Source organism: Desmodus rotundus, chromosome X, assembly GCF_022682495.2.
Source record: "Desmodus rotundus isolate HL8 chromosome X, HLdesRot8A.1, whole genome shotgun sequence".
In the NCBI taxonomy this organism is placed as follows: Eukaryota; Metazoa; Chordata; class Mammalia; order Chiroptera; family Phyllostomidae; genus Desmodus; species Desmodus rotundus.
Genome location: NC_071400.1, coordinates 85413626 through 85485714, shown reverse-complemented (window position 1 = coordinate 85485714; position 72089 = coordinate 85413626).

Genomic DNA, 72089 nt, shown 5'->3' with positions numbered 1-72089 from the left:
ATTCTTCAGCCTTGTGTATCCAATCCAGATAAGCCCTCTGAAAACTTTTCTGCGACACACTAGTCCTTTTCAGCAGATGGCACTGTTATTTAGGCTAAAGAATTTGTCAACAGGGCTAGGTAATTATTCTCATAAGATTTTTTTCTAGAACAATAGGGTGCCTGTGTGTGTAAAATTACATTGACTCATGCTAAAAACAGAAAAATGAACTGAAGAAACTCCCCATGAAGCATGGCTTTACCAAAATCATGAACATATTCAAAATGTCACAAAATACCCAACTAAACTCAAACGTCCAATTGTCATTTTTGCATTTTTATTTTTGCTAAAATCAATTCTAATTTGGTACAAGAGCTAAAAACCGCATGCTGTCTTTTGCTCCTAGTAAGCTTAGATGATTGACAAATTGTCCTTATACAATTTAGATAGTTAAATATGTTTCAGATGTCTAATTTTCTATAAATGGATGACAGAGGCCAGGATTCTATTGGCCTTGGTTTGCAGAGGGGTTCGGGGTGAAGAGTTCTAACACCAAGCCAATCATGCATTAGCCAGGTGAACTTAGGCCTTTGTTGGGGGGGTATCTCAATTTTGTTCACAAAAACAAATGATAATACTGAAAATAAAGGGTTCTGGGGATAGGAGATAATGTGTATAATACACACTAGCTCAAATAAACAAGCATAAAAGGAAAAAACACTTGAAGGAACAAGATCAAAAGGAATATTCTTTCCTCTAATAACAAGTGATTTCTGCATATTTTCAACGTAGGCATTGCCATGTAACATCTAAGAACACCAACAGTGGCCTTAGGGGTTTTACTTTTGTGTCTGGAAGCAGATTTCAGCTAAATCCAGAAGGTCACACCACTTTTTTGTACTTTCCAGGGGGAGGCTACTCATAACCGTGTAGTTCCATTTTGTATGCATATGGTGGTCATCACAAAATAGTCTCAAGGGCTGTGACCCACATTATTAAAGCTTTGTTTTTTGTAAACATAAGTATCTCAGCTTTCTTCTACCACCTTATTGTCCACATTCTGACTATCCAAGCAGTTTATGTGTTTGCTTCAGCTACCAATAGATACAGAACCTAGCACTAATTTTGACCTCCCAAATTAAAAAAAAACTGTTAAAGAAAATTCTCAGTGAACAATATAGAATTTACTGATATTTATCATTTTTCCATGAAGAATACTGAGGGACCTAATGATGCCACTCACAGAACTGCCTTCCAAGTCGCCCTTCCACCAACTCCTCACTCCTCCAGTTACAGGTCTTGGCAAATTGGAGCATCCTGATTATAGGAGGGGTTCCCCTAGTGGGGATTTTCACTTTAACCATATGGAAAACATTTCCCTTTTTCTAATGCCTAGAAAAGAGTTTTCATATTCCTTAAAGATGATCAACACAATACTACAGAACAGCAAACAGCAAATATACCCTGGCATTGTAAGCATTCCTATAGCAAAATGTAGAGCTGGTTGGAAAGAAATGATGTTTCCAGGAAAAAGATAGCCCATCTGCTGAGAAGCATCTTTCAAAATGCTTTTCCCTAGAGATGGTGGTAAGTATTTGATATAGCTATTTCCCCTTATCCACAATGGGATACGTTCCAAGAGCCCTGGTGAAGACCTGACACCAAAGAGTACTGAACCCTATTGTACTATGTTTTTCTTGGACGTATACACCTATGATAAAGTTTAATTTATAAATTAGGCAATTTCACAACTAGAAGATTCATTCTTAGCAGAGATCTTAGCAAGCTTATCATATACTTGCCTTTCTTTCCTTATTGAGAATTTTCACCTTTTCATTTAAAGGAAGCACTTTACAGCTTCTCTTTGGCATGTCCAAACTGCCAGCATCACTACTCTTGTGCTTTGGGTGTAAACTAAGGGTGACTTGAGCACAAGCACTGTGATAACTAGAAAACTGATCTGATGACTGAGAAGGTGGGTAAGTGACTAAGGGGCAAGGAGTGCATACATCTGCACACGCTGGACAAAGGGGCGATGCACATCCCAGATAGAGTGGGGCTCATATGATTTTGCCATGCTACGCAGAATGGTGCACAATTTAAAACGTATAAATTATTCAATTCTGGAATTGTTCACTTAATACTTTCAGGTGGAGGTTGACCACAGGGAACTGAAACCAAGGAAAGAATAACCATGGATAAGGGAGGATTAATGTCCATCCTGAGCAGTGGATTTCACAGACACCAAAGCATGTCAGCACACCAATGAGGAGGTCTGTAATTCCTTACATGTCTTATGGACTGCAGAAAGGATGGGTGTGAACTAGCTAAGTAATGTCTCTAACAGAAACATCAGGGAAACTGGTCTGACACAGAGTTTTGAGATTTTGAAATATAAAAACTGTGAACCTATAGTTTAGGAACAGGACCTAAGCAGGTGTATTTTATTTTTAAAAATACTTTTAAATTTTATTGTTGTTCAAGTACAGTTTTTTGCCTTTTTCCCCCCACCCCAGCCATACCCACCTCCCTCCCCTGATTCCACCCCCTCTTGGTTTTGTCCATGTTTCCTTTACAGTTGTTCTTGAAAACCTTTCACCCTTTCCCTCTATTATCCCCTCCCATCTCCCTCTGGTTACTGTCCATTTGTTCTTAATTTCAATGTCTCTGATTATATTTTGCTTGCCAAGTAGATGTATTTTAAAAATAGTCTTTAGCCCTGGCCCATATGTCTCAGTGGTTGGAGCATCATCCAGTAACGGAAGAGTTACGGGTTTGATTCCCAGTCAGGGCACATGCCTAGGTTGAGGGTTCATCCACAGTCAGGTGCGGACACATGAGACCCTCAGTCCAGACACATAGGATCCCCAGTCCCTGCACGGATAACCAGTCTGGGTGCATCTGAAGTCAACCAATGGATGCTTCTCTAGCATCGATGTTTCTTTCTCTCCATTCCTCTCTCCTTCCCTTTTCCTCGAAGAAAGCAAATAAAAACGTCCTTGGGTGAGAATTAAAAAAATAATAATCCTCAGGTGATTCTGCCATAAAGTTTAGCTGGGAAATTGTAAGAACCATAAATGCAGCTGCCATATTCTAGGTCAGCTAAGTACAAGACCAGGGATTTTGTTATTTAGGAGTAAAAATATATGTAAACTGTGTGAGTGTATCACTAAAATTACTTTTATACTAATTTAATTTATGGAAATCTGTAGTAAGGGTAACTGTCATCATTTTAGGTATTTCCAGGAATGCTGAGGTAAGAGAGTATAAGAAGCAATATTCCATTTAAAAAATTCCCAATGGTATGAGTACTATCTGTATAACCCTAAACAAATGAATGGACTCATTCCATCAATAGAGTAATGGTACTTTATGATTTTTAGCTTTATTTCACCTGGCCTTTAGGGTCATCTTTGGGCTAAGAACCACTCTTTTTCACAGATGAGTAGAAGAAAACATATTTCTAACATACACAACATAAATAGTGGTACTTTTATTTTTCCATCTTTGATAGAATTGGATTTGCTTTGTGGTTCAGCAGCCTTCTATGTCTTATTAAGAAAAAAGCCCTCTACCACCCTGCAATACTCTTGTCCATGGTCAGCATTGGCCCGAATGTATGAAAAGGCTTTCTACAGAAGGTGAAATATAGTTATTGAATAAAAACGTTAATACAATTTGGTCTCAAAAACCTGCCTTTCTGATGCTATCTTCAAACAAAAGGAACATTTTATTAGTTACAAATAGAAAAATAAAACACATTCACCTTCTATAGAATATAAACTTGAATCTAAACACAGATTCTAAAAGTGTGGCCCAAGGACCCCTGAGGAGCCTTGAAAGTCTCCTAGAGGTCTGCAAGCAAAACAATTTTCATAATAATAATTACCTGTCATTTGCCTTTTTCACTCTCATTCTTTCACAAGTATTACAGTTGACTTGCCTAGTGGTTCTATGGCACGTGATATTGCAACAGATGTAAAAATGCATCTGAAAAGTCAACTGCCTTGTATTAAGCCAGATGATTCAAGACAGCAACTTAGGAAGATCCTAAACTCATCTCCTCCCAAGGACACATGGAATCTACAGCTACGTACAGCACAATTTCCTCTGCAAAAGACTGAAAACTAGCTAAGCAACTCCTTCACTGTGGGCCAAATGACAAAAAGACCACCTTGAAGCAGGTAGGAGAGGCTGCGACCCAATGTCTCCATTAACCCCCGCATGGTGACCCACAATAGAAAGGAAATTCACAAACCTGGAGCTTCTTCCTGAGAAGCAAAGGGTTCATACCCCACATCAGGCACCCCAACTTCTAACACCTGCACCTGACAGACAAGCTCCTAAAACATCTGGCTTTAAAAATCATTAGGGCTTGCATCCAGAGACCCACAGGGCTCTAGGGATCTGACAAACGGCTCTTAGAGGGCCCACGTGGGAATTCAGCCACCCCAGGGCCCAGTACAGAAGCAGCTGTTTGAAAAGTGCTCAGACTTCACATGAAAGAGACTCACTTCCTAATCTTAAAGCAACACTAGAGAACCAGGATCCTGCTGGGATACTCTCTAGACAGATGATGGCAGGTGCTCTTTTCCCACTCTCCCTCTGCCAAAGACAGCAAGCACCATTTCTTAAAATGATTTTTCTATGATTTCACATATGGAATAATGAACAAAATAAACTGAGGAACAAAATAAAACCAAAGGCATGGAAATATAGAACAGACTGATAGATCTCAGAGGGAAGGTAGTTGGGGGGACTGGAAGAAGAGTTCAGCTAAAGAACGTATATGCAAACATGCACCACAGACACAGACTGGTGAAGGTGGGGGGTGCTGAGTGGAGGGGGACAAAGAGGGCAAAATGGAGGACATCTGTAATAGTGTCAACAATAAAAAATTATTGTAAAAAATGAAATAAATAAATAAATAAAATGCTTTTTCTAAATGAAATAATTCCAGATATTAAGAAGACTTGTATATGTATAAAACAATGCCATATTTCTCACGAATTTTTTATTATGGAAAACATATTTTCAAATACAATTATGTTAGTTATAGCTACATGTAATAGGTTTATTATTGGTATTTTAACAATAATTAAAATATATTTTATATTCTTTTCCATTTTCGGTCTAATATGGTAAATATCAATTGGTTTAATTAACCTAAACAGAAGCTTTTGGGGATACTCCAAATTTTTAAGAGTGTAAATGGGTGCTCTGAAGCCAAAGAGTTTGAGGATTGCTTATCTAAGGCCTATTTGTCTGTTCTTTATTTATCTCAAAACTTTGACCTCACAAAATGATGTCCCAATTCAAGGATTTTGACCTTCTCTTAAAGAAAACAAGTATGTAATGCTATTATTTTAAGAATGTGCTTTAGAAGATCTAATCCAAAGTGAAGGTACATATTACAATAACTTCAAGTTGCAGGAACACTTTTGGCCATTTGCAATGTTGGATGAAACCCTGAGAAATAACACTGAGACAAAAAGCTAAAGCATTTTAGTCGGAGAAAAAGTGTTACATATCTTTATTTACTACCCTGAACCATTTCTTATGGCATATCACAATAATTTAATATAAATTAAATATTTGTATCCTTAATTGGTTAACTAATAATTTTAATGTTAGTAATTTAAAATACATATAATCAAAAATAATCTCAACTCAAAAATGTTTTCCCTGCATGTGTTTGTCACTTTGGGATAATGAAGGAGCCACCATATGACAACTACAAAGCAATTTATTAAAATCACTTCATGAACCAGTTACCTCCCTTATGCCCCAACTGGGGATTGAACCCATAAATAAACATCATATCCATACCTAGTGTTAAAAAATTATGATATATATTTTTTGTCTTTTAAAAAGAATTCTTTGGGAGAGCTCAGCATAAAGCTAATTTTTACCACCAAGCTCTGATAAGACATCTAAATCTTGGGCTGAAATTGATGGTTCAGGCTTGGACTACTTCTGAGAAAAATCTGCCAATCAAGCTAAATTGTGTGGTGGCTTGTCAATCCTTGTCCACAAGCAATTAGAAGAAAATGACCTACAGAATTTCCATCTGTACAGAGAGAATTTAAAAGCCTGTCTCAAAAGGTGAAAGGCTATTTCATTAAGCCATTGCTGACAGAGAAAGAAGACCCTCTTGATGGGAGTTCAGCTCCTAAATAACATTGTCCCGACAATAAACAGTAGTAATTGTGCCTTGGAACTAAAAAGGAATTAGGGTAGACAGACTAAATATAAAGTAACAGGCCAACATTACCATAATTTTCTGTATATTGCTTGCGTGTTTTTTTCCTTTTGAAATAATATTTTGGTAGGCTTCCCAGATTGTATAAACTTTTGCATATGTATGAATTTGGATATTTTAAGGTTATGGTAAAATAAAGTCAATATAATTGTTTGGTAAGTGAAAACAAACCTTTCTTGTACATTCATAATGCCAAATATGGTGCTTGGGCTTTTTTCTCCACTCTTTCTTTTTTATTGTGGTAAAATACACATAACGTAAAACCTACTATCTTAACCATTTTAAGTGTACAATTTAGGGATATTAAGTATATTTATATTAGTGTGAGACCATCACCACTATCTATCTCCAGTACCCTTTTTATCTCACAAAACTAAAATTCTGCACCCATTAACAGTAACTCCCTACTGCCCCCTACTCTCAACCCCAGCAACCACCATTGCACTTGTCTTTAAGCTTCACTTTTCCACCACCCCCACCCCCAGCCTCTAGCAACCAGCATTCCACTTTTGTTACTATGAGTATGGCTTTTAATTATTTTTTCAGATTTCATATATAAGAGAGATCATGCAGTGTTTGTCTGTGTCTGACTTATTTCACTTAGCATAATGTCCTCAAGGTCCATCCATACTGTTGCTCATGTCAGGATTTCCCACTTCTCTATGGCTGAATAATAATATTCTATTGCATGTGGAATTTTCTTTACCCATTCATCTGTCCATGGAAACTTAAGCTGTTGCCATATCTTGGTCATTATGAAAAATGCTGCAATGAACTTGGGAGTGGGAGATATCTCTTTAAGATAGTGATTTCCTTTCCTCAAATATATACCCAGAAGTCAGATGGTTGGATCATATGGTACTTCCATTTCTAATTTTGAGGAACCTCTAAACTGGTTTACATACTGGCTACAACAACTCTTACTCCTACCAACAGTGTACAAGGATTTCTCCACATCCTTGCCAACATTCGTCATGTGTAGTCTTTTTGATAACAGATAAGAGATGTGAGGTGACAGCTCATGATGGTTTTGATTTGTACTTCCCTGAAAATTAGTGATGCTGAGCATCTTTACATATTCCTGTTGGCCATTTGTATGTCTTCTTTTGAAAAATGTCTAATAAGGTCCTTTGTCCGTTTTTTATTTGGGTCATTTGTTGTTTTTTTTTTTTTTTTTTTTTTTTTGCTATTGAGTTGATCTTAGTTTTTCTTTTTTCCTACCTACCTAGTGTGATATAGTTGGGAGAATAGAGTTCCAAGATACTGAAGACCTGGTTTGTTTGTATATCTCTGTCATAATCTTAAATATAATTGGACCTTTTTTCTTCTCTTTCGTGAAAGGGAATAGTAACAATTGACCTTACTACCTTAAAAGATGGTAAACATTCAATGAACTAATATGTATAAAAAATGAAAACCCAGGCACATCATGGAACCTCTCTGGGAATTGGATGGGAGTGTAAAGAGGAAAGAATGGTTCAATGACCTATTGTGGTGGTTTTCTTGCTCTAATATGCCTTTTTTGTGTGTACAGAGAAATGGTTGAAAACAACTGAACTATGTAAATATAAGACAATATTTATTGTTGGTAGTGGTAATATGGAATAAGGAAAATTTCAGGGGCTTTTAAGCAATTATGAGCTAGGTTCAAATCCCATGTCCTATATTTCCCAGCTTTATGACCAAACCCAAGTTTTGTGTACTTCAGTGTCTCCAGCTGATAAATAGGGATGATGCTTATTACCTTAAACCAGTGGCTCTCAATGGGAGGTACTTCTCCCATCCAAGGGACACTTAGGAATGTCTAGAGACATTGTGGGGGGTTTTCATAACTGAAGGATTGCTACTGGTGTCTAGTGGGCAGAGAACAGGGTTGCTGCTACACATCTCACAATACTTAGGACACCTCCCCCACTGCACAAATAAAAAAAAAAAATTATCTTGACCAAAAATGTCAATAGTTCTGAGGTTAAGAAACCATGCCTTAGAGGGCTGTTATAAGGCTCAAAACAGATTCCCCATATATGAACACAACTAGCAAAGTGTCTAGGACGTAATTAGCACTCAAAATGTTATCAGTTCCTTTGTTAGGTCCACCCTTCTGGGAGTACAAATGAATTATGTATACCAGTGCCCTAAATGTGCAAGTACTGGACCCCCATCTATTTCATTAGCTGGATGTCCACTCTTATCCCTGAGTTCCTCTCCTAAATTTGTCTGATGAAACCCCAAGGAGCCTTGCATGTATTATATCAATGTCTCCAGGATCTCTTGTATGAGATCCAGGTAAGATGGTTTTCCTTCTAGAGTCTACTGAGGCAGGGTAGGGTGGGGACAGGAATAGTACAAGGAGCTTCTTCTGCATACCAAGAGCCACTGCCTGACACTCTGCCCATTCTTGGCCCTGTTAGCCTCAGGGTGTCCTCCATAACTGAGCAATTCATTTTTTAGACCCCTGTAATTACCAGGCAGCATTGAGAAACAGAAATTGTAAAAAATGTTGCATTTACTAATGAACCAATAACTTATAAACATTTTCTAGACTCGAATATTCCCCATAGGTCTATTCGAGTTCAGTCCACCAAAATTCTGGGAGCTATGCAAGTGTTCATTAGTATTATAGGATAATCAGATGTGGGAAAGTCTTCAAAGTGAATTTTATAAAATCTAGACTAAAATTGTATAATACATGATTTCAAAATATTTAAATTATATTATCCTTAAAAGAAACTCAAAATTAAGTTCAGCTTATACTTAAAATTAATAAATTACATCAAATCTTAGAATAAATCTGTTGTGGGAGAAAAGGAAAGAAATGTAAAATTTCTGAGGTTAAATCAAAACTTTCCTATAGCTACAAATTTGAATTGAAAGACATGGCATACAATTCATGATAAAAGGTGCATTTCATAACTCTGTTCACTGAAAAGGCTTATGAACCACGACTAACTCAGTGGCAATTTATCCTAGTAGCACCCAGACTGTAGTCTTCAAACACAATTTCCTATTAATAAGAATGGGAGACAATAAAGAACTGGGTGATTCCAGGCCTGATACAGGAAATGCAGGGTGGGGCCAATGTAGGTTTATAGTTGTTTGTATGGAAAATAATACAATAGTTAAAAAATAAGAATACAGGAATGAAATGTGTTTCGTGTACTCACAACTATAAACCTACTTTGGCCCCAGCCTCTACATGAGTTGCCTGGATCATCTATACTGAAAAGCAAAGGGGATTTCAAAAATTATTGAGAACATAGGAGAATGTTTCAGGAACCAACTTGAGTTATCTCCCACTAGCCTAAGGTGGCACAATTTAAGCAACAATAAAATAAAGACTGCAGTGGATTGGAAGATTTCAAGTATGCTTACATTCAAAAATCTATAATGGCATTTAGGAAAACTAAAGTCCGTAAGTCACCTTTGGAGGACACTAAGTAACCAAGTCATTATTTTGAACTGATAAAGGGAAAGAGTCAAACATTTCTTATGCTTTCTTTACAAATTGTTATTTAGTGTAACAAAATGATGAAAAGAATATTATCTGTACAGATCTTGCACTAGTGATGACAATTAAACAAAGTTAAATTGCTTAAAGATAACTTATAGAACCCAAAGTAGCACTGCTTATAAATCCCCAATTTATTATAGGAATTGGATACAATATAGCAAGATCATTAAAGTGAGTATATGCATCCCAACTAAAAGCTGCCTCCAAGCAAGTTCAAAGAAGCCAGGTGCTTCATGACTTACAAAGTGGTCTTGCAAAACAGTTAAACCTGAAGTTGATCTCTCCTGTCTCAATCTAACTACCAGCTGTCCTGAAATGCAGAATACAAATGAACATAATAAACCACACTATGGGAATGCAAGTAGCCAAGTACATCTTGTAAAAAAACTGCAAAAAAAATTTTTTTCAATATAAAACCTGAAAGCCAAAAGAATTGGAGTTATAGAGTACACAGATTTAAGAGCATAGCAACCAGTTGCAACTTGTGGATATTATTTTGATTCTGAGTCAAATCAACTCTTAAAATTGTATACAGACACTGGGGAAATTCAAAAGCTAAATGGATAATTACTTTAAGGAATTAGGGTTTTTAAATAATTTTGGATGTGATAATAATATAGCAGTTATATTTTTGAATTACCTTTTAGAGATACTACCTTTGAGTGTTAAGATTAAGTGAGATAATGCGCATTTCCTAGCATACATCAGCACTCAGTAGATGAACATTATAATACTATTTTAAAGTAAAGTCAAATAATATATTCCCCCTCAGAATTTCTTTCTATTGTACCAGGCTTCCTTAAATTGTGCTATTTAAATAAAAATAAAATGATGTTAAGTTTTAAAAATATGCTATAGAAGTTCATCTGGATTGAAGCAATAACAGTCACGCTTCTTTCTAACTTCCATATAATTCACTCAACCAGACTTAAATTGACAAGGAAAACAAATATTTACTTGTTCAACAATAATTCAACAAACTTTTTTACTTTCTGTACTCAGAAAGAACAATTATGTAGAATCTTAAACTTGTGATGACACTGACATGATATTTTAAGTGATAATGATCATTTCATATAATTTGAAAAATTGCACTTAATAATTTTTTTGTTCACTTTTTAAAGTGGAGAGAAAATACCTTTGCCTGAAGCAGGACATTTAGCATGGACTGAGTTACCATTACTCTTACAAAAAACTATAGGACCAGTTCTGCCCTGGTGCAACATTAATCATTTTTATATGAAGGAAATATTTCTTATGAAGAAAAGATATTCATATATCTCTTTTATTTGAGGAAACATGGCAGACACACTATTGTGATTTTCATATATACTGTATAGACAAAAGACCTGGATTTAGTACAATGAAAAAAAATTCAAAATACGATTCCTTACTTCTGGGTTAGATTTAAACATTTGGCTTTCCTTGAAGCAAATGTTTAATGAACTTCTGGTATTCATAATTTGCTTTTTAAAAGAACACTGTCAAGGGTTTAAAGAGATCACAAAATTTCATTTGGATACTAAGTAGAAAGGATCTTCATCTGATATCCAGGTGGAATTTTAACTGTTGAAAGAATTTTACCTGTTGAAGGTTCTGATAATAATCCAGCTACTAGGCACCAGGCTTTAAGATATCCCTCAGGAGCTCGCTCTCTGGTGTACACCATGTGTATAATCCCTGAGACTGGGAAAATGGTGGATTTTGGTCCTGTAATAAGGTTGTACGATGAGGGCATAGTTAGTTGGCTTTAAGAAAGGGAGATTATCCAGATGGGCCTGATGTAATCACATGAGCCCTTTAAACCTGGGCCTAGATGTCAGAGTCAGAGAAATTCAGAGATTTGAACAAGGGAAGATTCTCCCCTGCTGGCTTTGAACATGCAAGTAGCTGCACTGGAAGAATAAGCAACCTCTGGGAATGCAGAGGGGACAGCAGGAGCCGAGAGGCGCCCTTGGCCTATAGCCATCAAAGCACTGATTTTTTTCCAGGTTTATTAAAGTATAATTGACAAATAAAATTGTAACACATGTAAAGTATGCAGTGTGACAATTTGCTATATATACATTGTGAAATGATCACAACAATCAAGTTAATTCCTTTACAATGAAGATGAAGGTGCACTAAATTAAGTAGAAAAGGTACTGCATCTTAAAAAAAATGACCTATAATGTAGCATATTCTGAAATATATTTGTTTCTCAAAATTATAAATGTATTTTTCTATTGTAAAATGGAAGATGAGTATTTGGCAAAGCAACAATAACATCCATTAAGATGTTATTATCTTTGAAGGGTAGTGGTGATTTCAGAGTTTGTCAGTGCATAGCTCCCAATTGCATTGTATAACAATTTTGCCAGATTACCTCCCAGGAATCCCAAAGTTGGGCCAGTCTTCTGGTAGGTTTAATTTCCTTGGAGGCATGGTGTGCTGTGCGCAGGAGGAGGCTTAGAGCTGGTTGAGTGCCTTTCCTGAGGGTCCAGAGTTATTTCTAGGAGTAGACTATTACTTGTTACTAGCTGCATTTTCCAAATGTCAAGTGGATAGGACAGGCCTCTAGGGAATAAAGTCCCTGGGACTCTATTTCTTAAGAAGTTTCAGTGCAAAGGTAAAGTTTTGTTTAAGGAGTGCATCTTCAAGAAATACTTTAGATGGTGAGATACTCTTTGAAAAGCTTTCAACACTATTCAGGCAACTAAGGGTTCTTTCTGAAAAGTGTATGGAATACATACAAGTGTTGTGTGAGGACATGAGTTAATTTTGCTAAGCATTTCATTGCTAAGTATTTATCGTACAGGTACATGATATTTTCCTCAGAAAATAATAAAACTTACTTCAGTTAGTAAAGATCTCCTTGTGTGTGAGAGTACAGAGAGACCTGGGTTATACACTCAATTTTACATGCCCATTTTACCTTCCTCCAGTTCTCCCTTGAATCTGAGTTCTTGTGTCCACACGCTTTTCCATGTCATTCCTGATTTCAATCAGAATATTATGTTTAGAATGCATGCTGAGCCCAAATTACCCCTCCCTGTCTCCCTCCTGCCCCTGCCTCCACCCCCACTACCTACCTCCTTCCATCCATCCCCCATCTCATCCTTCCCTTTCTATCTATAACACCAGATATACAACTCTCATTACATATGACCACATATATATGCCAAGTGGGTGTTATTATACTGTGAGGCACCAGTTAAATCTTTACTTGATATTTTCATAATTATTCAACTGCCAACAAAGGTTGTATCACAAGACTTGCTTTGTTTGCCCTTTCTGAAATTTGTCTGCCTCTTCATTTCCCCTCTTAGGTTTGGGCCCATAGTGTGGATGGTGTTCATTAAATGTGGTCAGTGCCCAGCATCGTACCATGGACACTTGGCTTCTTATTAAGACATGTTTTTATATGATGATAACACTACCCAGTGACCTGAGAAGAGGATAAGGAAAAATATTACTTGACCTTTAAACCCACCTCTAAAGCCTCTTAGCATTATAGCCTTTACCAAATGAACTCAGTTTTGTATTCTATAACTTTTCTACCTTAGAGACATTTTTTCTGGAATTAATAATGTGTGAATAACTTTAAGATCCACAGATGAAAAACCCTCTCTAAATGCTAAGGATTGGTTTAATTATACCATAGAGGACATTTGGGTTTATATTATGAAGCATGCATATTTATAGCTCTTTTATTTTAATGTTGGTTATTTTAGCTGAAGAAGCTATTTTTACTACTGTGGATGCCTGGTATTTTCTTGTTAATAATGCTTAAAGATATAAATAGTATATGGTAGCAGTTAAACCCAAAGGTCACTCATGCTTCACATACAAAAGGGATGTATATATTATTAATTCTTTTTAATCACACAGCATAGGTTACTGGTACTTTACCACCTACTTAACCCATGAACGGAAATGCATTTTACTACAGAGCCTGACCTGGGCCTATTTGTCTATAATACCCTGATACATAGCCTTGCATGGTCATTAAGAAGTGGTGTTGAACGAATAGTGATTTTTCCTGTTTTCTTTAACCCCATTTTATAGTCTTTCTGAAAAACAGAGTTTCAACCACCTGTTTTTTCCCCATCTAATCCACATTAAATAATATACCCATTACATGGAAGCTGATAAATCACATTTCTATTCCTACAGGACTGCACTCTACCAGAGCAGTCAGAAAATAAACAGATCATTTCAGTATGACTAGTTCTATATAGAGGCTTGAATACAATGCTGTAAGGTCTCATAGAAGGGTGAAACACTCTTTGTTGATGTCTAGGAAAATTTCAGAGGGGGAATGATCTTTGACCTAGAATTTGAAAGATAACTTACTTAGGTATTTAAGGAAAACAGGTATCACATGGCAGAATTAAAAAAAAAAAATCCATCCAGGATTATGTTTAAACAGAAGAAGGTCATTTATTTAATAGGATTGAAAGGATTGCATGCTATTATGCCCTCTCTATGCCTCACATGTGAATCTAGGAACTCACACAAGTGTGTTACACTGTAACCATAATGGGTATTTGCACACCATGGCTATTTTCTCTCCCTCCTAGTTGACAGCAAAGCCTGCCATCCATGATGGAGGCTGAAATGCCCTCTCTTCCTGGTCTAAGCCAGTTAATCACAGCCAGGTGTGTCCATGTCTGTGTGGGAGGAGGGGAGGCTCTCTGAGAAAGATTATATCCCTTCATGAAAAGAGTCACAGGTGTGAAAGCAGAACAAAAACCTTTATAGTAGCATATAGTCTTCTACATTCAATCTGTTGTAATAGCTTACTTCAATAGAAGTACACATACTAACAAAATATGGCTTCTCATAGATAAATATTTTGAAAAGGGAGGAATATTTTAATAGCCATTTAAGGACACTTTGGAAAGTCTTCTTTAATACTCCACTCAAACTCTCCAAGTGACAGTGAAGCCAACAGCAAACCATAAGAGATTATATATATTATAATTTAATTTTCAGTTAAAATGATTAAATTAGCCCTTCTTAAGAGTCCTAGCTGCACTGGTATATAGTCATGTCCTGAGGCCTGCAGGCCTGCCTGAAAAGGAAGTTTCAGAAGTTATACTTTGCTTAAGATAATAGAAGAATGTAGCCTGTTAAGCATGAAATGCAGAACTCCATTCTTTTCTTTCTGCTCTGAAGATCAGCGACTCAGAACACCAACCTGTCTTATAGACCTCTCCTTTTTGAGACCACCTGGTCTTAGTTACCTAAACCTGGCCATAGTGACCCCAGGAGCTGAATAAATCAGATTGCTGAAGCTTGCATCAGAATGACACTCAACACCACCCACAACCCCAAACCCCTTACTTGTGATGACTGATGATTTTTGCACTATAAAACCCCTTGTCTGTAAACTATTAAGGAGTTCAGGTTTTTCCAGCACAAGATGCCCACTGTCCAGTGTGTAGCTCTATACAACAACCGCCACTTTCTTTCACTGCACCTGGTGTCAGTGTAATGGGCTATCTGCAGAGCCAGGTGGATGAACTCTTTGCTCAGCTGTGAAGGACAGCAGAATAAGCCACCCCAATATGTGCCACTTTGGCATGTGCGTTATTTTGAATGGAAGGCATCACGACCCGGCAGATTTGCTTACAATAGTTTCATAAGAGTTGCAAAGTGGAGCCCTGGCCGGGTGCCTTAGTAGGTTGGAGTGTCATCCTGTATGCCAAAAGGTTGCGGGTTTGATTCCAGTCAGGGCACATACCTAGGTTGCAGGTTCCATTCCCATTCTGGGCACATACAAGAGGCAACTGATCAATGTTTCTCTCTCACATTGATGTTCCTCTCTCACATCGATGTTTCTCTCTCTCTCTCTCTCTCTTCCCCTCCCTCTCTTTTTCCCTCCCTCCTTCTCTCTCTAAAATCAATAAAATCATGTCTTTGAATGAGGACAAAAAACCTGCAACCTGGAATCTAAAACTTTATCAATGGACTTTTTCTTTTCTGTTACATTAAAATCCATTGATATGTGTGACACTTTTAATGTATCTTTCACATGTTTAATTTTGTAACATCAAGCATTTGGCCATGGGAGCATTTTGGTCCACTGACATTATGTTATGTAATATGAAAATTATAGTCATTAACCTGTATGTATTGAGAAGCTGTTAGGTTATGGAAACACAAGTTTTCCAAAATTCTAATTTTTACATGAAATCTCAAAACTTTTATTGGCAACAAATAGTTATTTTCCTTGAAGTGGCAGGTTGACTTTAATCATTTTGAGACAGTGTCTTTCAAACACCAAAGTCTGAATAATCATTACTGTCTGTCATTAGTTTTTTTCAAGCAAAAATAATGTTCCAAGAAAAAACCAAAACATCTACTTTAGCTCAAAATGCAAACAACTGGACAAATAATTTTCCTTGTACAAATCATTTACTTCAATACGCAACAGAAATACTTTCTTTGTACCTCCCTCTTCAACACACAAAATGTTAAAAGATGTGTAATCAAGATTTTGAAATATTAATAATTTTCCTACTTTCCCCACGATCTTCTGAAGTAAAACTGGCATTTAAAAAAAATAGTGTGCATACATTTTGGTGCTACCACCTTGATTTGTCCTATGGTGCTACCTAGCTCTTTTATCTACTGTTGCTTTTATAACTTCAGTACAAATATCAACACACTGCAAAGGAAAAATAATGTATTATAAATTTTTTACAACTTACAAACCACCTGAAAGGGTCTCACTGATACTTAAGATTCAATGGATCATGTTTTGAGAACCACAGGTTCAAAGGGAAAAGTCTGACCATGGACTCTGAAAACATGGATTCAAGTTCTGGGTCTGCAATTTTCTAGTTATAATCTTGGGAAAATCAATGACCCATTCTTAAGAGTTTTCCCCAAAGTTAAGATAACAGAGCTTATATTTATAAGGGCAAAATGAATATTAGAAAGTGATAAACGCTATGAAAAATATACATTAGTTATCATTGCTGCCACTACCACTGTTTTTTTTTGGACACATAAAAGCAGATAATAGCATTTCTTTGACAAGAAAACATTCTCAGATGTTCTAAATTAAAATTACAGTGGCGGAGATTGAGAGAAAGAGACAGAACAGTTAGCTGTGGGTCAGCTGTGACAAAAGACTATGCACATTCTTGTATATCTGCTAGAATTTAGTATTAATTTCCAGGTGGCTATTTTTGTGATTAACCAAAAGAGAGACTAGCCAGGTGCCATGGAACCCCAGGAGCCTCAATTTATTTAAGCATGAACTTCCTAATCTGCTGCTCACAGCTAGTCCACAGGGGCAGACACTTCTTCCTTGTAGACTCTGCTTTCCCTGTCCCAGAACTGGCCAATCCCCTTTGTGTAGAGCTAATATAAATCCTTTCACAAAGGATTACATCTTTCTGCCCCCTACTTGATGTATTAAAATGCTTGCAAAACTCTGGGGTGATGGACTCATTGTCTTTCCTATCTCTAGCCATGCTGCTGGGGATTTAGACTCCATGACACAAGATAAGTCTTCTTCTAAATGCTTTCTTTTAAAAAGACTTTCAGCTGTGGAAGTTAAAAAAAAATTTAATTATTTTATTGTTGTTCAGGTACAATTGTCTGCATTTACCCCCCACCCCACCCCAGCCATTTTTAAACATCTTTAACATTTAGTATGCCAGTGCTGTGTGTTTGCAATAAAATGTTACATAATGTTTTTATGTAAGCACTTTTCTTTTAAGGAATCAAGGTTGAAAGGATCATACAACTGCATTTAGGTCAACTCTGTTGATAATGCATTAGCAACTGTAACTCCTTGGCATCCCAGTAACATTTGAAATATCAGGAAGATACAAACAGTCCATTACGAGATATAAAACATTACTGCCATATCATCACTATACACATAGGACTTGTAATGCCACACACCAGACCATAAGAGCCTGTCTTGGGCAAAAAAAACCCCCAAAAAACATGGAGTTCCTGCTGTCTGGTTTTCCTTTCTCCTTCTGTCTCCTCATGATGCTCTGGCATGTTTGTATGTCTACCTTCCACCAGGAGCCTTGCCTCTTAATCAGTTCCCTTTGTTTGGCTTTCTCCTTGATGGAGAAGCATTCATGTCCTCAGGGTCCTTTCCCAAAAACGTCTGCTAGACCCAGTTTTCTCAAACTTTAGGTGCATAAGAATTAACTGGGGGTTGGGGGAGTATGGTGAAAAAGGTGAAGGTATTAAGAAGTACAAGTGAGCAGTTATGAAATAGTCACAGGGATATAAAGTATAGTTTAGGGAATACAGTTAATAATATTGTAATAACTATGTAAGGTGGGTACTGGAAATATCAGGGGAACCACTTTGTAAAGTAAATGATTGTCTAACCACTATGCTATAGGCCTGAAACTAATATAATATTTAATGTCAACTGTAACTGATTTTTAAGTAAAAATAGTCACCTGGAGAGATTTTTAACAATTACTCCTAATGTCAGTGGAAATCAGGCTCTTACATAGGATTGCATGGAAAGTGGGCCCCATTAGCTGATAGACCCATGTGGTTGTGTGCTCCTGGGTGAGAGAGAACACGAACACATGGCATGAGTGCAGGTAAAAAGCAAGAGACAGGGTGAGGGGGTGCTTCTTTCTTCCCCTGGGATTATATTAGCTTGGGTTTGAGACAGACCAGGTGCTTTTTCAAAATGACCAATCAACTTCCCAAGCTTTAGCAGGCTATTTGATGGGCCCACCCCCTAGTTAGACTGACAGGCTTCTATGGTCAAGGTCCTTTTCCTGTGCCCCCCTCAACAATCTGGTACTGAAGAGGGGAAGGGAGGTGTATTAATTCCCTTGGTGGAACAATGCTATGATCCCCTGGGATGTGAAGCTGTAGCTTCCTGGTGAAGCAAACAGGGTCATGCTCTGCAGTTTATTAAGCTCAATGTCTAATTCCCTTTGCTCTCCTTCTTATATTAATAACTAGTTAACTACATTCAGTAACACTGAGTCCCATCCTCAAAGATTATGACTCCTCAGGGGTCATGAATCTGTAGGGGAACATAACTTGTCACCCCAAAATATGCTTCTTTGGCATGAGATATTTTAGGCTGGTTATTTTTAAGAAACAGAAGGATCAGGATTCTTTTTTTCTTTTTTACCACCTCCTTTGTACTTCCTAAAAGAATTGAAAGAGGGGGCCTGTTATCACATGGAGGTCAAAGTCCTCTGTGTCCCTTTGTTTCTGTATGGCAAGGCAAACATTTGTTTACCAAATATTTGTTTATGTACATGCTTAGTACATCTTATCTCATTTATTTCTCACATCAACTCTGTGATGTGTCTCCTATTATTCTCTTCCACACTTCACATATGATGAATCTGAGGCTCAGAAAATTCTCCCAAAGCACACAGTTATTAAGTAAAAGAGTCTACACTCTTAACCACTGGGCATGTTGCCTCCTAATTTCTTTCCATAAATTTTTCAATAAGATAATAATATTAAGTAGGGTCAAAATGTCTTTCTTCTTACTTTCCATGCTAAAAAACTCTTCATTAATATTGGCTTTATGCACAAAAAGGGAAGTAGTTTCTTGTGAATTTTGTATTTGATTTATCTTACAGTATTAGTGTGATAGAAGTAGCAAAGATATAGGATCTGTTTCAGTGATTGTAATAGCTTAATTAAAGGCAAAGTCATTTAAATACACTTTTTCCCTTTCTATCATATTGGGGTAAATTGGCCACTTAACTTCTCAGGGATATTGACATTAATGAGTGACTGGTTGTAATAAGATTTGAAAGTTTAGAGGAAAGGCAAAACGCAAAGACAAATCATAAGTTGCTAGGGTTAGGAATTTCCATTTTTCAGGAAGATTTAAAACCCTTTAGCAAAATGAATAAGCACTGACAAACAAAGCACCAAACAGGAAAATGTTACATCTGGACACAAGCAGGAAAGTATAGGCTTAGAAATGGAAGCTGTTATTGTCTTGGGAAGCACATAATTGCACTTGGGAAGATTTTAAAGGTTAAAGAAAAGTTTATTTCTCTTCTAGTTTTGCCTTGGGGGGAATTTTTTTTTTTACATTACTGACATAACAGTTATAAAATATATTATGGTGTCTGATGGGATCATTAATTCGATATTGTCTATATTTATACTAATACAGGAAATTCTTATTATACGTCTACTTAGGTTTATAGATTTGCTGTGACAGAAATTCATTTGGATAGGAGTTATTTGTATCATTTGTCTCTCTCTGATTATATGTTTAATTTTTCTAGGCCTGCTCAGTCACTTGAACGCCTTGATTATATACCAAGTATCAGATTATTGCTTATCAGTTTATCATAAAAAACACATGAATCTCTGTCTAGAATCTTTTGAACACTTTTTAGATTGCCCTGTTAATTAACTTTTCTCTCTGTGTCCCCCTACTGTCTTTGGAATTCAAATGTAAAATTTATCAGGTCAATTGCATTTTGAAAAACAAATAAAAATGAAAGTTTAACTGTCTAGACTAGCGTTTCTAATTCACCAATGCAGTTGTGGCAGGCAGGATAATGCACCCCAAAATATGTCTATAATCTCTATGTCCTAATCTCTAGAACCTGTGAATATGTTTGGTTACCCGGCAAAGGAGAATTAAGGTTGAAGATGGAATTAAGGTCATTAGTCAGCTGGCCTTGACATTGGAAGTTTATCCTGGTGTGATCAATGTAATACACAGTGGTCCTTACAAGGGGAAAGGGAGGCAGTAGAAGAAGAAAGTCACAGAAGGAGATGTGACAGACAAGAGGTTTGGGCGATATGATTGTTGAATTTGAAGATGGAAGAGGGCCATGAGGCAAGGAATGCAAGCAGCCTCTAGAAGGTGGAAAAGTCATGAAAAAAAAAGACTGTTTCCTAGAACTCCCAGTAAATAATGCAATCCTGCCAACTTCATGATTCTGGCCCAAGACCAATTATTTAAATTCATAAACTACTACAGGTACCTCGTATAGGTGGAATTATCCAATATTTGTCCTTTTGTGACTTTCTTCTTTCACTTAGCGTAAGGGCTTCAAGGTTTACCTGTGATGTACCATGTGTCAGAATTCCCTTCTTTTTTAAGGCAGAAAAATATTCACTTGTATGTTTTTACCACATTTTATTTATCCAACTATCTGTTGATGAACACTTGGGTTGCTTCCACTTTTTTGGCTATTATGAATAATGCTACCATTAGTATTGGTGTATAAATATTCAAGTCACTGCCTTCAATTTTTGGGTATATACTCAAAAGTGGAATTGGTGGATACCTTCTGGACAGACCTCATATATATATAGAAAGCGTAATATTGGAAATCTTGCCATTTGTCCTGATGGGTTGAAACTGGAGAATACTATGCTAAGTGAAATAAGTTAGAGAAAAAGAGATTCTTGATAATCTCATTTTATGTGGAATCCAAAATAAAATGAATTCATAGAAACAGAGAACTTGTGAGTGCTTGTGAGAGGCAGGGGATGGGTTAAGGTGGTCAAAAGGTACAAACTCCCAGTTATAAGTAAGTTTTGGGATATAATGTACAATATGTTGACTATAGTTTGCAATATTGTAGTGTATATTTGATCTTGCTAAGAAAGTAGATTTTAAAAGTTCTTATTATAGGAAAAATTGGAACTATGTGAGGTGACAGATATGTTAACTAACCTTACTGTGGTGATCATTTCTAAATATCAAATCATTATGTTGTATACCTTGAACTTATAGAATGTTATATGGCACTTATAGCTCAATAAAGCTGGAAAAATAAGTAAAATAATCATAAATAAAAATTAATTTAGATTTAATATAATTTTGATCTTTTAGATCTTTAGCAGAAACTTTATATTTATAGATGACCTTTCTGTTCCCTGTATACATACATTTCTGGTAGATAAAAATATGTTGAAAGTTCCAAGAAAGTCAATATACTCCCTACCTAAAGATTAATAAAATGAAACTCAATAAAATTATTTTTTCATAAGAACTAATTTTTTGTAATGTTAAGATTCTATATTGTAAAGCACTTTTAGAAATTTGGAGCATATGTAACTTTCTCCTCGTTCTCTCCTTTCTTTCCTTACTCACTCCTCCTTCTCTCCTTTCCTTCCTTTCTTCCTTCTTTCCTTCTCTTTTTCCTTCCTTTCTTCCTTGCTTAAACAGTGAACCTCCCCCTCTTTTTAAAATCCAGGCTCTAAATATCCTCAGTTTGGAGGTGAGACCTCTTTTATTCCAACAATCCACAGTATGTAATATCCTAATATTTTGTTTCTAGTTGTATTTTAAACTGGGCATAGTAGTGAAATAAAGAAAAGATCTCAATTACATTAAGTGACTAATATCAATGTGGAATATTAATAGATTAAAATAGAAACCTAAGAGAAAAGCACTACATCGATATCAAAAGAAAACAAAAGAAAAGAAACAAAGAGAGAAAGAAAAGAGAACTGAAAGCAACAATTGAACAAACAAAAAAGAAAACTGAAACTCATAGACGCAGACAACAGTATGATGGTTGCCATAGGGAAAGGGGGTTGGAAGGGTAGTGGAGGCTAAAGGCGGTCAAATTATGGTGATGGAAGGGGATTTGACTTTGGGTGGTAAACACACAATATAATCAATATACAGGTGATATGTTATAGAATTCTACACTTGAAATCTAAGTAATTTTATTAACCAGTCACCCCAACAAATTTAAAGAACTCTAAAAAAATAAAATTAAATTAAAAAAGGAAAAAGACCGAGTGAGGATTTCTTATAATGTTGGCTCAGAACATTGGTAATAACACTATATGACACAGAATAGTTATCACACTGCATTTTATCTAAGAATAATTGGGTAATAGATCAGCGATAATCCTTTAAGTAATGACTTAGCAATACAGGAAAATTCCTCTACTAAAATATTGTGTGAAGATAGTGGGATAATCCTAGCTAAAGATAGGTGCTGAGAGTATACTTGCATACTATATATTTCAACTTTCTAAGTGAAGGCCTATATTTGTAATAGAGGCAAATAATACATTCCAAGACTATGCATACAATAGAAATACAAAATGATGAAGCAGCTTCTTATTAAATTGTTGACTAGAAATTCTTATGGTGGCTTTCGTTTGCTTGTGTTCTGTATTAATATCTTGACTTTTTATGATTGATTTGTTTTAAGGTTAACAATTCCATACACAGCAGGTATTCAATAAATAATGTTGACTGACAGATGGTTAAATGTTAGAATGTGCTTCATCCTTACAGGCAAATAGACACCTGGTGATTGATTATGGTCAAACATTTTTAAAATATATTTTGTGCATGTTTCAAAATAATTACTTGCTAAATTTAACTCTGGATTTAAAATGGTTTATAACTATCATTAATTAGTCTGATTTCATTTTTATTCTGGAAATCCTAACTGGTTAAACTATTTTAGTGTCACACTATTTGCTGTTTAAAATTCTATTTTTTTAACTTGTAAAAATATACAAGGTAGTTTTTCTTCTGCTATTGCTGTAGTGAATTCCAGGAAAGTTAACTTTAAAAGATTACTGCTTAATCATTAATGAGAAAATCAGCAAATTCTTTGTTCATTTTCTTTAACGCACAAAGCTAAGATATATGAAGTCTGGTTTTGTCACAAAGTAGGTTAGTGTTTGATAATTCTAACCACGATTTTTCCTAACATGGCAACAACCCTTCCAGGACCATACTCTTTAAAATACTGGGAACCTATTAACTCCATATTGTGAAGATAATTAATGCACACATAAATATCCTCATTTACATATTTCACTTCATTGCTTTCAGTATGTAAAATTCAGAGAAATTAGGTTCTTTGGAAATAATTTTATTGTAGAACCCCAAGTATGGTTATCCAAATGAACAAATGTATTATACAAAAAAGGTTAAAATAGGTGACTTGAACCACCCCACAGCACCTCTTAATTTTCCTGTAACTTTCAATGGCATCTTCTATTCAGACATTTTCATAATTGACAATTAGGTGCTTAGAGATAAAAACTACATTGACATAATATTATATTTTATTCCACTAATTTCATAATATGTTGCTCAAATGAAAACATGTCCAAAGTAAATCATCAGGTCAGATCAGCTCCCAAACCGATATTAGAATAATATTAAAACAAAGCATAGAAAAGTAGGTAAAATAGCTGTGGTTGGTATAGCTCAGTGAATTGAGCTCGGGCCTGCAAACCAAAGCATTGCTGGTTCAATTCCCAGTCAGGGCACATGCTTGGGTTGCAGGCCATGTCCCCAGTAGGGGGTGCACTAGAGGCAACCACACATTGATATTTCCCTCTCCATCATCCTCCCTTCCCCTCTCTCTAAAAATAAATAAAATCTAAAAAAATGTAGGTAAAATAATCAAAAGGCTACAGTTGTGATGTGGAAAATAGTCATGTAATATGTCAGTCATGCATATGTGGTGGTGTTTTGAATATCAACCAATGAATATTTCTTAAGATAATATGTGACACATCCTCAAACATTCTGTTTTTACCCCCATAAACTTATGACACATGTTGCAAAAACAAGTAACGTTCAAACTTTCCCTGAAATTCCCTTTCATGATACCAAGGGTGCTTCCACTTATGAATTGATTCTAAATAAAGAATTCTTTTACAACACCCTATACTAATAGCAATAAAAGATATTTTCAGATTAACCACTACTCTCCTCCCACCCCCCATGTTTAACAAATTAAGAAGTTCTAAAAAGTTAAATTACTAGTGACTTTACCAATGTTCCTCAGGTTTTCAATGACAGGTATGGGCAGGAACCCAAGGATCCTGACACCCATTTGTTTGAATTAGTTTTCATTAAAATCCTGCTTCTGTACTCACAGTCACAGGGAACTGTTTCTATGATATGCAAAAGGGAACTGCTGTGTGTGTGTGTGTGTGTCTCTAATTACAAAAAAAAATCTACCCGATGTTAACCAATTCAACAATATTTAAATAAAAAGCCAATATCTTCTAAAAGGATTTTTTACTAAGTTATGGCACATGAACAGCTGTATTTGTGGGTAACACTATTTTGTAGAATTCTGTTTACCAAAAGAATTTAGTTAGAATGTATATATCATTTATTCCATATTTACTGATAAATATATTATGCTTCTAAAAACATTTCCAATAAGAACTTAGGAATTGTCATGCAAGGTTTAGATTTTCTGTGTACTACCAATTTCTATGCTGTCTCAATAGACATATCAATAGGACTCTTAAAGGAAGTTTTATGAAAGAATACATGATTCTTCTCCTGATGTTATTTTTAAAAGTAAAAGATGTTGCCTTAAATACACTATCTCACCATTCTCTAATAATGGAGCTGTCTTACATGGATTTATCAGTGCTTTTATAATTCTTTATTTTATACATGCACTGCCTCTTGTAATGTCGGAGAAAGATCTCACTGCCATTATTTCAAAAAAGATGATGAATCAGTTTGTTTTCTTCAGTTGAAATCCTTAGGAAGTCTCTGGCTAGCATCAACAAAAGTTTGAAAGAGTATGGAGAGGGCAACAGGATCAATGAATAAAAGCATATGACTTTCTAAAGTACAGGAAGGGAGATGCAGTTCCAAGGAAGGTGGTGAGAAGGGAGTGAGGGATCTGGGTCTAGGAGGCAGCCCAAAATAGCACAGCTTCTAACCAAAGCTTATGTTTGCAGGTCGATACTTGAGAATATAAGATCATGAGTACATTGAAATAAATTAGGAAATGTTGATATGTGTCCTTCACTAAAATCATATTCATTGTTTTTCTACTATTTATCATGGCATCATCGACTCCCTGTAGATATTTAATGATCTTCTGCAATTTTTCAGATATTGTGTCTTTTATCTCTCATTGTACAGATGGATTCCTAATATTTATTGCATGACAATGATTTAAGAAAAATAGTACCCATACATCAACACCTTTGCAAGGCAGGGCGCATATGTACTGCAATGATTCCTATGGATTGCCTATGATGGTGAGTTAAATCAAAAGAGTCTTTTTGAAAATCACTTATTAAGCACCACATTAATAGTCATATTTTACAAAGGAGGATATCCAAATAATTTTCAGAAATGTCATAAAGAAGTACTCTTTTTAAGCATCAAGCCATTATAGTTAGCAGCTGTCACTAAGAAGGTAGTTACCTCTCATCATTTGTTGTCAAAAGGAATATTCATTGGCATTGGTTAAGTGAACTCTGTTAGCTTTTTTCACTCCTGTTTAGCTCTTCTGTCTACAATTAGTCATTTGCATAAATGCCCATTGGCCAATTCTAACACAGAATTTTAAAATTAGGTTTTATTTCAAACACTATTTGGATTTCTTTTAATAAAAAAAAGAAACAGGAACTACAAAAAGTTTGTGTTTTCTCATCAGGAATATTACCTAGTTTATGATCATGAAGATCAGTAGGTGACTAGTCAGTAAGGTTTTCCCTTTTGCAGCTTCTAAAACCCATTGCCAAATCTGAGGAAAATCAGGGTGTATTACTTTAATATATAGTGCCAGCAAGAAACATTCTATTTTAGGAATAATATTAGCAGGTAGAGAAAATAGGAGAAATATCACAGGATTAATTATAAGTACAGTCTTAACTTTAATACAGGGTGGGGCAAAAGTAGGTTTATGGTTGTAAGTATGTGAAACAGAGTTTATTCTTGTATTACTATTTGTCAATTATTGTATTATTTTCCACATGAGCAACTGTAAACCTACTTTTCCCCATCCTGTATAGAAAACCTAATTTTAAGATGAGTATAAAATATTCAGTGATTTCCTTTTAATTACAAGGTATAAAAGGCTTCATTTCTCTGGCTTGAGTACTCCTTTCTGTCTTTTTCATTTGGAAGTCATTTGTCTCTCAATTTATTCACCTTTTCCCAATTTTATACCCTTAAGATAAATTTTAGACACATAATAAATTGCACGTTAAATAGGTGGCCTTGTCCCACCGATAAGCAGGAAGGGAAAACATTGCTCAGTTCTAAAGGTCCATTTACTTACTAACGACAGGGTAGGTTGCTATATTTTCTGTGTATGAATTACTTCATCCCAGGTAGAGAGCCTGGAAGAGAGAAGCAGTATGAAAGCTCAGTTCTTTGAAGTGCCACTTAAAAAATCTCTCTATGACTTAGATTCCATTTGTTATAGAAATGGTTTTGAAATATATAACTTCTATTTTACAAAGGGCTTGGAGGAAGGCAAACCAGCTGATCCAGTAAACACACATCCTGTGGTTACACATGGAACATATTGGAAAACCTTTCCATTATTTATTAACTGTGAGATTTGGGGGCAAGAGACTTCATCTTCCTGAACCTTAGTTTTCTTATCTAAAAAGAGGGTTTAAAATAACTACTCAATGGTGTTATTTTGAGAATGAGCTATATAAAGTACTTGTAGCAGCTAGGACAGCTGGCATTACAAAATTGGTAGCTAATAATGCTGTTATTATTATCATCACTAATTATACAAATCTTGGTGATGTTTATAAATTGCATTTATCTAATGGACAATATTGCATGTAGCCAAAAGTTCCTAGCTTTGTTCTCTTTGTTATGAAGCTTATCATTTTATGAATTACAAGAATTTTATGTTTGTAATTTATGTATGCTTTGTAATTGATTTTATATTCACATAACCATTTCTGTTAATTGATTCATTGTCAAATATTTAGGGTACATTCATTGTGTTTCTAAACTGCCCTCCTTGGGCACAGGGCACATAACTAAACTAACAATCAGTGGTGTGTCTTTTCCTGTTTAGTACATCAACAGGATAAATATCTCCTCTAAAAATATTCAAGTAAAAAACAAATAAACAGCAACCCAGCTAGATTATCAGTGGTCTCCCAGCATTCACTAGCAATCCTGATTGATCACTGTTTTTCAAACTCAGACAAGATTATCTGGTTTTGTCACCTATCTGCTTACATTGCTCCAGTGATTCTCACTGATTTTAGGAACAAGAGCAAAACCTTGAAGGCTGAGACTGAACTTGTCTTCTCCTTGACAAAACCCCAGCCACATTGTCTTCCCATCCCTCAGAATCGCCATGCTCCCTCCTGCCGCAAGGATTTGCACATGCTGTTCCTTCTAACTAAAATGCTCTTCAGTTTCTCTTTATCTAACTCACTCATTTTTGCCTTCTGATATTAACGTAGACATTATTTTCCCAGCAAAGTCATCACAGTTGACCTACCACACTCAATTAGAAACTTTCCCTGTTATAGTATTGTGCTGTTTCCTTCAGAAAAAAAACAGCCATAACATTAGATTTCTAACAAATAAGATATATGTGTGCCTGTATGTGTTCATGTCTGCATAAATTAAAAATTTTTGTAGGTATCTAAGTTTTTAGTTAGGAACTCTGTATCTGGGACAGTATATGAAGATGAATTGGATTAAGTACCATTAGCATCTGACCTGCTTTTGAAAGCAAATTTATAAGAACGTCTCTGTTACCGTACCACACAGCAATTCTATCCCCAGGTATCTACTTAAGGTAAATGAAAGCAAGTGCCCATGCAAAGATCTGTATGATAACACTCACAGCCATGTATTCATAATGGCCCCAAACTGTCCATCAACTAGTGAATGGAAATAAAAAGTGGTATATCCATACAATATTATTGTGTGGCAATACAATATTATTCAATAGTAAGAGTGGATGAAGTGTTAATATATGCAACAAAATAGATGAATCTCAAAAACATTATGCTAAATGAAAAAATCCAAACATGAGACTACATAGTGTAGGATTCCATTTATATGAAATGTCCAAAAAAGGCAAATTTACAGAAACAGAAAATAGATTAGTGGTTACCTGGGACTGGCGCTAATAATGAGGACTAATTGTAAATGGGCATGAGGGATCTTATTGGAGGGATTAGAATGTCCTAAAACAAGTTCATGATGATTGTTACATCATTTGGTAAAGTTACTAAAAACCATTGAAAAACCATTACAAATGAAAAGATAAAGACAGGAAAAAAATAATGGGAGTAATGCAATTAATACAAAGAATTTTGTACAACATGAGGCACAGAATAAAAACGTCAGGAAACCGAAGCTTATAAACAGTCCCGCTGTTCACGTGACCATACTATCTTTGCCACTAATTTTCAAGATCTGATGAAAACAAATGTTACCTCTTCAAAGCTGACTCTATCCATGTAATTCTTCATTATAAATGTGTTTCTTACACACCCAGCTGTGGGAGAGAGAAAAAAAGTATTAGTCTTTACACTTGTTTTGAAGGAGAGAAGACATGTTTTCATTTAACCATAACAAAAAAACACAGTATTATATGATTGGGAGTAGGAAAGTAGTTTTGCTTTATATTTTTAAATTCTTCAATGTTTGACTAAAATCAGCTAAGACTAAATCAGAGCAATAATGCATTTGAATTGTCTTCTAATACAACACACATATGTACATACATTCATTCATTCATACATACACAATTCTGTTCATTAATTAACCATATGCATGATACTCTCAACAATACCTCTCATAATTATTGTTGATATTAGTGTAGATAATTTTAATTTTAAAGTTAATATAGATAATTCTTTAACAACTCTGCCTCTGAGGTTCTAGACCTTCTTTACTTCCACGAAGTTCTCCTTAGCCAATTATTCCATAATCATGCACTTAATCATTACCAATATATGCTTGTTCATCCTACAATAATGAGTTTCAAGCATTTCATTCTGTGAAGATTACTCCCTTCAGTACCCTGACTTCAACAATTCTTTGACTTATAAAGGCCAACAATCTATTGATGCTACCAGTTTTTTATTTTTTCCACTCCTCTAAATCCTCTATAATAGCATTACTTTACTCAAGATTAGATTCCACAATATAGCTTTATTCCTCCCTTATATGCACCCTTGATTTAATTTTCTGACTGTTTTTTTCAATTCCACTTGCAACAGTTTGAGATAAGACCTGAACTATGATAATGTTGGTTGGGGCTTGGAACAGACTGGAAGTAGTCAGTAAAATAAGGAGAGGAATTACGACAACAAAATACCAGAAAAATGTCTGACTCTATTGCTACAGTGACTGAGAAACAGTATATGAGATGTGTCAGAAAAATTCTAACATGTGGAGAAGACCCAAATTTCTAAACTATTTTTGAATTTTGCAACTTGGCCAGTCTGAAAACCTCAATAGCCTAGAATTAAAACAAAAATAAAATCCAACTAAAAATCAGTATTACCATTTTTAAAAGAAATAACTTATTTCTCTTAATGCTGCAGAACTTGAGAAATATAGACACCTTCTTGAGAGTTACCAAATCAAGGATAGAAATCTAAGGTTTAGTCTCAAATGTACACTATTTTAAAATATAGTATTATAACATAATCATTTGATTTCTATTCACTTTCCCCTGGGGTAAGAAAATACTGGTCTCAAGTTCTGATATGTATTATCTAAAAGACTGTTAGTACAGTTACCATTTAAGTATTTTGCTAAAATCTGAGAAGCTAGCTAAATATATTTGTTTCTTGACATCTAGTATACAGCCAACAATGTTAGTTCCATCTGCTTTAGGCTTGTGCTGCATAATGAATGTCATTCAGTGACAGCTTAATTCTGTTGTGCTGATTATCTCAAACCTGAATTTTATGGCGATGCAGACTTGCTCTCTCGTTTACCTTTATATGCCTGATAGAATGTATAATTACAGTTGGGATTAGCCTAATCCATTCTCTACTTAATGAGCTGAACTAATATTAAACATAAAGTGGAAAGGAATTCAGCATATTTTAACTCTTCTTCACTCTGGCATGGTTTTATTTTTACAGCTTCCCTTAGCTTGATCAATGACCATCCTCCCTTTCATTCTGTCACACGCTCTAAATTAATTCATTTTATAATCTCATGAGTTGAAATCAATGGCATTTGACCTAGAACTAAAAATGTTATGATTATTAAGCCACAAGAAAGCAAGTGGTAATTTGAATATCATATTTGCATTATAATGCACATATTGAGAGAACATTTTGATAATGATTTATCTTTGGATGAAATAGTTTCTCTGAAAGAGAATGAATAAAAAAGCCTGAGATGGTTGAAACAGATTACCTTTACTATTGGTATTAAAACTCATAACATATTACTATATAAATTGTACAGTAAAATTTATAATAAAGAATAAATAAATAATGTGCTTATCTTAAGATGCTTCTCTCTTTTTTCTATTGCACCCATCTCTTACAAAATGTGATTCTGATAAGAAAGAAGGAAATCAGAAATTGATCACATAGAAAGCATTAGAGTTCTGAAAGTGAACCGAGGAATGTCTATTTAATGAACATATATAATGCATGAAGTGATTATCTAAGTATGGCACAAATGACACTAACACATACAATACACTATTTTGCTGTGTAGAATGTGCACTTTTTTGCCCAAATTTTTGAGAGAAAAATAAAGAGGTGTATTATACATGAGTAGTACCTAAAACACCTTGTATCTGTTCTTCTGTTTTTTTAAGGATGTTTTAATTTTTTTAAGATTTTATTTATTTATTTTCAGAGAGAGGAGAAGGGAAGGAGAAAGAGAAGTATCAATGTGTGGTTGCCTCTCATGCGCCCCCTACTGGGGACCTGGTTGGCAACCCAGGCATGTGCCCTGACTGGGAATCAAACCAATAATAACCCTTTCACTCGCAGTCTGATGATCAATCCACTGAGTCACACTGGTCAGGACTGTTCTTGTGTTTTGTAATTATTCGTTATGTAGAATTTCCTGTACCATAATATGTTTAAAAATAAATGCTAAAATTCCTTTATAATACAAAAAACCAAGTATCTAAATATAAATAAATTAAAAATTAAAATGAAAGATTTTTTTTCTGAAAGTTTGGGCCAAAAGCATAAGTGTGCATTATACATAGGAGCACATTATACACAGAAAAATACAGTATTTCCTTCTAGTTTCAAATAAGTTATGGCTAGTTATTCAGATAAGGTAATAATACATACAGAAAATTCAGGGTAATGTAATAGAAGATGCAGGGAAATCAGACAAAAAAAGGAAAACATAATAAATGAACAATCAATACATTAGGCAAGATTTAAAGAAAGAAGTAACTATATAGAAATATTTTTATTATCTTATCTGAATAACTAGCTCAAACTTATTTAAGAGTAGAAACAAATACTGTATTTTGCTGCGTATTATGTGCTCCTGTGTATAATGCACACCCATGTTTTTGGCCCAAACTTTGAAAATGGATACAACTGTATTCAAACAACAATTTAAAAAAACACAATTTCTTAGAATAAAAAAACCCATGAAATGTAAAAATCATCCAAAAAAGAAATAACTATTAGTCACTGTAGTTTCACTTTAGGTAATGGTTGAGTAGCTTCTTTCAGAATCACCTTCCTACAGAAAACCATCATAATGTCTGTGAAAAAATTACTTGTAGGCACTAAAGAATGGCCAAAATTAAATGAAAACTGTAGGAAAGGAAAGCACTTTGAGTAAAATTCATAGGTAACAAGGCTTCTTCCCTGAAGGCATCTCCCCACTTTTGTAAGGCTGCTACAGCTAAAGGAGAACACTGCACTGTTATTGGCTTTAGGAGTAAGAACTCAGAGTTTGGATTTGCCAGAACAGATGAAAATTGATGGAGAAATCTAGAAGGAGGGAGCCATAAAGGGGGAGTTCTCTCCCCATATTCTCCCTAAATTCTTGGATAGTCCATGACAGCGTTGTGACCTGGGAGCATACAACAGATGAAAGGCATAAAGGACTGAACAGTTTCAGCTGCTGCCCATCATGGAGGTGGCAGTTAAGGAGTGAAATATCGGTAGATATAGAGTTGGGATTCAAACTACTCGAGTTACTTCTAGCTAGAACAAGAATAAGAGAGAGAGAGCACAATACAGAATCTCTGCATCCAATGCACCAGTGTGCTTTATATAATGAAATCCTATTAATTTTGTGTGAAAACAGGGAAGCATGACTCAAGATAAAAGGCCCTAAATGTACGAAAAAACCCACACCTAACCTTACAATTAGTTAGGAAATATTCAATGCTTTCCCCTAAGAATGAGAAGAAGGCCAAGTCTGCTCTCTATTCAATTTGCACTGAAGTTACTAATTAGTGGAGTAGAAAAAAAGAAACAAAAATCATCAAGATTAGAAAAGAAGTAATACTGTATTTAATTACATACGACATGATTATTTATGTGGAAAACCCTAGGAATCCACTTAAAAACTACTGCAAAAATAAGTGATTATAACAAAGTCTCAGGATACAGGATGAATATACAAATATTATTTGTACTTTTATAAATTAGCAATAAAAATGAAGAAACAATAAGTACATTTACAATAACATCAAAATACATAAATGCTGATAAATGTATTTAATAAAAGACCATCAAGATTTCAACCATGAAAACAACAAAACACTGAGAAAAATTACTGAAGACTTGAGTAACTCAAGAGCAATATCCTGTCTATGGGTTTAGAAGACAATATTGTCGACTTGTCAATTCTCCCCAAATTGATGTAGAGATTACATTTAATCTAAATCATAATCTAACCAGGGTATTTTTTGGAGAATTCAAAATGTTGAATGTAAGATGTATGTGAAGATTTGGACTACTTAAAATCAGAAAAGTATAACTACATCAGAGGGCTTATACTACCCTACTTCAAGACTCAACATAAAGTTACAGTGATCATTGCATAATGATAGACAATAGTTCAGTGCAATAGAACAGGGAATGCAGAAACAGGCCCTCACTTACACAGATAATTGATATCTGACCAAGGCACGCACATGTACATGCACATACACATGTATCAATGGGAAAAAGAAAGTCTTTCCAATAAATGGTGATGGAAAAACTAGGATGTGAAAAATAAATAAACTTTGATCTTTACCTCACAACCTCTACAAAAATTAATATAAGATGGATCATAGATTTAACTACAAAAATTCTAAACATGAAACATCATGAAGAAAAGATAGGAGAATATCTTCACTAACTTGGAGTTAGCATAGCTTTCTTAGCCAAGACACAGGAAAGAAAACAACTATAATAGATTAAAAAATTATAATTTAGATTTCATCCAAATTGAATGTTTTACTTATCAAGAAGCACAACAAAATTAATCTTTAACACATGGACCTGGAAAAATTATTTGCAAATTACATGTGTGAAAATGTATTGGTATCCAGATTAATGAAGAATTCCCTAGACTCAATAATAAAAAGAAGCAACCAAATAAAAAAGGCAAAAATATTGAAAAGGCTCATCGCAATGAGATATACATGAATAATGGAGAAAATGAAAAAGACTGTGATTTCCAAATATTGGAGAGGAGGTGGAACAAATGAAGAAAATCAAATGTGATGCTTTTGGGTGTGTAAAATAAACACAACCATTTATAAAACTATGAGGAATTATTTACTGCTTCAATTTTACTAGGTGTAATCTGTCTATTCATATTCTCTGATTCTTCCTGATTTAGTTTTGGAAGATTGTATGTTTCTAGGAATTTATCCATTTTTTCCAGGTTTTCAAGTTTGTTGGCATGTAGTTGCTCACAATATGTACTTGGAAAATTATAATACACTGAAGAAAGAAATTAAAGAAGACACAAATAAGTGGAAGCATATACTGTGTTCATGAATAGGATGAATCAGCATAATTAAAATGTTCATACTACCCAAAGCAATCTATGGATTCAATGTGATTCCTATCAAGATTCCAATGATGTATTTTACAGAACTAAAACAAATATTTCAAAATTTATGTCAAACCACAAAATACCTCCACATAGCAACAGCAATCCTGAGAAAGAAAAACAAAGTTGGAAGAATCACACTACCTAATATCAAACTATGCTATAAGGCCATAGTAATCAAAACAGCATGATACTGGCATAAAAACAAACACATAGATCGATGGAACAGAATAGAGAGCACAGAAATAAACCCACACCTTTAGAGCTAATTAACATTCAACAGAACACATACAATGAGCTAAGATAGCTTATTCAATTAATGGTGTTGGGAAAATTGGACAAATACATGCAGAAAAATGAAACTAGACCACCTTCTTACACCACACACAAGAACACATTCAAAATAGATTAGAGACTTAAATGTTAGACTCGAAACCATAAAAATCCTAGAAGATAACATAGGCAGCAAAATCTCAGACATTGTTCATAGCAGTATTTTAAAAGATAGATCTCCCCAGGCAAGGGAAATAAAAGAAAAAATAAATAAATGAGACTGCATCCAACTAAAAAGATTTTGCACAGCAAAGGAAACCATCAACAAAATAAAAAGACAACCCACAGGATGGGAGAACATATTTGCCAATACATCTGATAAGGGGTTAATATCCAAAATTATGAGAAATTCATTGAGAATATCCAAATGCTAAGGGAGATGTCAAACAGAGAAAGACATATACTGTGGTATCACTTACATAGGGAATTTAAAAAAAACTGTACTTGTAAAAAAACAAGAACAGAATGGTGGTTATCAGGACTGGGGTTGGTTTAATTGGGGAGAAATTGTTTAAGGATACAAACTTCCAACTAGTAGATAAATGAGTTCTGGAGATCTAATGTACAGCAGAGTGATTACAGTCAATGATACTGCATTATAAACTTCAAAGTTGCTAAGAGACTTGATATTAATTCTTACAACAAAAAAGAAATGATAATTATTTGACATGATGGAGGTGTTAGCTAATGCTACAATGGCAATCATATTTCAATATATAAATGTATCAAAAGTATACATTGTATACTTTAAACTTACACAGTGTTCTATGTCAATTATATCTCAATGAAAAGAAATACGTACATTCCTGCCATTACACACTAACAAGTAAGTGCATCTGATATTCTGATATTGTTGCTAAGTTAGTGTCGGGGAATTTTACCAGAGCCCCCCCCCCCCCGCCCCCCGTCTGCCACGGATGAAGAATAAGTCTACCAAGACATGATCAGCTTGGGGAGGAAAGGTGGCTGATCTCTCAAAGGAGAAGGGCCCAGAGCCTTTCCCTCCATGGGCTTTTATTAGGTTCATTCGAATAGGAATACAGATAAAGCTCATCAATCATTGTCAGGCAGTAAGGGTTAAATAATACATAACTTACAGAGAACTTTGAGGGCTTATTCTGAGTTACCGTCAATTAGTTAAAGGGCTATAAAACTTTGGGCACCAGACTTATCTCAGGCCTGGACCCTTATCATTTAAGCTGAGGGTATAAACAAAGCAGGTTTCACAGGATTGTATGCATTCTTTCTTAGGCCTGATTCCCCAGGGAATCTGCCCCTCCCAGCACAGGACTGCACTGCCCTCTGTTATTGCTTCAGGCTTAAGTCAGGCAGGGGAAGTAAGGCAGCCAAGAGATTAGGAGACTTCTTGCAGACAGGATGAGGACTCAGGCTATGTCAAAGCCGAGGGGCGAGGGTCCATCACCCCCTTTTTCTATAGTCCCCTGAGTCCTTCCCTGTGAGCTTATTCCTGGTGACCAGAGCCTGTCTTAGGTTGATCCCCCCTTGAGGAATCTTACCCATCATTGGCTAACTGGTCATGCTCAGGGCCAAGCAGGATGAAGTGGGCAGAGGTGGCACACCTGCCAGGGAGATAAACTTTGTCTCCTTAGTGGCTTATGGTCCCAATTCTGACTCAGCCTTAACCATGGGGGGTTACAGTCTCTGAAACCAGGCAGGGTGGTTCCCAACAAGTTAGATCTTATATTTATTCAAATACCCTCTATTTTTGACGCTACTTTTTTGAAATAGTATTGCCAGTTTTTAAATGATAAATATGCTTACTATAGTTTAGAAATAAGATTATTAAAGAATAAACAGAATTAAAACACACAGTTAAATATCAGGTAACCAAATAAAAATGGAAGAAACATCATTTCCTCATTGGTGCTCATAAACATCTCTCTTATAAACTTATTGTTTGTAAGTTATTAACAAAAAGATACATACCCAATAAAAGATAAATACGTGTAGCAATTTTGATAGACATATAATATCTTTTAATTAGTTATGTGGCCATTCTTGTATAATGCAATGTTGTTAATAGAATAAAGTGGTCTTTATTGGAAAGGATTTTTGAAAATTATATATATATATATATATATATATTCCTCTTGATTAGATCTGGTGTGTTCCCCAACATTTCATTTTTCAACTTTCTTTTGCTTCTCATCTACACAGACTCATTTGATAAGTTCATAACCTCAGGGTATTCAAATCAAATCTCTGCCACGATTTCCAAATCTGGCTAGCTCCAAACTTACTGATAAGAATTCTGAATCAAAATTGATATCCTGCCAGGAGTATCAAATTCCTTATTTCAGGGAGACATAAATCAGACTCTTCAATATTTTTTTCTATTACAATGACCTTGGAAAAATATTGTTGCCTCTCAGTATCCATATTTACTGATTCTAAATATCCTAGTTTATCTATGTACCTACTGGCTACTATGTATGTAGTGTGTATTCTACATAGTCTGGTCAGGTCCATATTGTTTAATTTGTTATCTTCCTGTAACTTCTCATTATGTTCTTACATTTATTCATTAAGCAAATATTATTAAAGTGTACTGTGTTTCTAGGGCATGTTTTCATGGAGTTTGCATTCTAATTAAATGACAGTAAACATAATACATTTTGTGTTATAGCGTTGCCCAGTAGGTCTTTCTCAATTATGGAAATGTTCTATAATACTTGCATTGTTCAATATGGTGGACAGTAGCCATGTGTTACTATTGAGCACTTGACACATGGATAGTGCTACTGAATAAATATTTTTAAAGAATTTATTTAATTAAAATTTATATTTAAATGGCAACATGTAGCTAGTAGAACTATATGGCACCATGAAGAATATTATAGTTCATAAATTTCATGAAGAAAAATATAAAATAAAACAAAAACAGGATAAGGGGAGTGCAATGGGGAGGTGGTTCAAAGAGATCAGAATTGTAAATAAGGTAGAGTATATCTTATTGAGAAGGTGACAGTTGACATGACAAACTTCTAAAAGAGGAACATTGTAACAATAGCCACAGGGGAGTGGGGAGGGGATAGTGGGGAGAGGGGTCTATAGGAGCTACTATAAAGGACACAAGGACAAAATCAAGGCGGAGGGTGGAGGTGGGGGAGGGAGGGGGGTTTGGCTGGGGTGGGGTGGAGGGAAGGGGAGAAAATGCAGACAATTGTAACTGAATAAAAATAAATAAATAAATTAAAAAAAATAAAACTAGAAAAAAAAGAGGAAAACTTAGCTATAGTAATATCTGGAGAAAACAATTCATATATATGTCATTGAAAAGTTTCCTTTGATAAATTTGCCCCTGGTATGTTGAGGTGAAATCTGCATCCCACTGAATCTAAGTCCCTTTCAAAACAAGCCCTTCTTCCCTATTTTCTTGTCAAAATGGTAATCCCTTCATAGGTAACCCATATGGGGAAAAGAGTTCACACTTGTTATGGAGAAAATAAAATGGAGTATGTGTTGCTAAAAGAGTCACTTAAAATGGAGTTGGGAGGCCACTGAGGACATGGGGCCTCTGAATGTCCCATGTCTCAGTTCTTGGGACTAATGCTAAGCTGCCGATGTGTTGCTAAACCTAGCTCAGGGCTGAACCTCAAACTTCCTGGATCAACAATGGTCACATGGATATATATGGACTTTACTTCTACCTCATCATGGTGATGAGATCATCTGCAATCTTCACCTTGAAAGGAACCATTCCATTTCAAAAACCAGAATCCTCCATGGGCATACCCAATCCCAGCTGACCTGGCCAACATCCTTCATTTATATGGAAAACTGAAATGCTAACACCACTTGTGGTTTCCCCCTTTATAAAGCCTGCTTTTCTTTACTCTCTTCAGAGCACAATTTAGGTTGCTACCTGAATCTGTACGTGTCGGATTTCAATCCTTCCTTTAGTCACATAAATGGGTTTTATTCTTTATCACAATCTAAAATATTTTTTTCTTAATAAAAATATTACAATAAAAACTATTCTGTGCGTATAAGAAGGTTATGGAATTTCTGTACCATTTTATTTTTAACGTATTAGTCAAATTGCATTTCAAACTGTTTGGGCTTATGTACACACACAACAGGATTTTAAGAACATTACCCTTTCCCAGAAGCCCTTAGCAATATACATTATTTTCCAATTTCTTAATGATTGTTAGTGTAATGGCTGAAAATAATCTCATTGTTACTTTTAATTCACCCTTTGTGTTGAGTAATGGTATTGATTGCCACTTCACATATTTATTTGTAACTTAAATTTCCCTTTCTTTGATTCTCTTGTTATTTATGTATCTTGTGATTTTTTATTTATTTAACTGTTATTTATCTCTAATTCCCTAAATCATATAGAACCTAAATATGTTTCCTCTCTTCTTATTGAATTATTCAAAGTTGTTTAGATTTCCTTTTTCCGTGTACATGGTTACTTTTAATGAAGTCATATTTATCAATCATTTTCTTCAAGTTTTTTGCTGTTTGCATCTGCTTGAAAATACATTTTTGTAATCTAATATTATAAATGCATTCACTTGTGTTCTCTATTAACCTGTTGCATTTTTAAATTTATTTTTCTAATGGCTGTGGAGAAACTATCAAACTTTTTTTTTCATAGTAGTCAACTGGCCTACACTCAATGCAGTTTCTCATAATTTGAGATGTACTTTTTCTCATAATAAATTCATTATATACATTCATCTATTTCTGAACTCTGTTTTGCTCCTTTAATTACTTTGTATCATCTTGCATCAGTACCACACTACAGCCTTCTGTTTCAGTTTCCTATTCCTGCCTTCACACATTACTACTGATGCAGGAGCTTAACACAATACAAATGTATTATCTTACAGTTCTAGAGGACAGAAGTCTGACATGGGTCTCAGTGGGTTAAAGTCAAGGTGTCAGCAGGGCTGCATTCTTTCCTGGAGGCTCCAAAGGAGAATCTTTTACCTGTTCTTTCCACAATTCATGTCCTTGCATTTGTAGGACTGAAGTCTTATTTCCTTGCTGGCGGGCAGCTGAGAGCTGCTGCATGCCTTGGCTCATGGTTCTGTACCTCCATCTCCTCAGCCAGCAAAGGCAGGGCAAGTGCTTAACACAGCTCAAATCTCTTCTTCTTCCAGCTCATACTGCTGACCCACCTGGGGAAGCTTTTTCCTCTCTTAATGACATATATTAACTTGGTGCATCTACATAACCAGGAAAATCTTTGCATCTCAAGATCCTTAATCATCTGATTATATCTACAAAGTCTCTTTTGCATATAAGGACACATTCATAAAGGGGCCTGCCTTTGCTTATCTTTAAAAATTATCTTGCCAAATCATTCACATTTATTAAACTACAGGAAATTGAATCAGCTCATCCAGTTCTAGGAAGAATCTTGCTGTGCTTTTGAATTTTACTATTTAAAATCCAATGGTTACTTCAAGAAAACCTGGCATCTTTGTAATATTTAATTTTTCCAGCAATGAAAGGAGAATAAATTTCCATTATTAAGGCCTTCCTTTAGGTTATTCAGTAGTCTTTCATTGCTTTCTCCATAAAGATTGTGAATTCTTCTTACTAATTATACTTTTATTAAATACAATATATTTATTAAATGATAAATATTTTAGTAATTTTTAAATAAGTTGTTTTTTTGGTCATAACTTCTTAAAATGATTCTTACTGGTCTATAGGAAATTGCTAATTTTGCTAGTTTTTCCTTTGTACAGCAAACTTAATATACTGATAATATATAATAGTTTATAAAATGTTTCTTTCATATTTTACTAAGGATTCAAACACTCTCTGCAAATTATAAATACCCATACTTCTTTTTTTAGAATTATTCAAATCTCCTATTTTTATTGTGTCTTATTGTAATCATAAGGACTATCGACTGAATGGAGAATAACAGATGAGCCATCTTGCCATTTTTGTGACTTAAACAAAAACACAGCTTACATTTCACTATGATTCATGGCATCGATGACAACTTTCTGGTTGATATCCTTTGTCACATTGTGAAACAACAGGGTGCATGGATGTTCAGTACCAAGAGGAAACTACTGCAGATCCCTTTGGCTTTCTTCCCAACCGTCATTTTTCCTCTTCTAGACAGAATCCAAGTTTTTTTGGTGTGTTTGTATTTTAAAGGAACAGTCACAGCTACAGTTTTACAGAAAGTAGGACCTACTTCATATCCTGTGATTTACTGCAGAATGCAAACTGTTGCAGTCTCTTTGCTTTCACTACTTATAATTTAGATTTGGGTTTACAACCCAGTCCTGGCATATGGAATCAGCTGAGTGGTTTAGGATAAGATTTGTCAGTGCATTTTTTTCCAGCATTGTGTTAACCAGTGTCCACTTACAAAAAACACATAACACAAAAAGCTTTGTTGTTCTGCAAAGGCTTCAAATATCAGATTTGGTTTTATATCCAAATTTGTACTTTTCGTCAGTGGGAGGTTTGGTCTGGTACAAATTACTGAATTATATCTAGAGGCCAATGTGAGTGCAAAGAAACATAATAATACCTCTATACACTAAATACTAAAAGCCTCTTTTATTTTAGTTTTAACATTTTACTATAATTTATGTAATTTCTTTGGTTTTTAAAGCAAACACAAATAATTTATAAACAATGTGACAAATTATACCCTTGAAATAAAAAAAAGTTAAGTTGAAAAATACAGTGACACCTGTAGAAACTGTGTTAAAGGTGATAAAATTGCAATTCTTCAGAGACTAAAATATGTATGCCTAGTGAGAAAACACAATTCAAGTTTATTCGTGATTATAACAATATAAAATTAAATGTATTACCTTTTTAAATGTGTAGACTATAAGATTCTAAGAAAGAATAATATCATGGGCCAGTCTTGATAAGATTCATAGTATTCCCTTTATTGTTAGAGGCTGGAACTACATAGATTATGCCTTAAATCTATTTTTAAAATGCACTGGGGGCTTTAATTAAATTAACTACTTTTTTTAGGTCCTAAGTAAATAGGAGTTGCATGTCATATATACACACACAAACATGCACTTAAATATACTTCAAAAGGCAAACAGTTCAATATGGATAGATTGATATGACACAGTATGAATTGGACATTACAATTTTACTATATATAATATTCTTACTTTCTTCTTTTATGAGATCTTTGACCTTAAGTATTTATCCTCTTTTCCTTAATTTCCTTATACATACATTAGAATGTTGGCATACCTCTCAGAGACTTGTTGTATAGATTACAAATACTTATAACAATTCTTGTCACAAGATAGGTCCCTTAAAGTGTTATCTAGTATTTGTTCTTATACACTGAATTAGCACAAGCACTTGGGGAGAGGCAGTTAATAATTCCTTGATCCTTGTACTAAAAACCACTTTAATTCTCAGAACTGTTAATGTTTAAGAGAGTGTATACCAACAAACACAAGTAATCTAACTAATCTATAGTATAGAAGAATTTAGAAGGTGGGAGGAAAAGTATTAATATTTTTTTAGCCCCCACACAGGTACCCAGGCCCAGAACAAAGATATTAGATGCATTGTCTCCATAAGTACTTAACTGTTCCTTCACTTTTACTGGAAAGTTGTTTTGAAGAGGAAATCTACCAACCAGAACTCAGGTTGTCTGGGAAGTAAATGATGAAGTAATGAGAAAAATATCATACTAAAAGAAATGTGACTTTCATATAAAAGTCCGATTAATGTTCCTGATCAGCTTGGAAACATATACTTCTGCTATTCTCAGAAGATTTAGAGATATAAACAATGGTATAGGAAAATACAATCAGGAATCAAATTCTTTTGTCTTGCTAAAACATTTAAAATGTGTAAATAACCGCACCTTTGTGTGCATGCACACACACATCATAATATCAACAATGTTTTTACTAAGTATTATTAACATTAGTTTCAACTTTAATAAATGTATGACTATGGGCAAAGCCAAAGGGGGGTAGGATTGAGGGTTGGAGGTGGGCCTGGGTTGGGTGGGAGAGAGTGGTGAGGGGAAAATGGAGACAATAAATACTGGAACTGGAATAATAACTTTTTAAAAATCAGTAAATAAATTATGTACAAAATAAAATAAAAGTAGACTTCTTACCACCACTGAATCACACATTTTATGTATTTTAATTTATTTTTTAAATCAAATAATTTGAATTTTGACTTAGTCTGTAAACTTCATTTGTGATGAAAATATATCACAAAATAATATATAATACATAGCATTATATAATTATGTGTAATATATAAGTAATATAAATTACACATAATTACATATAATTACTAATATATAATTCTTGCTGAAGTATATTTACCTGTTAATGCCTATATTACTACTATTCCTTTTTTTAAAAGTAAGTTCTTTGGATTATTTGTAATAGCACTGTTCAACTTTATATTTTAAGATCACTGCCAAAGTATTTTTGGTAGCTGTTTCTTTTTTAAATGTTATTTGACTAAATGGTCATCTATAAGAGTAACACTGAAACTAATACCAATTTTTACATTTCCTAAAAGAAAAAATACATATTATGCAATGTTTTATCATTTCATCTGTTCTTAATTTTAGTGAAAAGTTCAATCTATAATCTAAATTTCTCTACCGCAAACTCAAATAATTCCAAAAGAATACAAAGTGTCCATTTTGGTGAATGACACCAGAATGTATTTATGTATTGCATTTGCTGTTGGCAATTTTCTTTGGCTTTTTAATGATGCACAGAAATGAGCCTCGGTGTTTAAAGATGCAGCACACTAGAAATAGTTTTAGGGAACAAATAATTAGCCTTTTGGAAGTGTGTGTTCATTTCACGGAGCAATCTGTTCCTTCATCCCCTCCTCCTTCCTGTTTTGAAGGCAATCGTGTGTGTTACGTGCACCATCTGCAGCCTCACTGACAGGTGCAGGGTCAGTATTATTCCTCCAAGCATGGAGTTCAGTGCAAGCTGGAAATTTCACCAAGGCAATTTAGAAGCATTTGAAACCAACCAAATACTGACAGCCTATTTTACCAGTACATATGAGCATTTGTCAGAAATGCTTATAATTGTACGACACATATATAGGTTGGGACATTATCCAACGATAGGCCTATACCAATAATGCATCTTTTTATTACATGTAGATTATAAATAATACAAAAAGAAAATTTAGCAACATAGTCTAGATTTAGTAACATAACTTATTGGGTTAGATTAATATGAACAATATGTTGGCATCTTTCTACTAAGGTCCATTTCATCCTCACTCCACTGGGGTCTTGTGTCCTAACACATTAGCATGAGAACAGTCCTGTGAACTATTTAGAGTTGTCAGCAGGTGAAGAGATGTATGTGAGACCCAACACATGTCATACATAAATATTAACTCCTATACTCAGTTATATTATTAATGAAATTAACATTTGTGAGTTAGCCTAGGCGATGAACCATCATTTTTAATATCAACTCAGTTAACCCCAGAAACATTATTGAGTTTCATGTACTTTCCTGACCTGCAGGCTCAGCTCTCTAGATGTAGGGTTCATCCTGAACTTCCACTGTAACATTGCCTGGCTGATTGATCTTTGTTCAGGATTCTTTTCCAACTTAAAAAAACCCCCAAACACTTAGTAATCCATGTTTTAATAGCAGTCACATATTAACCATTTTTTGAGATAAGGCATTCAAATATGCAAGACAGTTTATTATTTTAAAATCAGAAGCCCTGTCCATAACAAAACCTAAAATAACCGAATGCCCATCTATAGGGAGTAGGCATGATAAATTAAGTTAGAGCCCTATCACATAATACTAGTCATTAAATTATTAAATAACCTGTGACATATGAGGGTATAGAAAGTATCTTAAGTGTATACAAGAGAAAATTAATAGCTATTGCCTGGGCAAGAAGGTCTGGGTTGGAAAAAGTAGAACAGCCAAGGCATGTCTGTATTCTCATGACTAGCAATGTGTTTTCATGTAGACAGATTTATGCATGACATCACCTATTCCAAAAGATAGCTTAGTCTGCAGGGAATAAAGGAAAAAATGATTTCAAAATACCTTTTACAATGTTTAATTTCATCATATAAAAACAATGATACAATGAAATTATGAGGGATAGCTTTGCCTTAGGATCCTACCACTCAAAATGTGCTGTTCAAGACTTCTCCCCTGGATAGTGCTGTGATGAGTTCTATCAGTATTTCTTGTGTCGCTTCAACTTTTCTGCACATTCATTGCAAACCAACTCCCTTTTACTAATACATTCTTTCTTTAGGTATGTAATGGGTTTCTATGTAGCCAAAGGTCATCTTCCCTGGAATCCTGCAATAAATGCTCTGTTCAAGTGAGAACATTCATTCAATTTTAATGACTATATATTTCCTTTCATTACTACAGTAATATACTATCATTATACAATGAGGCATTTTCCTTCACTTTTTTATCAAAGGGACTTTAGACTTATCTTGAAAACTAATCTTCTAGATGTTAAAACTACTTTTCTGCCCATGTATTTTCATGCTAATTAGTATCTGTTGCACCACTCCTTGTATCAGTTTAAGTTTACTTTTTCATGTAATACAGAGGGACTTTACTGACCTTTATAACATCATATGAAGTCAGAGTCTGTCAAATAATTCTAGGGAAGTGACATGTGGTAGCAGGTAGTCCATTAATTCAATATCACTAATAAATCATATGTATACAATATAAATAACTTTGTGATTTTTCATCCTTTCAGAAAGTCTAGTTTGGTTCTAGGATGAATGGGTTATAAGGTTTAGAGAAGAAAGCAATCTTCATTTTTATTCCTCTACCTCATTTTTCAGTGTTTCATGGGACCCTGTTTCAGTATCATTTTTCTCCAGTTTCCCTGTAGGTATAAAAAGTAAAATCAAGTCAAATATTTACAGATGACTGCAAATAACCACTGCCAGGCAACTTGGATTTTAGAAGTAATTTGTAACACAGCCTAATGTACTATGACTTTAACCAACAAATTGCATCAGAAATCTTGCCAGTAGTTCTTGTACACACTTATTCTATGCATGAAATAACATTCTCTTCTTCCACCATGTACCATAAAATAAAAATGTATACTTATCTTATAGAATCCCTCGAAATAGGAAGAAGGTATTTTGAGATGCTTTCCCTCAAACTGGAACATGATGTTGCTCTTTTACTCATAAATGAAATCAGCATTGCTGACTTTGTAATTTGAAGCTATATCTAGTTAACCAAAATTGTCCGAAGTGATAAAAGCAGTAAAAAATATCACTTGATATCATGCAAAAGAAGAGTAGATTTGTCTAAATATCACCTTGGGTCTCTTTTCAGTCATGCTATGTAGGCATATATCTTAAACATGATTTTAAAATAATGCTTTCCTATTCTAAACCATGATTCTGCTAATAACAACAACAGTAATGACAACAATAGCAATAGTTCTATTTTCTTGTGCATTATTCTAACAATTTTTGCATTTTTTGTCTTGTTTTCCCCTAGTAACCTAGTGTGGAATTATTTCTCTACATTGATGGAAGTAGAGATGCACAGAAGTGATAAAAAAAGAGTTTTTAAAGGTTCTCTTAATATAGCACATTTAACTCAATGTTCGCTCAAGACACCTTTACATACCAAAAGTGATTCAGGACAATCAATAGCTTTTGTTTGTATGGGTTATGTCACTCAATATTACCATATTATAAATTAAAACATAAGTAATGTTTAATATATATATATAAATTTCTTCATTTAAAATAATACTAATAAACTATTTACATATTAACCAAAATCATATTTTATAAGAGATATACTTTCACAAAAATTTAGTAAAAATAATTGCAATTTTTTTTACAATTTTGGAACTCAAATTATTGGCTTACTGTATAATAGTTGGGTTCTCATTTGCTTCTGTGTCCAATTTGTTGCACTATCTCATTTCATGTAGCTTGTTGGAAAAGTCCGCAGTTCACTCATGGGAGAGAATGAGAATGAAAAGGCAAATATATCTTGCAGTACTATGAAAATAGTTTTGACCTCACAGACCACCTGAAAGGGTATAGGTGGCCCCCGGAGTTTCCCAGAGTACACATGGAGAACTGCTGACTAAACAGATTAGACAATGAATCATTGTCGGCTTTATGCTTTGGTTTGTGAATTGATTCATGAAGTTTCCCTATCCTAAGTCCTCAGTTGCTCTATAATTTTGTGAAGTTTGACTGCTACCTGGATAGGGAACAATATGAAAGGCTTGTTAATAAGGACTAAGTAGTATAGGGAAAACTACATTGTGATTTTATGTATGACATGTGTGTACAATTCAGTATCTGTAACTTGGCCTATGCTCTAATTCTTGTTTCCAATATGTGTGTGTATGTGTGTATATACATATATATATATATATATATATATATAATGTATACATGTGTATATATATATACATATATATGTGTATATATGTGTGTGTATATGTGTGTGTGTATATATATATCTGTTTAGTTTTTCTCCATAAAATGAGAGACACATCATTCTTCATTTTCACCAATAACTTTATTTATTTGCATAGTTTGAGCATGTTGTCTATCTCCCGTTATTGGCTTCTGGTGGGTAGAGGCCAGGGGAGCTGCTAAACATCTTCCAATGCATAAGACAGTCCACAGCAAAGAATTATTTGGCCCAAAATCCAATAGTACAGAGAAAATTCACAATAAATGTCTCTATTTTTCATATTACATGGCTGGATACCTTCTGAACAGACCTCATATATAATATTATTCAGCCTTAAAAAGGAAATTCTGTCACATTCTAAAATATGAATGAACCCCAATGACATTATGCTAAGTTAAATAAGCCAGTTGCAAAAGGACAAATACTGATTCCAGTCACAGAAAGTTTCCAAAGTAGTCAAAGTCATAAAAAAATAAAGTAGAATGGTGGTTGCCAATAGCTGGGGGAAAGCAAATTAGTGTTTAACAGGTATAGAGTTTCAGTTTTGCAAGATAAAAAAAAAGTTCTAGGAATCAGTGGCATAACATTGTGAAAATACTTAACACTACTGAAATGTATACTTAAAAATAGTTAAGATGGTAAATTTAATGTTTTTTTACCACAATAATAAAAAAGCTTGGTACAGTTTAAAAGCAAGGCCAAAAATGGAAAAAGGTACTTGTAACACACATAATAAAATATATTTTAAATTTAGAAACATATATTGAATTCCAGCAAAACAACAATAACAAAATATATCTCCTAAAATATTTTTAAAAATTTAGTAGACAGTTCCTGGAAAACATTACATATACTTTTATAGAAACTATATGAAAATATGTTCAACTCTGTTAATAATCAGGGACTGAAAATTTCTTTTAAAATACTATAAGAAAAAATTTTATAAGAATGTAAAACCTTAATAAAACTTTGGCGGTGTCTTGCATTGCAAAAATATTGGCCATTAGTCTCTCATAAATTGGTATACATACTTATAAAACTGTTTGAATATTTGCTGTTCCAAGTTTGTGCATCTATAATCTAGATAAACATTTGCATATTTGCACAAAGGAAAAAGTAAACATTTTCAAAGTAGCATAGTTTATAATAGCAGGCAACCTACAACAATCCAGATGCCCATCACCAGGAAAATGGATAAACACATTCTCAACTGAAAACCATATGACCATGAGTGAAAAATGATTAATCAAAAAGAGGGACGATATTATTGCATTTTTAAAGTTACAGGAAAATAACTATGCAACTTCATTTATATAAAGGTTTAAAATCTTGCAAAATGAATGACACATTATGAAACTGTAAAATCCACAGTGGGATTTCAAAGATATTGATCATATTCACTTTCTGAAGCTGTATGGTGATCAACCAATCTATCCACCTACCTGTGTGTGTATACTTTTCTAGCAATTGATCAATTTAATATATTTTCTAAATTGCGTTAGTATATAGTGAACTCCACTGAGCATTCACTGAGCACCTCAGGGAAAGAGGTGGCAGATTGGTGTATATTTGCTCTGCAGCTGGGGAAGCTCCACATTTGAATCTCTTATAACCCATCATTAAAAGCTCACTAAAAATTGAGCTAGTTTCTCACCAGCACCTAGTAACAATGATGGATTCCACTTCTCCCATTCCAGGAGGCATGGGAAAAACCATGTCTTTTTTCTGTGATGGGATTTTTACTCTCTGGAGCTTAGTTCTTGGAAGTTTCTTTGCGTCTTCAGTTTCTGGTTCTTAGGGTGAGGGCAATATTGCCCTGTGACTTTCTACATCCAAACTTGCATCAAAATGAAAATCTTTATATTTTGAACTTTTAAGCCTATAAATATTTATTCCTTATCAATTAGATATTTAAGAGGCAAGTATTTAAATATGCCCCTTATACACTTACTTTTACAATCTTTCATTATCTTGTCTGGAGTTTTGTTTGTACGTTAATATTATAAACATCATTTTTATCTCTTTGAGAAATATTAGCTTTTATTTATTTTTAAGATCACAAAAAGTCTACTAAAGGATTGTACCATTCTTATATCTTTTACATATTGAATTGTATTTCTGGATTAGTTTCTCAAAACTTTTCCTAGCGCATCTATACCTTTCTTTCTTGTCAAACATTCTGACATCATTTTTGAAAATTATTTTTATTATGCTCTCATATTTGAATGAATATGAGTTTCAATATTGCATTCTTGACCTAAACATATTTTTCTTTAATTGTTTTATAACATTATTTCATTTTTCTGCTTCATTTTGCTGTTGATAATTCTGACATAATGGTTCATCCTTATTTCTGTGTAGCTTATTTCTTTTTACCCTAGCATCATGTAAAATTTCTGTCATTGGTGTACTTGAATATTACTATAATATGTCTAGGTATGGATTTTCTCCCTTAGCTCCTGAAAAATACCGTAAATCTAAAGTTTTGATTTGTTTTTCTTAAATTCTATGGAATTTTTAAACATTAGTTGTTAAAACAATATTTCTTTTTTAAAAATTTTTGTAACTCATACCGCTATCCTACTTCACTCTCAGTATTAGTCTTATATTTTGACTTATTTTTCCTTTCAAGCTGTTGTCTAGGAGGTTGTCATCAACCTCATCTCTCAACTCATTAAGTAATTCTTCACATGTATCTACCTTACTATTTAATCAATTATTTTATTATTTCAAATATTGTAAATTTTATTTCAAATGCTTCTGTTTGCATTTGAAGTTTTACTGTTAATGACTTTTTTTTTTTTTGCTTATAACATCTCAACTATTTCAGTGTACTTAAATTTTGGGTGCTTCTGTTCTATTTCAGATGATATCTCTGGATTGGTCTGTTGCCTGCTTTTTGAGGTGATTGCACCCTGGGTGTCTGATATATTTGGTATAAGAGCTCATCTATCCTGGTGATATCAGGTATTCTGCTTGGTAATGGAATAAAGTCAAAGTCAAGGTCTTGGACTGATTCTTGGGGTGAATTTACAGAGGCAGAATATCTGGAACCCGGAAGCACTGTATGTCGCTCTTGATTTCTGCCACTCAACAAAATAACCCCTGTGGCCACAATTTCATTTAAATTCTTCAGACAAAGCAGAATTAGGTGGAGACGATTCCCCTAGGTTATAATCCACAGGCCTTTAGATTTGGACTGTGAGGGCATAGGGAAAACTCCCATAAGTGTCTGGTTATTTTGAATTCATCTTTGCAGGATTTTTGTTCTATACTGTTATTTTCTACACTGGTGGTCTATTGTATTGCTGCAGAATTCTTAGCTAAGGGCTGGTGACAGTTGTTCTAGGTAAAGGAGAGAGGCAAAACAGAAGTTAACATACTACTTCCAACTTTTTTGTTTTTATTGCTCCCTCTGCCCAAGCTGCAGCACTCCTGGTAAACATGCACACTGCTCAAGGAAGCCTATGCCTCCCCAGGGGTTTCCCAACTTTATCTGGTGGTGTTATTTTTGCTCAGATCAATGCTCCCTTTTTATCTCTATAGTGTCTTCACAGTTGATTTGAGGGATGAGAAGTGTGACAGACACTCCAAAGTGAACCCCAATGACTCACACTCTTATAAAACCCTCTCCTTTTGAGTGCAGGCAGAAGCTGTGACTTGATTCTAACCAATACAATGTGACAAAGGTGATAGGATGTCACTCCCATGATGTTGTTTTTTGAATCTGTCATAGCAGATGAGGTGGGGGGCGGGGAGAGAGAGAGAGAAAGAAAGAAAGAAAGAGAGAGAGAGAGAGAGAGGTTCTCTTGGTGGCCGTAAAGAAGCAAACAGCCATGCTATAGACAACCTATGAAAGGGGCAATGTGTCAGGGAAGTGTGGCTGTCCTCCAGCCAATAGCCAGTAGACAGCCAAAAATCTTAGTCACACAGCAATAAGCAAATTAATTCTGTCAACAGCCTGAATAAGCTTGAAAGCACATTCTTCTCTAGTCAGTTGTTCAATAAGACTCCAGCCAGCTAATATCTTGATTGCAGCTAGAGGACTGTGCCAAGCCCTGCCCAGACTCTTGGCCCACAGAAACTGTGAGATAATAAATGTGTGTTGCTTTAAGCCACTGTATATTTGGTAATTTGTTATGCATCAGTAGGAAACTAATACAGTAGTTAACAGGCTAAGCTAGTTCTAGAACTTGATAGGAATCAAGAACTTGATAGGAACTTGAAGCTTGGGGTGGTTGGGAAGTAAAAATGGGTATACTTTTTTTTTTTTTTTAGAGAGAGGGGAAGGGAAGGAGAAAGAGAGGGAGAGAAATATCAATGTGTGGTTGCCTCTCACCTGCCCCCTACTGGAGACCTGGCCCGAAACCCAGGCATGTGCCCTGACTGGGAATTGAACTGGTGACCATTTGGTTCACGGGCCCACGCTCAATCCACTGAGCTACACTAGCCAGAGCCTAAAAATGGGTATGCTTTTATCATCTCACAATCAAGAGCGAGAATCATATAGAAGATAGGATTGCCCTAATTAAATAAAGATGATCCTCTGCAAATTTTTTAGGATCACAAATAATATTTTCAGAACTATTTTTTTTAAAATTCAGGTGAATAGCTGTGTTTAATTATAGATTTTTAAGGATGACTATCAATATTTCTTATGTTTTATTTCTCTGTAAAATGTCAATAAAATAGATTAAATTTAATGCTATTCATACTAATGTTCAATAAATTAATATTCATTCTTTCCATGGGAAATTTGCCCAGCTTTCACATACATTTATGACATGTGGAAAATCATGATTTTTATTGAAGTTTACTATCTTTAAAATAAAACTAATTTAAAATTCATGAAGAAGTAATATATCAGCCTAATAGAATCAGTCATAGTTTATCAAAACCAATTACAGTGTTGGCATTGTAGCAATTTTGCTCATAATTAAAAACTATCCTTAGGAGAAGCTCAATTGAGTCTTTCAGAGTAAACCTTATGAATGGGTACAAAATAAGTGGATTAAAGTATACATGACCTTCATGTAGGTCATTTCCTGATAAATTGATGACAAAATGGGATTTACTCTTCCTGATAGTCATCAATTTCCTGGGAAGCCTCATAAATTTTTATTGTATTTGCTTCATAAATACCCATCGATTATATCACAGTATTTGCATTGATTGGAATATAACTAGTATCTGCTAAAAGTTACATTTTCTTTTCTTCTCAGATGTACACCTTGATGACCATTTCACATCCAACAATTCTATCATTTTTACCTTTTTCTTTCTGTTTTATTAACTAACTTTAAATACTGGTGATGATGAAGTAAAGACACTGTTTACAACAAACACTTTTACAGCACTCAGAAATTCAGAATATCAACTCTTACAAGCCTTAGTTCTCAGGGTACCAACAAAATTTGCAAATGTGAATACTCAGGCTGTGTTATCATGGAAACTGAATGTTTTGGTTTTCTTTTTATTTTATACAATAGAAGAAGAGGTAAAATTGTCATCTCCTATCTTTAGAAAGTATTTGGAAGATTAAATAAACCCGTATCACCACAGATAAGGAAGAGAAACTTTCTTAGTTTCTAAAAATTTGGTCTTTGGGACCAAATGCCATTATAATTTATTATGTAAGGGAAACAGGGAAATAAAAGGAAGAGGGAATGTGGATGAAGAAATAGAGAGTGTATGTGGGATAGGGCCCAGGGAAAGATTTCAGAGAAGAGGAACTAGTGTTGGGGGTTGTTAGAAGTGTGTACAGAAACGTGGTTGTTGATTCTGGGGATGCTGCAGAAGAAAAGGCAATGAAAAATATAGATAAATAGAAATAAAATGGAATATCTCATGGAGCAGAGTTTAATATACAGTATCTATGTAGAAGCTGATCATTCAACTGCTAATCATCGATTCTTTCCTTGAATAAGAACTCATGTCACATTCTCAAGCTAGTGTATCTTTGCCTCCCTCCCAAAACAAATTCGTTCTGTTTTCATCAGTATCTTAGAGGTTGAATGGCTCAGGATATTGTTAGCAGTGACAGTAAGCTTTGCTTAGTTGTCCGAGGACACTTGTATTGTGCAATGGGAGACTCTAGATACTTGCTATGATAAATTTTTAGAGAGAATTGAAACCATGTATATGTCAACATAGTTTAACATCAAAGACTAAGAACTGTGGCCACTTTTGCCAACATGATTTCAATATTTGTTCTCTGGAACGTCTTGTCTTGGAAGACAAAACTTTTAAACCTATACACTACTTCAATTTTTGCTTCAAAAATTGTTTAAAAAACCAGTTTTTTTTCCAGGCAAACAGTTTATTCATTGGGATAAATGGATCTTTTTTGAGGACAATTGATTGCTCACATTAGCAAACAGCTCACTTATCATCCAAGAGTCCACTCATCAAGACTCATGTCAAGATGCTCGCCTAATGGTGTTCATCATTTCTAAGTTCCAGTCAGATTCTGCCAATCTCCATCAGTTTCCTGCCTTGGAAGACCCATGTTAACATGATTCCAGACCCCAAAATCATATAAATATTCTTTCCTGACACCTTAGACTTATATAATATTAAGACTGTGTCAAGGTAGTGTCCTTCTTTACTGAAGTAAATCTAATTAAGTTTGCTTTCCTTGATTAACAAGTTTTCTGGTGCTCTTTTGGAGAATCAACAGAAGCAAAGCCACTGAATCTGTACTTAGGTGATGGGGTTGAATGAAACAATCTAAGAACATTTCTATTAAACTTACAGAAAATGTTAATGTGTTAATGTTTTAATAGTGAAAATTTCAAGCTGGTTCTCTTTTGGTTCTGTTTTATGCAATTCATGATGTATTCCATAAGACTATATGGAATTAATACTAAATAAAATATAGTATAGGGGAAAATAAAGCCCAACAACTTATCATTTACTGATACTTATTTCTACTATCTATTCACAAAAAAGAAAAAGGGAGATCACTCCTTTGGTTGACAAGATGTGTTGTATATTGCATCTTAGGAACTCACAAGGACAAATACCAAGCTCTATGATATGTCTGTGTATATGTCTCTATGTGTATAATAGCGATATGTGTGTTTATGTGTGGGTGGGTAAAAAAAGACCATATGGCACGTACACTCCTTACTAGGCATTTCAAAAGGTATAGTAGGATCACATGTCAAAGGACCAGATACCATGTACAAACAATTTAAATGCTGCAGAAACTCTAAACTTCTTAACTAACACTTTGGATAGTTATATAGAATTGTAGGGAAACAAAATTTTGGATTGATAACCTGCATTTAAGCCAAAATTTTAAAATGAGATTCTTGTCAGTGACTTGAAAATTCAATTCTGCATCAAAACTTTCCTTGGTGCACTTTATATCAAAATTTGTTCTTTCAGCATCATCAGAGACATGATACTCTTTTATAAAGAATTAGTTTTTTCAACTGGGTTGTAATCATTTCATTTCCATAATCAGTTAGTCAAAACTATCATTTGCATATTTTATGTAACTTTTCTTTGTCATTATCAGAGAAACAAAATTTCTTCATAAACAAGCATTTATGTTCCTCTGGGATTTAATCATTGCTTTTCATAATCATCTTGGCCACTGTAGTGGTCCTCCACTTTTCAGCCTACTCTTGTACATGCTCTAAATTCGTTACTGAACAATTTTCCCCATGAAATAGTTTAACCTGATCAGAATAGCAATGACTGCTAAAACCAGGTCACATGGCAGAGCAGTTGAAGATGATATAGTCTTCAGGTATCCAGTGCCTTTTGACAATTTTAGAGAATGGAATATAAGTAGGCTTCATTGTACCACTGCAATTAAAATGATTACAATACCCTGGGTTGGAGAAATAACTAGGTATATAAATCTTCTTTTCTGTCTTTAAATATACAGGTTTAAGAATGGTGACATTCAAAATATTTAACAGCCATTATGGCATAGGCAATAACCAGTCATTATGGATACCTGTATGGTCATATAGGTAAATATGACCTAAATACCAGATCTAAGCATAAATCCAGTTTAAAGGTGGCACCTAGAGGGAACTGCAGAGAAGTGACACATAGTATGTGCATTTTAGTACATAGATATGAGAGATAAGAGCAGTATCAAAATTGTTTGAAGAGTGTAATTTTAGAAAATTCAAAACATGTAACAAAAGGTTACTTTCTTCTTTATTACACAACTCTGATTTTCTCATATATGTCAACTGGAATAGAGTTAACGTACACTTAGAGTATTGATAAACTTTTAATAAACTGGGAATGTGACATATTTAATTGAAAATTAATAATATACTATGTTTACTTTAAACTAAAAATATTTTAAGGTGTCTTAGTTGGACATTGTGGAAAATATTGCACTAATTAATACATATTTATTCCTTTTCATTAAGGCAAGTGAATAAATTACCTGAAGTTTTGCCATTGTTATTAATGAAATGATAAATGTTTGGCTGGTTAGGTCTGAAGTGGGTCCTAATAAACTAAAATCTAGGTGTCAGCCAGGCTGTTTTCTTTCTGGGAATTCTATGGAAGAATCACTTCCTGGCCTTCTCCAGGAACTAGAGGTTATCTGCATTCCTTGGCTTATGGCCCCTTCCTCATCTTCATATCTAGCAGTTCGATACCTTTCTTCAATTTTAATTGTATTTTATTATTTATGCTATTACAGTTGTCCCACCTTTTTCCCTCTTTGCCCACCTCCATCCAGTCCCCACTCAGGCAATCCCATTACCATTGCCTATGTCCATGGGTCATACATATATGTTCTTTGATGAATCCCTTCACCTTATTTCATCCCACTCCCCTCTAGCAGCTGTCAGTCTGTTCTACACATCTATGCTTCTGTTTCTATTTTGTTAGTTAGTTTTGTTAATTAGATTCCATATATGTGAGATTGTACGGTATTTGTCTTTCACTGACCGGCTTAAGGCATTTAGCATAATTTTCTCCAGGTCCATCCATGCTGTTGCAAAGGGTAGGGGTTCCTTCCTTCTTTCCGCTGTGTAGTATTCCATTGCGTAAATGTACCATAGTTTTTGATCCACTTGTCTACTGATGGGCACTTACCAGTTTAATATGTTTAAATCTCTTTCTGACACTGACTCTCCTGCCTCCATCTTACATTTATAAGGAGTCTTGTGATTACACTGGCCCCACCCAGACAATCTGGAGTGATTATCTTATCTCAAAATCTTTAACTAAATCACATCTGCAAAGTCTTCTTTGCCATTTAAGGTCACAAATTTATAGGTTCCAGGAACTAGAACTTGGTTACACTTGGGAGACATTATTCTGCCTAACACACAGCAATGGATAAAATGATTAATATATTTTAACTCTTGCTTAAAGCAAATACAAAAATATATCCAATGGCAAAGCTTATTTTTCTTTTTAAACGAAATTAACTTCATATAACTCAGATATTAAATAATTTTCAAATATATTTCAAAAACAAATTATTTATATATCCAACATGATAAAGTTTCTCATGATTAGTCAAGACTAGTAAAGCTCAGCAATTATAAAACTATTTTTAATCAACAATTTTTGCTACTATTTTTCCAAATTATATTTTCCTTATTTGTTTGCTATTAGTTTATTATCATTATTATTATTGTCGCTTCCAACTTCTCTTCTAGGTCTGTTAGGTGATACACTTTCTTCATAAAGTGTTGTACCATTGAAGAAAGTATACATACATGTACAATGGATATTATTTGGCTCAAAAAAACAGTCCTGCCATTGGTAAGAACATGAGTAGACCTTGAGCGTCTTCTGCAAGGTGAAATAAGTCAGAGAGAGAAAGACAAATACTATACGTGTTATTGAAAAATAAAAACACCAAACTCATAGAAATAGAAAGTAAAACAGTGGCTGAAGGTGCTGGGGGTCAGGGAAATGGGGAGATACTTGCCAAATGTTACAAACTTCCTGTTAAAGAATGAATAATTTCTAGGCATCTAATGCACAGCAGAATGACTATAGTGTAGTATATACCTGAAAGTGGCTAAGAAAATAGATCTTGCATGTTCTTGTCACAAATAAAAAAATTGTAATTATGTTGAGGTGATAGATGTGTTAACCATATTGTGGTAACCATTTCATATTATATGATGAGGTCTGTCCAGAAAAAGTACAGCCATTGTTAATATAACAAGAACAGTTTGTGTGACATCAATGTAACCTGGCAGCCAAGGAGAGTGGACTGGAATGCACATGCATAAACAGTGACAACTTCACTGTACTAGTCCATGGGGGTGGTAGATGCCATTGAGTGAGCATGTGTACTGTGTGGCTGTCTTATTTAAAATGAATAAGCAAATAGATCAAAGAGTCTGCATCAAATTTTACATGAAGCTTGAACATTCCTCTGTGGAAACTATTTGGATGATTCAGAAGGCTTTTGGGGATAAGGGCAGCACAAATAAAAGTGTAGCACAAATGCTTCAAAGATGGTCAAGAATCTGTTGGAAGTGATCCACTTTATGGAAGGCCTGCAATAAGCAGAACACCTGAGTGTGTTGAATGTGTATGGTCTGCTATCAACAAAGATCAGTGACTGACAGTGTGATAACTAGAAGCTTATCTGAGGATTCCAAAAACTACTTTGGGATTTTTGCATAGGATCTTGGCATGAAACATGTTGCAAAATTTGTTTTGTGGCTTCTACTACCACAGCAGAAGGAACATGGTGCTGCAGTTGCTATGACTTGATTCAAGCAGCTACCAATGAACCAGATTTCCTCTGAAAAAGGTCATAACTGGAGGTGAATAGTGCATCTACGTCAATGATATGGAAGCAAAGTCTCAGTCATCCCAATGGAAGTCGCCTGGTTCTCCACACCCAAAGAAGGCACAACAAAGTCACAGCAAGATCAAGACCATGTTAACTGTGTTTTTTGATTGGGAAGGTGTTGTCCCTCACGAGTATGCCCCTCCAGGCCAAACAATTTATATGGAGTACTACCTCAATGTTCTCCTTCGGTTCAGAGATGCAATACCACAAAAATGGCTGCAGCTATGGACAACTGGTGATTGGCATCTTTGTCACGACAATGTGCCCACTCATGCATCATGTCTCATGTAGAGTTTTTTGGTGAAATGTCAAATCACCCAGGTGACTCAGCCCTGCTACAGCCCAGATTTGGTGCCCTGTGACTCTGCTTTTCCCAAAACTAAAATCACCTTTGAAAAGGAAGAGATTTCAGACTGTCGATGAGATTCAGGAAAATACAGCTGATGGCAATTGGGAGAACTGTATGAGGTCCCAGGGTGCCAACTTTGAAGGGGACTGAGGTATCATTGTCCTGTGTACAATGTTTCTTGTACCTTGTATCTCTTCAATAAATGTCTCTATTTTTTCATAGCACATGGCTTCATACTTTCTGGGCAGACTTCATCATATATTTTTATATGAGATCATCACATTGTACACCTTTAACTTACATGATGTTTTATGTCATTATATGTCAATAATGGTAGACAAAAACAAGCCTCTGTACTAGCATACATGCATTGACACTATTAAGGAATATGATAGAATTAAAAGAAATACATGGGCTTTTAAAATTTTTGAGTAATTGTTATAATTATTGAATGTATTTTAAAAGATACTTAGCTAAGCGTATTCTTGCTCAGGGATACTTTCCAATGAATTTGTCAAAACACAGACATGAGCATGACAAGAAGGCAAAACTATTTAATATTATAACTAATATTGCACTGCCGACTTCTGAAACTCTTCCTGAGAATAAGAAAAAGAAATCCCTAACTTGGTTAAATAAACGTCATTACTAGACCTTGTTACCAGCATCTGAATATAATCCCAATTGTTACAGTTCCAAAAGTCTTTCTCAATTCAAAATAATTATGCATTTGGGAGAAGTAATTGATTTAATGCCTTGAGGCAGGAAAAAAAATCAATAATGGATTAGAAGACCTTGTTGCCAGACAGGCAAGATGCCTTTGCAATAGATCTACAGTAGGGTTCAGGTCTCAAAGCCTTGACCTATAAAAGCTCTCATTGGTCAAGTTGTTAAAACTAAAAAATCAAAAAGAAAAATGATTATAATTATTAGAAACTTGTTTTATCTGTGAAAAGCCTGGGTACATAGGATACTTGCAAATGGAAAAGTTAATTAAAATGTATAAAAGTTAATTGTTAATGTAAAAGTAGATGACTCTAACAAGTTATTCTTAAATACAAAGACAACCTATTGGGAATTTGTATTTTTTCTTTTCTTTTTAATTATGGGTTAAAATATAGATTTGTATCTCCCTTAAGGGCCACTGGCTAGAAGGAACTATAAGAAGGCCACGTAATTCCCAGAAGTTAGACATTGTATAAAATTGGGAGAAATAATCAGCACTGGTGTTCCCACACATTGACGTGACATATGAGAGGACAGCAATGAGTTACAAGATGATAGATTAGGTAAAAATCCAGAGAAAGGAACTGACCACATAGACATAATTAATGCCTGCTTTTCTTGAAGCAGACGTATTTAGGTAACCTATTATTGAATAATAAATTCCTATAAGGTATTATGAAGTAACTTTTAAAATAAGAAAGCATATTCCCAGATCAAAACTTGATGGGAATGTGAGTAGAGAGAGACACCACAATCTGAGATCATGCATGGATTTGTATATTCTAATTAAATTAACAATGAATCTTAACTCTATGGAGGGATCCAGCCAGCTTATTTTGGCTCAAGTTTGAATCTCTTTCATAGATAAAATTAGACACTATGTCTTGGCCAGAATCCATGAGCTTGGCTGATCTGACACAATGCTCATTTTCTTTGAGATCTGCTAGTGTTTCTGGACTCTCAGGTAGAACTAGACATGTAGAAAGTTAATAAAGAAATAGCACAAATCTGCAATGTTAATACTTCAATGTTACTACTGGTTTAATGATATACATAGTAATAACTTGTTATCATAGTTAATCATTTGCATATGATGAAGATATTAGAAGGAACTGAGGATCTTTGAGATATTGGACTTATCTTTGCATTGATACTTTTAAGAGCATTTGACTTAATTTATAATAAACGTTTAAATATGTAGCAAATACCTGATGTACTTTATTTAGTTTAATGATATTGTTTGTAGAAGAATATTTAATTTTTTCATTGATTTATGGAATTATAACTTTATTGAGTTTCAGAAAAGTAGTATTAAATATTCCTCTCCACATACAAATGTCCTTAAGTTAGACATATTTCCTGCAAATGCTTGTGAAAAGTTCATAATATTCTCTAAAGGCCAAACTCCATAAGAAATTATTACTTCCAGGACAATGTGCACAAAAAAATTTAGTTAGTAGCCATTCCCATTTAAATTGAATAATAATAATGAAACCAATGTGAATTGTATAAAAAACACATATACATATGCATTAAACAAAGAATGTACAACAAAAGAAAACAATACCATTTTTAAAAAGCATTACAACAAGTAATTTTTCATCATCTTAAAGAAATTAGTGACAAGGTATTTTTTCCTCAAAACAACAGAAAACCACTTAATGTTCTGTGTAAAGCTTTTAAAGAATATGATAAAGACTTCAGTAGAGAGAAGTAAATAAATTTTGAGTTGCTGGGGCTCTAGGAAGCCAGGGGAAAAATCCAGAGGTTAAAGACATTAGGATCAACACACAAAAGAGGCATGACTGAAAACTAAATGACGACTATGTCTAGCAAGCTTGTGATTATTACCAAAACAAAACTGAAAAGACCAGAAAATTAATCAAGGATAACAGGAATGGTACATATGGAATAAAATTAAATATAAAAAGTGTTTAAACCTAAAATAGAAGATACCACCATTGAAATGAAGATCTTAACATGTACACCAAAAGAGCACACTGTAGGACAACCAAAATAAAATGCTGAATGCATGTGGTGATAAACTACTGAATATTAAGTTCATTAAAACTATATAAATTATCACTGGTAGAGGCAAAGCTAATCAGGCACAAGGTGGTGGAAAGTGTATTGACCTCAGTCTCTTTACAAATCAACATTCATCTCAAGAAGATTATGCAGAAAAGTTACCCCATTTTTTGTGGGAGAGGCTGTTTCAAGAATTTTAAACCCAGCCAAGTGTTTCTTGAAGTGAAAACACAATAGAAGATATTCTAAGGCATATAATACCCAGAAAAGATAGGTTCCTTCTTATAAATCAAACTCACAAATGAAAACTACTTGATCATGAAGTATAACTAATTAGTTATGTGATTTAAAATAAATAAATCAGGAATGATATAAACAGAATAAACCTGGTGATGAGAAAGAAATCCATTTAAATTTAGAGAAGTGATGCTATTGTAAGTTTAGAGTTAGAGAAGAGTATATAAATGTTATAAAACTTTAGTCAAAGTATTATAAGTGAATAAAAGCTGAGGATAATGAAGGGAAAGTTGGAATAAATGGTTGAGTACCAATTTTCTCAAACATCACAGAAAGGTGTCAAAATGTGTCATGTAGATTTGAAACATAAACATGTATTAACACCAAAATGGCTTGAAGCTCTTAGTGTTTTTCAAAATCTATTTTTAATTTAATCATATCATTGGGATTGTTAAAATAAATATTTATCTGAAGCTCTGCTATTCCATAAAAATAAATATACTAGTTTATAATATAAAAAGCACATATACTATGATTCTATCTTTGTAAAATTGTTATAATTTTTTAGTATTTGATTCTATACAAATTAGTGGCTTCAATTTTTAATAAATCATAATGACATTATTTTTTAATGAAGGTAACTCAAAGCATTTACATTTAGAAATATATTGTAATTACCACCAGACACCAACAAGACACATAAAATCACAGGGTTGGACATGGCCAATCACTGTGGATCCATCCTTTGTAATTTAGAGGCCTGCAGCAGGGATCACATCTTCTTTGCAGAGACCTCTTCAAACACCCTCATTCTTCCTGCTGTATTCACATCAGACCTAACTGACTCTTAAGGAGCAAGTGAGCAGTTGTGCTCTGCAACCCACAAACTTCCAATTAAGGAAGTCCAATTAAAAGCTCATTTCTGTAATTGAGCAGAGATGTAATCAAGCTTAAAGAGAAGCAGAAGAATAAGATGCATGGAGTTCATTTAGGGGAATGAGCACAGTGATTGTGAACTTTAATAATTTTAAAATAATGCCTATGGTTCCATCAAGTGCATTAAATTTATCCTCTATTCTCTTCCAGATCAACAGTTAAAATAAAGCCACCATGACAGTATACTGTGAAAAACTAAAATTCAAAATATAAATGAGGTTTGGAAGTATGTAGGTTTATAGCCAAAAGCAATCCTTTAAGTTCCTTGAATGCACAGGAAAGGTATATGTTATCTTCATGCTTCGCAGACTAGGATATCGAAACCCTAAAGCAATTTTAGAATTTTCTAGAAGTCCTTGGTGAGATTATATCTAACTAAAATCACTGTTACTTCGATTTAATTGAATTCTGCATCTTTGACTAAACTTACCTTTCAATTTTTTTTAAGAAACCGATTTTATTTTGACAGAAATTACAATATGCTTAATTTACTGAGAAGTTTATACTCCATAGTAACACAATGGAAATCAATATCAGGAGGTCAGTAGTATCCATTTTGCCACAAATATTTTGGAAACTAAACTAAATGAGAAACACCTAATATATTAATAGGCCAAGTAATATTCTGCATATTATTCTACTTTTTACAAACCTTTCAATAAAAAGCTTATTGTGTTTTCCCAGTGTACATTTGAAACATTTATCCAAACTGAAACAACCAACAAATAAAATCTATTAAGCTTATTTTGTTTTATGATATTATTGTATTACTTCATATACCTAAGATTAGGTTAGGAAATAAAAGTTACATGTTATACATTTTAAGTGCAAACTCTGCTTCCTTAAGGAAGTGTTTTAATAATCGATGCTATTTTATAGAAGGATATTTTTTTTCTAAAATTTTGATGTATATAATTAATCAAAATACTTTAATCATTTTGGGGGGTTGGGGGGAAAGGGAGTTCAAAATTTGTAGACATAAGTATATTCCTTCTTTTCTACAAATCTTAAGAGTAGCTATTTGTATATCCAGTCCACTTAGAAAAATCAGTAGACAATAATACTTGAGCAGAGCTGGTTTAGAACTTCATAAAAATTCCTAAAATGAAAGTTGCATTCTCCATGGTCTAACAAGATACCATTATAATTAATCATCACCTTTAACCCAGGACATTATATGGACATGTGTCCTATTTTTTTATATTGCTACAAAATATTTTTAAATTATATCTATTATTGCTCATATTTCCAGTATGAAACAATTAAATTTACACAGATGACCTTAAATTCAAAGGCACTACAAAATACTGAGAATTAGTACATTTGAAAGCTTTATAAATTAATTTTTTGACAAAAGAAAATTAAGAAAGGATATTGTAGAATTTTAAATAATGTCTATTCTTAATTGCTTGATACACAATCCACTAGTAAAGGTATACATCATACTAGAAATGTCTGAGAGCATAATTTAAAAAAAAATTTTTTTTGTTATTCAATTACAGTTGTGTGCCTTTTCTCCCCATCCCTCCACCCCACCTCAGCTGAACCCCCTCCCTCCCCCACCTCCACCCTCCCCCTTGATTTTGTCCATGTGTCCTTTATAGTAGTTCCTGTAATCCCCTCTCCTCACTGTCCCGTCCCCACTCCCCCCTGCCCATTGTTAGATTGTTCTTAACTTCAATGTCTCTGGCTATATTTTGTTTGCTTTTTTCTTTTGTTGATTATGTTCCAGTTAAAGGTGAGATCATATGGTATTTGTCCCTCACTGTCTGTCTTATTTCACTTAACATAATGGAGAGCATAATTTTCTTGCTATTTTTATAAATGTGAAAGCAACCAGGGGAGGAGAAAAGTACAGTTGACTTTAGAACAAATAAGTTCAATGGTATGGCAAATTAATAGGCAATTTATGTATGTGTGTGTATATATATATATATATATATATATATATATATATCAGACATTTTTCACTGAATTCTACATACATTTAGTTGCGGAATGAAAGAATAAATTCAAAATGTTCACAACATTTCAAAGTATAGTGGAAAACAATAAATATTACATTGAGTGAAGTAAGGAAAACATACTAAGTAGATTTAAGAAATTTTATTTCCTATAGCATATTCTCTTGTGAATAGAACAAAGTCAGTGCATCATCACATATTTTCAACCTAGATGATTATCCTTAAGTAGGTAATCCATCTGCCTTTCTACAATAGTACTTTGTTCTAATCCTCACCTGAGGACATGCTTAATGATTTGTTTTAGAGAGAGGGGAAAAGAGGGAGAGAGAGAAACATCTATGTGAGAAACATTGATTGGTTGCCTCCCGCATGTGCCCTGACCAGGGACCTAACCCACAACCTAGGTATGTGCCCTGATGTGGAATCGAACCTACAACCTTTCAGTTTAAGGGTGGACACTCTGCTCCAATCAACTAATCCACACCACACTGCCCAGGGCTCTAGTACTTTTAACCCTTGTTCCTACTCTCCCCCCCATATGTTTAAAGATCCTGGCCTTAAAACAACTGCTAATCCTTGGTTCAACCTTCATCTCAATAAACATCCTGGTCATTCTCAACTACACTGTTGTTTCTCTTCAAATTAACTTTTTAACATATACTGTCCCTATAGCTGCTTCCCAACCTAGTTTGACCCACCTTCTTGGGGAGTTCTTAGGTACACAGCAATTTCATACATACCATAATATGTAATAAAAATGTTGAGCAAAGATCATTTTTTAAAAACTCAAATAGTATTCTCTGACTTTGACTATAAAAGCAATAACACATACAGTAAATTTTAGCAAGGTGTCATCAAGTTTAAAAAGCCTTGATCTTCAATTTTCCTAAAATAAAAAGAGCACCACTTTATAAAAGCAATCTTTCCAGGGCTACTGCACTACTGGGTTTATATTCTGTTTTTAATTTCTTGACTGTTCTTTTATTTGTAATGCACTCCTTAAGAAAAATCCCCTGTAAGAGTAATATCTGCTATTTATAAATTAGTTAATCCCACATATATGTGAATATATGTTTAGGTTTTAAAATAAAGGTCTCTTAATTCCTTGATTGTCATTTAACCTCAAATAATACTAAATCTATCAGTTATTGAAAGGTGCTTTTTATCCAATTGCTATGTTGTGATGGACAGAGAGACGCAGGTGGCTTTCCTTCAAGGACTGACTTGTTACCTCAGTTACTCTCAGTCCCTTCAGGTTATTTTTCTGCTGCCTGTTCAAGGTCACACCTCTCTCTAACAGCCCGGATCCAATGATTGCTTAATATGAGGTGGGGAGGTATAAAGGACGAGTTTTTTGATCCCATGAGGGACAATTTTGAGGGAGTAGTTTAATTCCAGAACCTCCTCCATGGGATGGACCGAGACTCTTGATTGGCCTGCCTCAAAATGTGTTCCACTCCTGTTTTCTTCTCCCTTCCACAGCTTTTAATTCCAAGGACACTCCAGCATAAAAACCCTGTAAGCTAAAAACTTGACTCACAGTTAGCTGCCAGGGAGCCCAACTTATGACACTCCTAGTCACAATTTGCTGTACAATTAAAATAACTTGTCTTCAAAATCCACCACATTGTAACAAAGTATGTGTAATTAATTGTATAGGCATTTTTAAATGCCATAGAATTTTTGTCCACCCGACAAGACAAATATTTTCTAAAAATGACTTGAGCAAAGACTTTAACTGATGTCTTATGTGAAAAATTGTCATATTGTTCCACCAGGCTATTATGTAATAATACAGTGAAACTACTTTTAAAATCTAGTGCATTAACACATGTTAAATGAACAATTTTGTGGAACATCTAGTCTATATGTAGTTTACAGTGGTGACTCAAAAACAAAAATTGAGGGATTCTAGGTTTTGTGAATTAAAATGAGGATTTTGATCCAAACAACTATATATATTTAATTATTGTTACATTTGCTCTTTACAAAATTGACTATTAATAAATTATATATAATTATATATGTATATATAATATATTAGAAATATATATATTTCCAAGACACATTTTTTTTCCAAAATATTGACAATTCCTTGTTATTCAGTATGAAACAGTAAGTTGTTCCCATAAACTATGTTGACTTCTGGTTACTGGTCTGACATATAAACAGCCAGAAAGTCATGAATGCCCATTCTGACAAAAAGTTGAACAAAGTGAAAATCAACAACTTACCTGAGATCCATTAGAGAATTGAGGTCACAGGGCAATCTGCTGGTCCAAAAACTAGAAATAGAGATGAATACAGAGAATCTGAGTTTGCGAGAAGCAGGAGCAACAACTTGAAATTTGTATGAAGATGTAAAGGGTAATTGATAAATTCTTGTAGATAGATTGTGGACTAATCTTGAGAGATGAAAACTCCCAGGGGGCTCATCCTTAGGGAGACTTTCACACTTTTACTACCTGGTATTGAAACTATTAGTTTCAAACTAAAGATCATCCATAATTGAATACATTGCTCTCATGTAAATATAAATCTTTGAATCCCTTAGATTTGCTTTGTAATTCTAAGAACTTGATTTAAACTTTAGCTGATACAAAGGAGGGGCTGTCTTCAAATGATGTCTGCAGTTAAGGTATACAAAATATAACTGTTAGAGTTCATGGAGTTTTAGAGAGCATTCTTCCTGAAACAATGAGAGAAGGGTAAATATTTGGAGCCAAGGAATGCTTCACTGCACGTTTATGTTTCTCCTACTGTCAGGAACCTAAATTGGTAGAATACTGTAGCTCAGGTGCTGCCTTGTGTACGAGGAGGGTGTTATCAAGGCAGACGTGAAATCCAATTTAGAGCTTGATTGTTTTTCCTTTTTCATTACATATTTACAAATAGTGCACTCCAGGCAACAATTCAGACTGCTAGTGTATAGATATTTTGCTGTTGGTTTCTGGTGGTAGATTGAGAAGCACCAATAATACAATATGTACAAACGTATTCCACCATTATTGTGGGGAAATAACTTTTTATCTCCACTTTAAAGTCCTCTGGTGCTCTGTTTGTGTTCTTTAGAGTTCTGTCCTGCAGAAAGACACTAAGTTATGAAGAAACTGTAAGTCAGTGTTATATAAAATATCAGAATTGCATTAAAGGACAAACAGGCAAGCAGGGAGAAAAGATTAATCTTCTGATTTAAAAAAGGATAAGCAAGTGGTAAATATACTGGCAGGGAAGTAAATGAGTAGGTTTGAAATTTTTATTTTTGTTTTTGATTATGAATTTTTAAAAGGAAGAAAGAGAAGAGCAGGAAGAATAAAATCTGTAGCTCTAAGAAAGCCAAATTTTAAGTGTATGAGATGACTTTCAACCATTTTTGACTTTGCTCTCACACTCTGAACCATTATTCTCCTACCTATGCAAATAATTACATAAAATATGAGGTGTGTCCAGTCATGTAATATGAAAATTAGAGACATTTATTAAAGGAGATCCAAGACACAAGAATCATAGTACATAGGACAATGACACCTCAATCCCCTTTCAAAGTAGACACCTTGGGACCTCACACAGTTCTCCCAATTACCATCAGCTGCTCCATTGTATTTTCCTGAATCTCATCGAGGGTCTTAAATCTCTTCCCTTTCAAAGGTGATTTTAGTTTTGGGAAAAGCCAGAAGTCACAGGGTGCCAAATCTGGGCTGTAGGGGGCTGAGTCACCTGGGTGATTTGATGTTTCACCGAAAAACCCTGTAGGAGACGTGATGCATGAGCTGGTGCATTGTCATAATGAAGCTGCCAATCACCAGTTGCCCATAGCTGTGGCTTTCTGAATCATCCGATTAGTTTCCATGGAGGAATGTTCAAGCTTAATGAAAATTTGATGAAGAGTTGTTGCTCTACTCACTCAGTCATTTTGAATGGGATGGCCGCTGCACAGTGCACATACTCACTCAGTGGTGTCTACCACTCCCACAGACTAGTACAGTGAAGTCATCACTGTTCACACATGTGCATTCCAATCCACTCTCCTTGGCTGTCAGGTCGCATCAATGGTATGCAAACTGTTTTCATTATATTAACAGTGGTTGGACTTTTTCTGGACAGACCTCATATATTACATATGAACATTATATAATATAGTAAAATATATTAAATAATATATAATAATATTGATCATTTAATGGCAAATGTTAAGATGAGACAACTTGCATACTGACCTTGTCAAAGAAAAATTCTAAAGAATAGCATATCTCCATAATTATGTTTTAAGCTCAATGAATCTCAAGAAATTTGAGACTATTGTGTTAAAAATATAGTGGTGATTTTTGATAAACAATTTGAAAATAATCTCTAAAAAAGCATATGTGCATACTCTACAATCCAGAGTTTTCACTCCTAGATGCATAAGATATAAGAATATTTATAGCGACATTGTAGTGCAAACAACTGGAAACAACCCAAAATGAATAAAATTATTTAGCCAAAGTAACTTGTATCAATATAGATGAATCTCTAAAAACTAGTGTTGCACAAAAAAATGACAGTTTGCTTCTTGATAACCGTAGTAAAATATCATCTGTATGAAAATAAAATGTGCATAAGTCTATAGTGCTTAAGAAAAAACACAGTAGACTCCTGAACAATGCAACTTGTTTGAACTACATGGGTTGACTGATAGGTAGATTCTTTTTCAATAAATAACTCATACAGTTGGCCCTTGATATATCTGGGTTTCACATGCACTGATTCTACAAAATATGGATCAAAACCAATATTCTTAATCTACCGTTGGGAATTTGTGACTGTGGAGGGCAAAGTTAAGTTATACTTATATCTTCAAGTGCACAGGGGTTGGCGCCCCTAACTCCCATATTGTTCAGTGGTCAACTACATAAATAATAAACATATGGGACATTATTAAGAATAATAAACATCATTACAAGATATTAGATACTTCATGAGGGGAGGGAAGGAAATATGGCTGAACAGGGATGTACAGGGGGTTGTTATAACCTTCTGTAATGTTTCATTTCTTAAATTGAGTAATTAATAAATGAGTGTATTTTTATCTCCATAAATGCTCTGTGTGTCTTTAAGTTAATTTTAAAATTTTCCGTAGGATACTAACTCATTAAAATAATTGTGCTTAGAAAGAAAATGGTGGCTGGTAATAAATGCATGCTAATTGTTTTGGTTACCTGTTGTTGCATATCAAACTACTCCCAAATTTAGAAGTTTAAACAACCAGAGACATCAGTCCACAGTGTCACTTCATATGTTTCTTACATTTGTATTAAGTGTGAAAATAAATATATTTCAAACATTTATAAATTATAAAAATACATGCGTACACTTTACAGACATGTAAAACATATTTTATATATCTATATATTTTACATACTGATACTAAAATTAATTTTTTGTATCTACATATTAACTACTTTATTTTCATTGTGTTTCTTCTTTCATCCCTCTCTTTTCCTTCAGGATCATTTTCCCTCTCTGAAGGGCGTCCTTTAGGGTTTCCTTTATTGATCATCCTCTGCCTGGCAACACTTAGTGTTGGTGTGTCTAAAAAATGTCTCCATTTTGCTTAAATTAAAATATTTTGTGAGTATGATATTTATCATTATTATTTGACTGGGAATATAATTCTGAGCTAATGATTTTTTTTAGCACCTTAAAAGACTTTTTCAGATTCATTGTTCTATTTAAAATCCTGACAAAAATGTTCTCTAAAATAATAAATAAAGGAAGAAGGAAAAAGAAACTCATAGAGGAAAGAAAATTTGTAAAGTCAGATATGGGTCTGTAGTCTATAAGTTATTTGAAGGAAATCTGTCTTTTTTCTGGCTGCTTTTAAATTTTTCTCATTCCTTGTATTCTGTATGTCCACTGTGATGTTGACTATGTGTAAATATATTTTTATTTCTCTAGGTTGAGATTCGTTGATATTCTTGTATCTGGGAACTGAAGTTTCCATCTATTCTGGAAAACATTTACCTATCCCTTCAAATATTACTCTTTCCATTCTCCCATGCCTTATCTTATTTATATTCTAATTAAATTCATAATAGGCAATTTCTCATTTTGTCCTCCACATTTATCATTATTTTTTCTGTTTTGATTTTGTTTTTTACTTTCCTTGCTTAGGTTTTATAGTTTTTTCTAATCTAATTTCCAATTTACTACTTCTGTCTCTAGCTCTATCTAGTTTTCTGTTAATTTCATTCTCCTTAGAATATTCTGTCTTCATATATATATTGATGAAATTTTTAATCTATTATTTTATATCCTTAAATATAATAAACATAATAGATTTTTTCATAACATGCACTAATATTTCCCAAAACTAAAGTCCATGCAATTGTCTGTCTAATATTTCTGTTGATTCTTGCTCATTGAGCCTTATCCCCTTGTTAAATTGTTTCATTTAACTGTGCTTATTGTATTTAAAAAATTACTTATAGAAATAACTTTGGTTCAATATACTATCTGTCTTCACATACAATTTCCTTTTCTTTCTATGAGACATTTCAGAAATGCTAGCAATCAGGGACCATCTTAACCTAAGTTCAAGGACTGAGGATTTTTGACACCTTCAGAAGCATGAAGCTGAATGGAAATTCCTGTGAGCTTTTATTTATTTCAGGTTTACCCTTAATCCTACATGAGGATTCTTTGGGATTCCAGCTCCAAGCGTAGGGTGGGTGTAAGGAAGTTCATAAGATTCCTCCTCTTATTGGCCACAGACTTCCACTTTGGTTCATTTACCTTGCCAGGTCATCATAAAACACATATCAAGCTTGCCACTATTTCTTTTGGATTGGCAAATGCTCTCAACATAACAGAGAACGCTGATGCCAGCTGTATCTCTCAGGGTCTCCATCTTCACTCAGATCTTGGTCTGGTAACTTTGCACTATTGTTAGCTCTTTGATTCTTTTTAAGGTAAAAAAATTTAAAATAACCCATCTTGCCTTAGGTTGAATAATCATATGTAAATTATTTAGTTCACCATAAGCACTGGGTGAAATAGTTTGTGTGGAATGTAGTGGTAAGACCATATATAAAAGGCTCTATTTTTTACAATAACCAGGATAAATAAAGCAGTGCCAACTATATTTTCTTGAACCCATCAAAGATGTGAGGTTACAGAACAATCAACAAATCTGCAGTCTTTGGAAAAATAGACACTTCCATGGTGAGATGTGGCATGACCACTTACCCACCAATAACACAGAACAGGAGAAAGATAGGGTTGGCATACAAGTAGCTAAAAAGATTTCAACTAAAATATTTGACTAAAGGCCAACTATGAACTGGCATGAGATTACAGAGCTCCAGAGAACTGCTAACACAAAGTGAGACCACATACACTTGAATAAACTTCTCCAGAGACTTCACCAGGTGTGGAAGAGAAAGACTGTGAGGAGGGCAGAATATTTGAGAAAGCATCCCTCAGTGGTTTAAAACAATCAATGTAATGCACCATGTCCACAGACTAAGGAAGCAAAACAATATAATGGTCTCAATAAATGCAAAAAAAGGACAAAATTCAACATACATTTATGATAAAAACTCTTAGAAAACTACAGAAAGGAACTCCCTCTATCTGATAAAGGGTATCTAAAAATTGCAAATAGTATAATACTGATGAAACACTGAATAATTTCATTACGATTACATGGCAAGGCAAAGATGTATATTCTCACCACTCCTGTTGAACATACTATTTTAGGTCCTAGCCAATGTAATAAGGCAGTACAT